The 72,089-nt window shown below is 37.6% G+C and overlaps 2 protein-coding genes and 1 long non-coding RNA gene across 17 annotated transcripts; 2 read left to right on the forward strand and 1 right to left on the reverse strand.

The window, feature by feature from the left end:
• The first annotated feature begins 22,358 nt into the window (after nucleotides 1-22,358).
• LOC114281491 (Pentatricopeptide repeat (PPR) superfamily protein) lies at nucleotides 22,359-37,618 on the forward strand. 15 transcript variants are annotated; one of them, XM_028223953.2, is made up of 8 exons: nucleotides 22,359-25,870; nucleotides 27,187-27,402; nucleotides 29,438-29,495; nucleotides 35,865-35,989; nucleotides 36,215-36,279; nucleotides 36,950-37,046; nucleotides 37,181-37,241; nucleotides 37,338-37,618. In XM_028223953.2, exon 1 carries the CDS (start codon nucleotides 22,497-22,499, stop codon nucleotides 25,782-25,784), a length of 3,288 nt encoding a protein of 1,095 aa, XP_028079754.2. In that variant the 5' UTR covers nucleotides 22,359-22,496; the 3' UTR covers nucleotides 25,785-25,870; nucleotides 27,187-27,402; nucleotides 29,438-29,495; nucleotides 35,865-35,989; nucleotides 36,215-36,279; nucleotides 36,950-37,046; nucleotides 37,181-37,241; nucleotides 37,338-37,618. The 15 variants fall into 15 exon arrangements, with proteins under 15 accessions (XP_028079754.2, XP_028079749.2, XP_028079750.2 ...); XM_028223948.2 differs by having other exon boundaries at nucleotides 37,217-37,241; nucleotides 37,326-37,618; XM_028223949.2 differs by having other exon boundaries at nucleotides 37,217-37,241.
• Nucleotides 37,619-38,805: 1,187 nt separating this feature from the next.
• Nucleotides 38,806-40,158, reverse strand: LOC114281452 (aspartic proteinase nepenthesin-1-like). The gene has a single exon (XM_082923074.1). It carries the CDS (start codon nucleotides 40,156-40,158, stop codon nucleotides 38,806-38,808), a length of 1,353 nt encoding a protein of 450 aa, XP_082779200.1.
• A 15,871-nt stretch (nucleotides 40,159-56,029) lies between these two features.
• On the forward strand, nucleotides 56,030-62,442 carry LOC145824491 (uncharacterized). Its single transcript, XR_014366036.1, has 4 exons — nucleotides 56,030-56,243; nucleotides 58,586-58,666; nucleotides 59,064-59,183; nucleotides 61,944-62,442. It is a non-coding gene; the product is annotated as an uncharacterized LOC145824491 (long non-coding RNA).
• Nucleotides 62,443-72,089: the final 9,647 nt, after the last annotated feature.

The following is a 72,089-nucleotide window of genomic DNA, read 5'->3' on the forward strand; positions in this document are numbered from 1 at the left end:
CAAAAGGATCGATTTTGGTACATTTAAAGTTGATTTTGAGCTTGAAGGTTCAATCTGGAATTTCCAGAATTTGGACTCACGCTCGAGCGGGGAACTCCACACTCGAGCGTACAACCTGTGTTCATACAGTCCGCTCGAGCGGGGGAATGCACGCTCGAGCGAGGACTTGTGTCTCACGCTCGAGCGGTGGTCGAGTGCCCATCGAGCGTGAATTTCACCCATCCAGTACTTTTGCAATCCGCTTGAGCGGAGTAAGTCACGCTCGAGCGGGGCTCTGTTGTCTGCATGTCCGCTTGAGCGGGGAAACCCACGCTCGAGCGGGACCCTGTTTCAACAAAATTTTGTTAAGTGTTTTTAAAGTGCATCTTTGCATCCTCTTTCCATCCTAGGCATTCTTAGGCCTAGTTTAAGGCATCTTAATGAGGATATTGATGTAGAACCACACCAAGTCTAAGTAGGGACTAAGTCTTCGATTCCCAAGTATGTGACTTAGTGTGTGTTCATCCTGTAACTGTGTAGGGTTGGCATCTGAGGACGCGCACTAGCTTACCTGTAGCCCAGAATTCTGTGAGTAACAATGTTGCAAAGATATATTCAATCATGAATATTTTCTGAATGATCAACTGCACTGCTTTCTGAAATGATATTTCTTACTGAATGAATGTTTGTCCTATTTGCGAACTGTATTCGTGGCATCCATAGCAATTTACTGTTACTATACTGTACTGCTACTGTCACAGAGATCTCTGTCGGTTCCCATATTTGGAACCACTACCGTTTACTGATATGATGGCCATCAATTGACTGTTCGGTCTGATAAGACCTACTGTACTGTTTGCTATTGGATATACCACTTATGACTGCTATGATCGAATGACTGATATATTGTTCAAATGACTGCTTTAAATACTGGAAGGACGTTCATTCCTAACCTCTTTACGCATATGTTATTCACTGGGCTTTAGTTTACTGTTTATATATATATATAGGTGTCCAGGCACCAGAACGGAGCTAGGAGCATTGGGTTAAGCTCCCTTTTGTCAAGCCAACCAATGTGCCTCACAGCGAGGTTCCAAGTCCTTCAAGCTAGGGCTTTTTGGGGTGTTTTAGTTCACCCTTATGTATCTGTTTGGTAACACTATTTAAATTTGTACTGTACTGTTCTAATAGGGATTAGGTCCCTGTCCTGGATGATTGTATACGTAGGTACATACTGTTTTGCTTCTGACTGTGAGTATGTTTAAAAAGCCTTTTTGCATACAGACTGTCACAGCTCATTGGACATCTTTTATTATTATTTTGGCTTCCGCCAGTCCCTGTACTCTGTATTACTGTCTTTACTGATAAGCAGGCCTTTGGTAATCACGGATTACTGGCCGGTTACGGTGCTAAACCCATAGGGGCGGGTTTGGGTCATGACAGTGTGATGGGGAGTTTCCTTAGCTACATTGTGTAATATGAGATTTGATTCCGCTCAAACCAAGATTCACAACAATTTTAAAACCCTAAAAACTCATGAAACTGATTTTAGAATCTTGAATTGCAGTATGGAGATGTGGTTGCCACTTTTGAGATAAGGATTTGAATGTGAATCGGTGGTCCAAACGAGTGTGAAATAACCAAATGGGAATGATTAAGCATTGTTATCGAAAAACCCTAGACAACTGACGAACCAAATCAAGATTGTCGATCGGCTTCCTCAATTTCGTGGTGGATGCATTTGGGTTGGATTCGAACCCACAATGACACTTCCGAAATTTGGATCTCACAGATGTGCTCACCACTTTCAAATGCAACGTCCACAGTGAAAACCCCCTTTAGAGTTGGCAAAAACCCTGATCCAATTGAATATGGAACACCCAAACCAGAACGACGAACGCGACGTTGTTTGTAACAAATCACCCGACGACAAACACACTGAATCAAGGATGTTAGTCGGAACCCTCGATTTCTATTGGGCCTGAAACATTTGATGTATTTCCCAAATGAGAATGGTGCAACATTGCTCCAACCTAATCCCAAACGACAAACGCACAGATCAATGGTTTTGGTTGGAATCCTCAAGTTTGGGGGTTGAAACGTTTGGGTCGGATCCAAATGTGGGATGCCTAACTAATGTGGTAACCTCAAAAACCCTTATAGTATGTTTTTTCCAAACGTATCATAAATGGAAATTAGGGAAATAAAATATTCCAACCCAAAAGCAAAAATGTCACTCCATATAAGATAGGACTTCTTTGTGTACAAAATAAAAAATGGGACTGGCTTCTCTACAATTCCTCCTTTTGAGATTTATGGGTCAATCTCCCTTTGTTTAATGTAATTGATATTTTAATTTAATTAATAGTGTTTATTTTATAATCTTATAATTTAATATATATATATATATCATATAAAATCATTATATGATAATCCAACTATAACATATTTATATTTAATTTTTTTAATAAATTTTATATAGTTTCTATTTGGGATAATTACATTTTATCCCCTTGTAGTTTCACGCGTTTTCACATTACCTCCCTAACGTTTATAAATGTACTAATAAACTCCTTGTGGTTGTGACTGATGTGCAAAAGTGACGAGACGTGACGGAATTAATGAAAAGACTAGAATACCCTTTTTTTCCTTCAATTTTCTTATGAATGCCATTTTACTTCCACAAACCCATCTGGAGAGTTTTAGAGAAAGAGAAAATAGAGGTTTTGGAAGAGCAGTGATATATGAGAGGAGAAATGTATGTGTGTGTATATATATATGTATTATAGATATCAAATACATCCAACCCACAAACCCATCTCCTCTCATATATATATATATATATATATATACACACCATATATATGAAATGCATCCAACCCAACAGAAAATAAATTGTTAAGTTGACTTTAATGGTTTATATGGTTTGTCCCTGCAAAACCAAAGAGCCAAAGATATGTATGGTTTGTATGGTTTGTCCCTACATATATATGTACTATATATATATATGTATGGTTTGTCCCTGCTCTTGTGCAATAATGGTTTGTATCGTCTCTCTCTCTAACTTTTCATTTCCTTGAATTGAATCCCACTTGAGCAAGAACATGGGAAGCTGCGTTCGCGTTCAACCTTTTTTTATAAAAACGTAACGTGTACCAAATTCCTATTCCTCTAAACAATTATTATTATATAATAAAGCAAACAATTCCAACACCACTAAACTCCGCAACAAACTCCAGTAACGTACTTTTCTCAAAATCTCCATTATCACTCCTGAGAGGGTGATTTATGATCCGGTGTTGGGCCGGGGTATCGACTGGGCAAGCTGAGGGCCCAGCAGTGCATTGGGCCGAGATGATCAACTGTTCACCCGGAGATGGGCTACCAGAACTTGGGCCGGGCAAGGTTTGGACGGTGTGCCGCCCCGGACCGTGCAGAAGTTGCTCGGTCGGGAAGTGACCGGACAGACCAGGATGCTTGGTCCGAGGATGGTCGAAACCAGACAGACCGTGAGACCGGCGCTCGGAAAGGCGCGGTAAGCCGAGGTAGTTGATTGACCGGCGAGAAGGCCGATCAAAGTAAGCATCCGGGCTAGGCTCGGCCGGGATGCCACTTAGCCCGGTCCACCGTTTGTTTATCCGGTTAGGCGCTTAAGGTATGAAGCATGGTACGACCGAGGTAGGGCAGCTCGGCTGCCGAGCACCAGCTGTGCTGGCAGGCAGTTGAGAGCAGGTGATGAATGGCATGGTTTATGCTGACAGATGGGATAGCAGAGCCACATGTCAGGAGATGACAGGGAGTGGATATGGGGCTCAGAAGGTATATAAGCATGTCTGCGCCCCCCATACGCAACGGATGAACATTTGGTGAGACATACACTAAACACTCAACACTCTCTCTTCTCTCTATCTATCCCCTGGTGTGTGTTCTAACTTGACCGTCGGAGGGGTTTTCCGGCCACACACTGCCGGGTAGCTCACCCACATTGTGCTTTCAGGTGATCGGACAGAAACGGAGCTTGGAAGAAAGGAATACGGGCTCGCCTGAATATTTAGCTCCGCCATGAGCGATGGTGACGACTACCGTGACATCCCTTCTTTAGAGTGACCCACAACTACTGATTACTCTTCTTGGTTTCTCGGAGTAGACTACAATATACTTAGAGAAAACCGCAATCACACACCCACTCACCAATCGGAGGGAGTAGAAGAGACGAATCGATCAGGTTTCGTGGAGAGCCTCGGAGACCGTAAAGATTAGCTCCGGTTGATGGTGGAGTGACCGGTTCGCTACCATAATCGAGTTGAGGCAAGGCAAGAGATGAGAGAAATCTGTTCCATCACATTAGATTCAAATTTTACACGAGAGAGAGAGAGAGAGAGAGAGAGAGAGAGAGAGAGAGAGAGAGGGCAAATTAGTCAATTCAAGTCCTAATTTTGGTGCCAATCATTGCAAACACGCTTCTCTGATACATTTGGCCCACGTGTTGTTAAGTCTAGCGAAAAACATCACTTCTGCACATCAGTCACAAACCATAGGGAGTTTATGAGTATCACAACCACATGGAGTTTATGAGTACATTTATAAATGTTAGGGAGGTAATGTGAAAACGCGTGAAGCCACAAAAGGTAAAATGTAATTATCCCTTTCTATTTCTACATATTTTTATTTTTCGAATGGATATAAAGAAAATTAAATAGTTAGAATTGAAAAATCTAGAAATCCCCTAGATGTTGATTCGTGATTATGTATCAATTTTAAGCAGTATATAACAATCTCAATCAAACAATCAAGACAGATCGACACAACGATTTTGTGTGGAAAAACCACAATTGGACACTTCCAATTGTGATAAAAAAGCCACGGCAACAACCAAAAAACAATCCACTAAGAAGATATAAAGGAATTACACAGATATATTCTCAATTACCTAAGCGAATCCACGCTCGAATTGAACCAACCCCTATATGCCTCTTCTAACCCCGTATTCACCTTGGAATTGTCTTGACGATGAGCCACTCCAGAATCCACCAAAGCTTCAGGCTCGAATTCTTCAGAATCCACCGAAGAACAACTCTCTCTTTTGTGTAGAACAAACAAATAATCCTTTGATGTATACTCTTTAAACCATGAGTTGAATACTCAATCAAAACATTAAAGAAAACTAGCAAAATATCCCAAGATATAAACCTTAATATCCAAGAAGAAGATCTGGAGGAGTAATCCTAGTTTTTGTAACGCCCTCAAAATAATAACATTAAACCCAACAAATAAGACAGGCATTGATATTCAAAAGTTCCACATTCTTTCATTTATCAGAGTTTCATTACAAAAAGTATTACATGTTAACAACAAAAGCAAATGCCCTACAGGCTTACAGCTTTCCAAGTTAACACTTGGTTACAACAAAAGAGTACTAACTCATACACATTAAGCCCTTGGCTTGTATTTACATGTAATACATCAAAAAGTAAAACGACACCATTATGTCCGTCTTAGCCTCCCAAGCTATGTCCTTGGAGCTGGCATGCTTCCTGCACCTGAAAATGATATTCCCATATAGGGTGAGCCACAGCCCAGTAGAAATATACTAAACCAACCATGAACAATGACTAAAAAATTAGCAATTGATAGATGGCCAACACTGATACAATCACATAAATCACATATTTATGTCATACGACTTACAAATCCAAATTACTTTTCATTTTCCCTTTTTCAACAGATAGGCATATAAGCACTACCCACATTCTCAACAGATATGTATAACAACAATATCCACATTCTCAGATAAGCAAATAAGCTATATCCACATTCTACAACAGATATGTATAACAACAATATCCACAGATAAGCATATAAGCTATATCCACACTTCACAAAGATAAGCATATGAGCTCTATCTTCACTTCTCTAGACAAGCATATGAGTTGTATCTACGGAGTTCATCCCCTATCTTCTCCCAACACTATCCGGTTTAGAGGTACATCCCCTATCTTCCCCTAAACCGCGGAGTACATCCACCATCTCCTCCTCTACACATAACGTATACAAACACATTGGTTCTATATACAATCACTCAATACATGTAGTTAATGTATTCTATCAACCGTCAAGTTCCATGACACACTTCATTGATTAGTTTCAGTTTGCCTAATCATCATGCATTGTCTACAACAATCACGACTATCCTCCACCGATAGCCCAAAGCAGTTATTTCTAAACAGAAAATAAATGCACAAATGGATATTCAATCAACATTTCATTTCCTCATTTCTCACAATTAATTATCCCAATTAATTAAACAATGTAATTAGGTCAATTCCCATAATTAACATTTCAACCCTTAGGTCCCATTTTCTTCAATAATTCAACATTCATTCCATTTTTCTATGCCAAACATGCATCTAGGTTTATTATGAGTAAAACCCCAACTTTTGTAAAATAGCACAAAAGCCCCAAACTTTCACAAAATTACCAAACCAACCCCAACATCTCAAAATACTAAAATTTAAAGACAAAATCCATAGAGAGGAGTAGGATATCCCTACCTCGAAGTTTGAGCCACAAAGGAGATGAAGACTCGAAAATCAACGTGTTCCAAATCCCAACTTTTTCACATTAAAACAAAACTCTCAACGCCTTCTATCTTTTTAATAAAGGCCCTAGGCTAGATTCACACTCTAGGGAGATCAATTCTTAGAGAGAATATAAGTTTAGAGAGAGTGGGTCTCGGATCTAGGGTTTGATCAAAAAAAGAAGATGAAAAAGTGATGTTCAAAACGCTACTGTCCGCTGATATAAAACACTCTCGCTCGAGCGAAGCCTTCGTCGTTCGAGCGACCAGACACAGAAAATTCTCGCTTGAGCCAAAAACTCAAAAGTGCGCTCGAGCGAAAGAATGCTCGCTCGAGCCAACAACTCAAACCCTCAGGTCTGCAACCACAAGCACGCTCGAGCGACAGACCTCTCGCTCGAGCAAAGAACAAACCAGACCGCTCGAGCCAAGAAAAGCTCGCTCGAGCCAAGAAACGCAACTCTCAGGTCCAGAACCAGACGCCATCGCTCGCTCGAGCGAAGCCACTCTGGCTCGACCCACCAGACACAAACTCAACTCTCGCTCGAGCGACAAACTCCTCGCTCGAGCGAATGTCCAAAAATCTGGGCAGCAACACTAAGCTCCCAAACACAACCAACCTGTAACAAACTTGCCCAACACATCCTACAACTCAATACGAAGTAAAAAGGATGCAAACAAGATAATAAACAACTACCAACATCCACGGACACATGTCCGGATCACTATACAACAAGGGTAAACCCGGGATCGCTATAGTTTTGGACTAAAACAAATACTTATAGAAATCTGGGACTACGAAGCTCGCTCGAACGAAGACTTTCTCGCTCGAGCGAGGAACCAAAAACGTGTGTTTTCCATAAGTGGCTTCGCTCGAGCCAAACAACCTGCGCTCGAGCGTAAAATCATCCTTCACAGGTTTTTTTTACAGACGCAGCCTTCGCTCGAGCGAGAACTCCTTCGCTCGAGCGAGCAAGGGCGGACATGCAACTTCGAATGCAATTTTGCATTTTGCTTCGGGGGCGCTGCCCCTTGATGCCTAGGCGCTGCCCCCTAGACCCTCGCGAGCTAACCGGGCAGCTCGATCCCCGTCATAGTCAGTGAAGTGGCAATCTTGAAAGCATTAACATCACAAACTTCTCTGCAAGGCACAATTCGGGTTGGTGAGGACTTTTGCATATATTTATGATAAGTGTTAGGACTCTATGTGTTGCATTTGTGCGAGCATGAGATTAAGTTTCATGGATACTGCTGGTAACTGATGAACTTGCTTTGAGGTCTTATTGGAAACACGCTTGATCTACGTGGTTTCTAATGAGAATTCCTTGAGAGTTTTGGAACGAGTTGCTATCTTTGTGGACTTGATCTGATTATGTGATTAAATGTTTAACTATTTGTTTGAATAGGATTGTGTGATTTTGTGTTAAGTGTGTCTTTAGCTTAGTGGTGGTGAATGTGTATAATGGCTTGGGTTAGACCTGACCCTTTCATGTTCTTGGATCCACGATCTGATACTCTTTATCGTTGTCTATACTCCTTCTTTTCTTGTTGTTGTTGAGTTTGGAGTTGTTGGTATTGTTGTGAACAAGTTGGTAGTTCGTCTTTTTAAAGGAAATCAGGTCTGCTTTTCTTTAGGTTCGCTCGAGTGGTATTTCCTGCACTCAAGCGGTCTTCTGCAGTCTATAAAACTTTTGAGAAGGGGTTATTGTGCGCTCAAGCCATGTTTTGGTCGCTTGTCATAGCCTCACTGAAAAAGAAAATGCGAAAATAAGTACAACTGAAAGGAGTTTTGTCAAACGAGATTGCCAAGAATAAAAACCTAATAAGAATTACTTTTAATTTTATGTTAGTAATTCTTCTTCTAATTTAATTATTATTTTTAATATCAAAATAAATATTTATTTTACTATCTTATAATTTAATATATATCATACAAAATTATTGTATGATAATTACACTCTTATAATACGATAGAACTAAAATTATCAAAATACACAAATAATTTTACTAAAATTAATATATATACATATAAGTATTCAAGTAACACTTTTATAGAATGATAGTGCCAATATTATCAAAATAAATAATTAAAATTAAAATAATTTTTTTTATAATACACATCGTACCATCAAATATTTTTTGAAAACAAATAATATGTATATTGCACAAGTCAATTGCCAGTTTGTTATAAAATGAAAATTACGCATCTATCCATATCATTGCATAAAAATTATGTATAATTTTTTTAATATGATTCAATGTGTTGAGTTTCAATTTTTTGAATTTACTTTTTTGAAAATTGAATTTCTTTATTTTTTGTGTTTTGTTGTTTTTATTTTTGTTTTTAGTGAATCTTTTTAAAATTTTAAGCAATTTTTTTTTTACGTTTTTAGATGCACCTTATTTCGATGCATCTAAATAGTAAAATATTTTTAAAAAATTAATAAATACAAAAAAATATAAAAAAAACATACTTAATTTTTGTATTTATGGTATTTAGTGAATTTTTTAAAGATTTTTTTCACAAATATTATACTTTTTAAGTGTATTTATGTTAAGTGTGTCTAAAAAATTAAAAAAAATGCTTAAAATATTAAAATAATTTAGTGAAAACAAAAAAAAAATGTAAAAATGAAAAAATAGAGGGTGTGTTTGGTTTGTGTTTTGAGATAAATTTAAAAAAAAAAATTAGGAAAAGAGTTTAGAATTTTTTTTGATTTGTTTGGTTGTATATTTTGAAAATAATTTTGAAGTTTGGAAGTTTGAGATGATTTGATATTTTATTGTAGTTGAGTAGATGTGTGTGAGAGAAAAAAGTGATTGAGAAGGAGAGAGAAGAGAAAAAAAAAAGATTAATTGATGTGTAGGAGGGAGAAAATAATTTTAAAATTTTTTTTCAAAAAAATTTAAACTGAACAAAATTTTAAATTTTTTTTTCAAAAATTATATCTTTAAATACAAATCAAACAAGTCCACAAATTTTTGAAAAGTGAATTTTTGAAAGGAAAATGCCTGAGGCCTCAAATCTGAGGCCTCGAATCCCATTATTATTATTATTGAGAGGGTAATTTTTGGTAAAAATTGGGCCGAGTTATGAGATGGGCTTTGTGGCCCAAAGTGCCAAAGACTTAGTGAAAAGGCCGCAATGTTACTCCGGCCCAGGGAAGGCCGCAATGTTACTCCGGCCCAGGAGAGGCAAGGCTACTCCGGCCTAAGAGAGACAAAGTTACTTCGGCACAGTGACTGTAAACGATACTTCGGTCCGAAGGCAACTTGGAGTTATATCGGTATTGGGGTTAGACCGGCCGAAAGTTGTTGGTTCGGTCTAAGACCGTACCATGGGTTCTACATGGAAAGCTGAGATAAGAAAGGGAAAACACAAGGACCGAACTAAGGATGAGTTCGGTTTATTCAGTGGCTCTGCATAGCCAAGTTTATTTTGGTCATATAGTAGTTCGGCCAAAGTAAAAACCATCCCACTTGGTTTAAGCAGTGAGGGAGGGTGTAAAAGGATAAGCATTATCCTTAGGAGTATGAATCCTAGGAGGACTCTGCATGGAGAAATACAAGTCCTACTAGGATTGTGCCACAGGAAACTTATAAAAGCTCACAAACATCACCTTGGAGGAGGTAATTGAACACAATTTTTCTGAGAATATAGAGCTTTTGTCTATCTGTCAAGTTACTGACTTAGGCATCGGAGAGGTTTCCGGCACACACCCGCCGGCTAGCTCACGTTTGTGTTTTCAGGTGAGAAAGCGACGTCGTACGGAGGAGCGTGGACTTGGTCAACAGGATTATACGAGGAGAATTATTTCCTCCCCGTACAATTGGCGCCGTCTGTGGGAAGAACAGACAAGAACAAAAAACCTCTTGACTAAGCTTCTCCTTTTCTCAATCAATGGCACACATTGAAGAACTACCACAGTCCGCCGTCGACGGGCTAACTCCAGAAGGGGGCGCAAGACGTGAAGGATTACCTTCTGTCCCTCCCATGGCGGACTTGGAGCCCCAAAGACATACCTCCAGGAGGGATGCTAGGGGGAGACGAACTCACAGCCCCCGACAGTCCCATTCACAAAGTCCTGACAGGCAAAGGAGGAGGATTGATCCTCAAGCCCTGGAAGATCGCGTAAAGGAGCAAGATGAACTAATTCGGAAGATGGCGGCGGACATGGAGGCTTTGAAACGCCAGATGAAGACTAAAGATGTGGCGACAGGAGAGGGGCGCAAGCACAAGACGCCCCCTCGCCACTCAGAGAATCGTAGTAGGAACACTACACCCTCACAAGGAGAGAGCAAAAGCCTCAGGACAGGCGACACTCAATCCTGGTCTTCCAGAACTCGTCACTCCAGGCCTGAGAGGACGAGATCTGAAAGGTCATACACTGAAGGAAGCACATATTGGCCCTCACATTCACACCAAACCAGATCTAGACAAACAGAATTACCCAGATCATCCGACTTACGAACCGTGCTCGAAGAAAAAGCACGATGCAAGGAGGATGCCAGGGCAAGGGATCCACATAGAGTTTCAGCCTTACAGCGGTTGGCTCCTCGGACGCATGGAAGCGTCGAGGTTGGAATGCCAATACCGCGACTGGCCTACGAACCAACGGACAAAGCATTGGCAAGACTACAGACTTCGCCGTTTGTTCCAGCAATCGAAAACGCTCCCCTACCATCAGGCTTCCTTCAGCCGAAATTCACTACATATGAAGGGAAGACGGACCCGTATTCACACTTTCGCCACTTTCGCCAAGTCATGGCTGTGTACAGGAGAAACGAAGCTTTAATGTGCATACTCTTCCCATCAAGCCTTGGCAACCTAGGCTTGACTTGGTTCGAAAAGCTCCCAGAAGGCAGCATAGCCTCCTGGGCCCAATTGACAGAAGCGTTCGTAACAAGGTTTCGAACAAACACTAAAACGCCGGTGGAAATAGACCAGTTGCTCTCCATCGACATGGGTGAAAAAGAGACCCTCAGATCTTACAACAGTCGTTGCTGGGAGACATTCAACCAGATTGGAGACTGCCCCACCAATCTAGCCATTGCGTAGTATAAAAGAGGCCTTCCAGTCGGAAACAGGCTAAGGGACTCGATCACCATGACGCCACCCCTTACCATGGAAGCCCTGATGGAGAGAGTGCATCAGCACATCAGGGTAGAAGAGGATGGCGCACGTGCCAAAGCAAAATCTAGTGCAACCGCAGTACCAAAAAAGAAGACCTCAGCAAAGGTCAATGCAGTAGATCGGCAGAATAAAAACGGGCGTGGCAGACGAGATAACGGAGAAGACCCAGACAAAAGATGGTTGAGAATCCGCACAGCTATAACAACGGTGTTCAAAAAACCAATATATCGGATTCTGAGCGAAATAAAAGATGAGCCTTTTGTCAAGTGGCCAGCCAAGCTAGGGGAAGCTCAGAAAGATTACGACGACAGATCACGGTGCACCTTCCACAAAGAAAAGGGGCACCGAACTGAGAATTGCACACCATTAAGACAACACTTGGAAGAGTTGGTGGCAACAGGCCACTTGGACAAATATATTGAAGGAGGGACGCAACCAGCCCTCCAAGATCATAATAACCATCCCAACGGAATGCCAATCGATGCACCACCTCAAGGTATTATCAATGTCATACATGGAGTTTTTGAACCTGAGCGCGTATGCGAGCTCAGAGGGTCAATCAAAAAGGCTGAGCACTTTAGAGAAGTGCTAGGTGCCCAACCTACCACCAAGAAAGGGAAGACGGAGGCAACAAACGTCATGTCTTTTTCGGATAAAGACCTGGATCGAATATACTGTCCTCACAATGATGCTCTGGTTGTCACTCTCCGAGTCAAAGATTTTGACGTCAAGCGGATTCTGATCGACCAGGGTAGTTCATGTGAGATCATGTACTACGAAACATTCAAACAGTTGAAGCTGCAAGACAAAGACTTGGCGCCTGCAGTTTCTCCCCTAATTGGATTCAACTCCATGCCAGAATGGCCCGTCGGCAAAATAATTCTTCCGGTCAGAGCAGGAAGCGTAACAAAACAAGTGGAGTTCTGGGTATTGAAGGTCCCCTCCACTTACAACATCATCTCGAGCAGAACATGGCTGCATGCCATGCGTTCGGTAGCGTCATCATACCATCAGGTAATGCGGTTCCCCAACGACACCGGTATAATTGAAGAAGTCTATGGAGATCAGATCATGTCAAAACAATGTTTCGCCACGGTGAATGGCAGCCGCGCTGCCAAAGGATATGTTCATTCGGTGGAAGAACCAGAAAGTAATGAACTATTCGCGGACGTCGGTAAAGAGGCTGATCAGAAAGCGGTATAGGACTTGGTGGAGGTAAAAATAGATGAGAAGAACCCGGATAAGTTCTTCTTGCTTGGCTCATCGTTGTCCAGCACTGAGAGATTAGAGGTCTTGGAATTCTTGACCTCTAACATCGAAGTGTTTGCCTGGACGCCCTACGACATGCCAGGTATTGATCCAAACTTCATCAGTCACCAACTCAATGTCCACCCATCCGCCAGACCAATCATTCAACGCACACGCAGATCGGCACTCCACCACGCCGAAATAGTGGCAGAAGAAGTAGGCAACCTGCTGGAGGCAGGAGCAATAAGAGAAGTGCACTACCCAAGATGGATCTCCAACACAGTCGTAGTGCCAAAAAAGAATGGTAAATGGCGTGTCTGCGTCGACTACAAAACAGTCAACAAGGCGTGCCCAAAAGATAGCCTTCCTCTACCAAGGATAGATCAACTGGTGGACCTAACGGCAGGGCATAACCGACTTAGCTTTCTGGATGCATATAGAGGCTACCACCAGATCGCCATGCATGAACCAGACCAGGATGTCACATCCTTCACAACACCAAGGGGATTATATTGCTACAAGGTCATGCCCTTTGGCCTAAAGAACGCAGGGGCGACATTTCAATGGATGGTCACCAAGATGTTTGAACCATTGTTAGGCAGAACAATGGAGGCTTACATCGACGACATGGTAGTCAAAAGCAAGGATGAGAATGACCATCTTAAAGATCTAGATGAGATGTTCCAGATCCTGAAGAAACACAAGTTGCGCCTCAATGCGTCCAAATGCGCATTCGGAGTTGGATCTGGCAAATTCTTGGGCTTCCTGGTGACCAACCGAGGTATAGAAGCAAACCCCTCTCAGATTAAAGCAATCCAGGAGTTGGAGAGACCGAACTCAGTCAAAGAAGTGCAGTATCTCACTGGTATGGCGGCTGCGCTCAACCGGTTCATAAGCAGGTCATCAGACAGACTACGACCATTCTTCCAAGCTTTAAAGGCCAAGTTTGAGTGGGATGAAGAATGCGATCAAGCTCTGGAAAGCTTGAAGGAGTACATGTCTTCCCCACCACTACTTGTTACTCCAGTACCTGGTGAAGAACTCTTTTTGTACTTGGCAGTCTCTCAGCCCGCAGTCAGCGCAGTGTTGGTTCGTGCAGAAAGAATACAACACTTGCCCATCTTTTATGTCAGCAAGACATTGTTGGGAGCCGAAACAAGGTACTTGCCCTTGGAGAAACTAGCATTAGCATTAATGATGGCATCCAGAAAATTGGCGCACTACTTTCACGCCCACACCATAGTCGTCCTCACAGCCTTTCCACTAAAAGCTCTGTTTGAAAGGGCGAACTTTAGTGGGCGAATTTTGAAGTGGGCAGTAGAGTTGGGACAATTCGACATCAAATTCCAACCCAAAATCGCAATAAAAGCCCAATCTTTGGCAGACTTCGTCGCAGAGTTTACTCCTGGAAGTCATCATATCTGCCCAGTCGACCTAACTGACACAATCGAACTAGGGACGAAAGTTGACGCCGGAATAGCGCAACCCCTAGTAGAAGGTAGTCAATCAAGCACCAAGACAAACCATACTAAGGACAACAAGGAAGAGACAAACAAAGGCTCACCAGCAGTTCAAACAGAGGACGAAGGGCAGACAGCCAACATGGACCTTGAAGAAAACACCATTCTTGACCCCACGACATCATCTGATCCTTCCACTTGCTGGAAGTTATGCGTTGGAGAGATGTGGAAGCTCTTTGTGGATGGAGCATCCAACCGGCATGGTGCAGGGCTTGGCATAGTCCTCATCTCTCCAGATGGCCTGGTTGTAGAGCAAGCAATCAACCTTGGCTTCCCAGTATCCAACAATGAAGCGGAGTATGAGGCGCTTCTCGCAGGACTCAAGTCAGCATACTACATGAAGGCCACCGAACTAATGGTATACAGTGACTCTCTGCTGGTGGTAAACCAAATTTCTGGCGAATACGAAGCAAAGGATGACAGAATGGCCAAGTACCAAGAGTTAGTCAGAACAGAGATCAAGAAGTTTGATGTAGTAAGGATAGAACAAATTGGCAAGGAGGAAAACAGCCGAGCGGACGAACTAGCAGGCCTTGCCTCAATGGCAGATACATCAATCCCTCATCCATTACTCATCGACTTCTTACCAAGACCAAGCATAGAAGACCCCGAAGCAGAAGAAGTATGTTGCACAGAATTAGGCCCTTCTTGGATGGATCCCATTATCCTGTTCCTAAAAGACGGCATCCTACCAGAAGAGAAAAAAGAAGCCAACAGAATAAGGGCAAAGTCGCAGCGATTTTGGCTATCTCCATCTTTGGCATTATACAAGAAGTCATTCTCTGGGCCTTACCTCAAGTGCGTTCATCCCAGCAAAGTAGAAGCATTCCTGTTCGAAATACACGAAGGGGTGTGTGGAAGTCATCAAGGGGGAAGGTCGCTCGCTTACAGGGCTATTTCGCAAGGATATTGGTGGCCATATATGCAAGCAGACTCAGAGAAATATGTGAAGAAGTGTGAGAAATGCCAAAAATTCGCGCACCAAATACATCAACCAGCAAGAGAACTCCTACCATTAACTAGCCCATGGCCTTTCGCAATGTGGGGCTTGGACATAGTAGGACCACTTCCAACAGCGCCCGGGGGCAGAAAATTCTTTCTCGCAGCAACAGACTACTTCACAAAGTGGGTGGAAGCAGAAGCATTGGCATCAATCAAAGAAAAAGACGTGAAGAAGTTTGTTTGACAGAATATCATCACTCGGTTTGGCATACCAAAAACACTGATCTCAGACAATGGTACTCAGTTCGACGGCAGAATCTTTAGAAGCTTTTGTGAAGAGTACAAGATAGAGTTCTACAATTCTACACTGGCATATCCTCAAGCAAATGGGCAAGCAGAAGCATCAAATAAAGTCGTCTTGGATGGACTAAAGAAAAGGCTAGAGAGAGCAAAAGGCAAGTGGGCAGATGAACTTCCTCACGTTTTACGGGCTTACCGCACCACACCTCGGCGATCAACAGGAGAAACACTATTCTCCTTAGCCTATGGAATGGAGGCAGTAATCCCACTAGAAGTTGGCCTCCCCACAATTCGAAGCGAAAATTTTGATCCAAACTTAAATGGAGAAGCCATAGCCTTAGAACTCGACCTTGCAGAAGAAAGAAGAGAAAGAGCACTAGTCCACATCGCCTCATACCAACGAGAGTTAATCAGAAAATACAGCAAAAAGGTGCATCCAAGACAATTCAAGATTGGAGATTGGGTACTGCGCAAAGTAATGGGAAACACCTCAAACCCAGGAGATGGCAAGTTAGGCCTAAACTGGGAAGGTCCTTATAGGGTGGTTGGGTTAGCAGGCAAAGGGGCATACCACCTAGAAGACAAGGATGGCAAAGCAATCCCTAGGCCATGGAACACGGCCAATCTCAAGTTATTTTACTTTTAGCTTTTCTTTTTTCAAACATGTGTAATTTTTTCTTCCTTCAATAAAACGAGAAATTCTTTTCAGCACAAGTTGTTCTTTGTAAAAGTTAGCTTTAAGGTTAGGCACATTGCAAGCATTTTATTCTAAGATTAGCTGGAAAAACTAACTTAGAGGTTGGCTGGATTAAACCAACACCTTCCTAAGCCCAGGATAAGGATCCAGGCTGCAGGACGTTTGGTCGGAATAACCAAACATTATTCTAAGTTAGCTGGAAAAACTAACTTAGAGGTTGGCTGGAATAAACCAACACTTGTTACTCTTCAGCCGAAGTAAGTGCAAGGCTGAAGAGTGGTTGGCTGGAATAAACCAACACTTGTTACTCTTCAGCCGAAGTAAGGGCAAGGCTGAAGAGTGGTTGGCTGGAATAAACCAACACTTGTTACTCTTCAGCCGAAGTAAGCGCAAGGCTGAAGAGTGGTTGGCTGGAATAAACCAACTCTTGTTACTCTTCAGCCGAAGTAAGCGCAAGGCTGAAGAGTGGTTGGCTGGAATAAACCAACACTTGTTACTCTTCAGCCGAAGTAAGTGCAAGGCTGAAGAGTGGTTGGCTGGAATAAACCAACTCTTGTTACTCTTCAGCCGAAGTAAGTGCAAGGCTGAAGAGTGGTTGGCTGGAATAAACCAACACTTGTTACTCTTCAGCCGAAGTAAGTGCAAGGCTGAAGAGTGGTTGGCTGGAATAAACCAACTCTTGTTACTCTTCAGCCGAAGTAAGTGCAAGGCTGAAGAGTGGTTGGCTGGAATAAACCAACACTTGTTACTCTTCAGCCGAAGTAAGTGCAAGGCTGAAGAGTGGTTGGCTGGAATAAATCAACTCTTGTTACTCTTCAGCCAAAGTAAGGGTATGGCTGAAATTGGATTAGCTGGATTAAACACTTTGTACTCCTCAGCCGAAGTGATTATATCGGCTAAGGAGTGGTTGGCTAGTAAGCATAGTTTAACCAGCCAAAACCGAAGTAGAAGTTGGAGTATTAGAAGGCATTACCAAGTACAGGCATACATATCAGAACCGGAATAAGAGTCCAACAAAATTTTCATTCATTGAAAAGCAAGTAGAAGAGGAACATAGCCCGGTTACAAAGAAAAGGTAACACAAAAGGAGAAAAAATCAGGAAAAAGCTCTTCAATTTCGGCGTCAAAAGCCGCATCACCATCGACTTGAAGACCGGTTTCAAGAGGAAGTTCGCTCTCGGTTGCCAGGATGCTTTCGGTTGGAACCACGGTTTCATTTGGCTGTTCGATAGGTAGGTCCTCTACCATGGGCTCCAACCGAAGTGATGGGTCTGCACTAACAACCGGAATGTCTTCGGGAGCAGATGAGTCGTCAGAATCTGAGTCTTCCAGAAACTCTTGTTGCAAGGCATCCGCATACTCCGCAAGGGACTTCGGTATAAAGTAAGCTGGAGGGTCGAAGACCTCGGTCTGTTGATCATGACCGAGCTTCTCAACAGCCGCCCTCCAGCCGCACTTGAAGAACAGCTCCTTGGCAGCGTCGCACTGTTTAACATAGGCATCTTTTGCCTTCTTGTAACCCTGCTTGTACCCCTCCTTTCCGGCTTCCTCCGCGCTCTTTTTTAGTTGAGTTATTTCGGTGTCTTTTCTCTTCTCAAGCTTCACCAACTCCCGCAGATACTTGTCTTTCATAGCGATGGCGGCTTTCTGCTTCTCCGCTTCAGCCGAATTAACCAGATCGGCAAGTCAGCCGTTCTCTGCTTGCATCTCGGCCATTTTCTTTTCAGATTCTTCTAGCTCGGCCACCTTTGCCTCGGCTTCCGCCATTGCCTGCCTTGTGGTTTTTCTAAGCTCTTGGACTTTCTTGTAAGTAATGTTGTTCTTCTGTAAGGCCTGACAAAACGAAGAGTCTCTTGAGCCGAAGTGAAAGTTGGAAAATTTAGACAGAAAAAACGGACAGAGCTACTTACCAAAATCATAGACTTCGATGTAGACCGGATGGACTTCATCTCGGTGTTCAATTGCTTGAGGTGGTGCTCCATGTCCTTGGGGAGGCACACACTTTTGGCCAGATTAAAAGCCAATAGATGATCTTTTTCAGCAACAACCGAATCAGAAGCTTTGATGTCTCGGTCGTTGAAGGTTAGCTGCGGAGCCCATTTCGAAGATTCTGCTCGGTCAGTTTGCTCCGGTTGGAGGGTAGGTTGAGGACTTTGGGGGATGGATTCAACCTCATCGACAAGTTGCTGTTCGGTCGATGTAGATCGGGCGCGTTTGGAAGGGCGAGATGAAGAAGGCTGCTGAGAAGGGAGGGCCACAACGGCAGGCTGCGTTTCTAAGGATGGTTGCACTTCGGCCCTGGTTGTTGCGGTCAGAAGGGCCCTCACTCTGCTTTTCTTCGCCATCTCTTCTTCAGCTGTTAGTGGGACAAGTCGTATTTCGGGCAAGTTTGGGTCTGGTTCGGGTGCTTCCTCTAGAAGGAAATCGGTCACTCGGGCTTTCCGACGACCGCTATATCTGTAGGTCGGCTCAAAGCTTAGAAGCTTAGACCAACTTCTTTCCTTAATCCGTAGTGCGGCTCGAAGTATGTTCAGATTTGGGTAGCTGTAATAGGAGGCAAGATGAGCTAAGTCTGCAAAAAGGATACAACTGTTAGGTCGGTTATAACATCTGAAACCGAAGTACAAGAAAAAAATATAAAACCGAGGTAAACTTTACCAGGTTCCCCTTTCTTCCAGTTAATACTTCGGCCTGAGATTTGGGCTTGGTGATCCTCAAAATTGCCCGATACCCAGAAGAAGTCATCATCATTAACATCCTTATCCGGTGTATTTTTTATTATCTTTTCTCTACGTCGGCGTATCCTAAGGTAATAAACCCAGCCATCATCTTTGAAACCTATGGAGTATTGGTGGAAGATTTCGGCTAAACCGAGGTTCAGGCCTGTTTGGCGGTTTAGCTCGGCGATACCCATTATTATCCGGTATGTATTGGTGGATAGCTGGGTTGGGCATAGTCTGGTTTGCCTAAGAAATTCACAAATTAAAGGCTGGACCGGGAACCTTAGTCCGGTTTCTATAATGGATAAAACAGTAAAGGGGACGAATCCTTGGTTATTCCACGGAATGGTTTCCTTCCTGGCTAGGGTAAGGTGTACATCGTCTGGAATGCCATAATCCCTTCGGAATTCGGCCATACCACCAGGGGTCTCTACCAAGTACCTATACTTACCCATTTGTATAATTTACCAATAAGTTATATCGGTGCAAAAATTGTGCCCAGTAGCTCGGTTGAGCGCACGCAGGAGTGCCTGGGTAACCTAAGTCTGCAAAGTAGAAAACAAAGGGGTTAAGCACAGATCATTGGACTGTGCTACAAATTAAAAACAAGGTAAATGAGCCCTGTTTCGGCTTTATGGGCTGGTTCTGTTTCGGTTCTGCACAACACTCGATAGTTCGGTTTGAACTTATTGTGCGCAAGATCGGTTTTCCTTTAGGGATTTGTTATCTCGGTTCGAACAGTGGGTTTTTTTTTTCGGTTAAGCCACTAGGGGCAGCTTTCTGAGTTTGGTTTAGAGACTAAGAAAGCTGGCTTAGCCCCAAAGGCTTAGCTCGGTTGAAGACTAAGGTTCTTAGTTTAATGTATTCAGACTTCGTTCGGTGATCTTATTTCGGCTAAAGTGAATCAGGAGGTTATTTTTTGAAGCTACTGTCATCTCTACAAGTCCTAGTTCGGCTATTGACTAAAGTAATCTACCACTAGCACAAAAACAGTATCCTAGTTCGGTTGGGGCGAGATTTTGGATCTAAGACTAGTTTTTTACAGAAGTTCATATACACATGAGCTCTGTTATTATTTTTTCGTGAAAGTACAGAAGCAAAAGCAACAAATGGAAAAAAGTGTTTGCAAAAAGTATACAAAACAAAACTATATAGATGATAAAGCAGACAAAGAGCAAGAAGGATAGGCTTGCTTACCCGAATAAGAAAGAAGCTAGGAAATGGGGGCAATGGCAGCAATGGAGGCACGAACACAGCAAGCTCAAAACTCAGGGGCTCAGGAACAAGGGAGAGAAGAAGGTGAATGGTCCAAGAATGAAAAGAGTGTTTTGTGAAATGAGAGAGAGGAAAAAGAAAAGGGAAGAAGCGGGAACTGTTCAAAAATTGTGAAACACGAAGACGGCGTTGACAGCTGCCTTCTACAAATGGGAGCATGCCACGTGTATACGGAAAGGGAAGCGTTACAGTCATGATTGAAGAGACGTTATGACCGGACAAAGTGAAGTCCGAAGTAAATTTAGCTCGGCTGGAGAGGCTAAAGGGTTTTTAGCTCGGCTGGAAAGGCTTAATAACTTCAGCTCGGTTGGACTGGTAATCCCAATCATGCTGTGCAGATGGAATTAAGGGGCAATTGAGAGGGTAATTTTTGGTAAAAATTGGGCCGAGCTATGAGATGGGCTTTGTGGCCCAAAGTGCCAAAGACTTGGTGAAAAGGCCGCAATGTTACTCCGGCCCAGGGAAGGCCGCAATGTTACTCCGGCCCAGGAGAGGCAAGGCTACTCCGGCCTAAGAGAGACAAAGTTACTTCGGCACAGTGACTGTAAACGATACTTCGGTCCGAAGGCAACTTGGAGTTATACCGGTATTGGGGTTAGACCGGTCGAAAGTCGTTGGTTCGGTCTAAGACCGTACCATGGGTTCTACATGGAAAGCTGAGATAAGAAAGGGAAAACACAAGGACCGAACAAAGGATGAGTTCGGTTTATTCAGTGGCTCTGCATAGCCAAGCTTATTTCGGTCATATAGTAGTTTGGCCAAAGTAAAAACCATCCCACTTGGTTTAAGCAGTGGGGGAGGGTGTAAAAGGATAAGCATTATCCTTAGGAGTATGAATCCTAGGAGGACTCTGCATGGAGAAATACAAGTCCTATTAGGATTGTGCCACAGGAAACTTATAAAAGCTCACAAACATCACCTTGGAGGAGGTAATTGAACACAATTTTTCTGAGAATATAGAGCTTTTGTCTATCTGTCAAGTTACTGACTTAGGCATCGGAGAGGTTTCCGGCACACACCCGCCGACTAGCTCACGTTTGTGTTTTCAGGTGAGAAAGCAACGTCGTACGGAGGAGCGTGGACTTGGTCAACAGGATTATACGAGGAGAATTATTTCCTCCCCGTACAATTATTATTTTTTTTTATTTTTTTTTCTTTTCTTTTAATTTAAGACAGTTAGTTTGTTTTTTTTTTTTTGTTTTTTTTTTTCTCTTCTCTTTTGGCAAGGGTAATTTATGTATAGGGATGTGCTAAAAAATTAAACATTCTGCAAGTGAGTTGGGTTAGACTGATTGGATGATAAAATTGACTGATTAATTTTTAAAATTTTATTTTATTTTGATTGGATGATAAAATTGACTGATTAATTTTTAAAATTTTATTTTATTTTATTTATTGGGCTGTGTTATTTTATTTATTTATTTTTTAAAAGGTAGTCATATGTAAGGGTGTGCCAAAAAATTAGACATTTCACACCAACTCATCGTACAAAATTATATGGAATTAATAAATTTTAACCAGCAGTGATCAATCAATTAGGTTGGATAGGTTGAGTGATAAAATTGACTGATCACTTTATTAATTTCATATAATTTTATACGATGAATTGATACGAAATATCTAATTTTTTTGGTACATTCCTACACAACCACCCAAAAAAACAAAATAAATAATAAAAATAACACACAAAGTCAAAAAAAAAAAAAAAAAAAACTTTCGAGGCAAATTCGAGGCCTGTATCACGATTGTTTTTGAAAAGGAAAATGTCTCGTAACTCAAATTTTGTGGCTCAAAAGTGGCTCAAATGGCCAAAACGACGTCGTTTTAGCCATTTTTATGTTGTTCTGTACTCAAAACGACGTCGTTTTGACCATTTGAACCACTTTTGAGCCACAAAATTTGAGTTACGTAGCATTGTCGTTTTGAAAATGGAAATTTTGAAATCTTATTTTCGGCTAGAGTATTGATATCTGAGCAACCAAACAGATCCTATCATCTCCCCAAAACCATCCCTCACCATTGTCCATTGTTCAACACATCCTCAATCCTTCTCCGCCCCGACATCAACGTTCCCTAAATTCAAAAAACCCAAGACAAATAGTAAATGATCTTCTCTAAGCTCTCCAACACTAAACTCTTCTCTTCTCTCTCTTCTTCTTCTTCTTCTTCTTCTCATCACAATCCACCTAGAGCTCCAACCTTGCAAACTCTTCTGAAAAGTGGTTTCACTCCAACCCTGAAAGATTTCAACCAATTCCTTCTCTTTCTCTCTCAAACCCACAAATTCAAATCACTCATCCACTTCTTCTCTCAGATGAAATCAAATAATATCAAAGGTAATGCTCATTCACACTCAATTTTCACCTGGGCTCTTCTCAAAGAACATAAATATGAAGAGGCTGAGCAGCTCATGAAGAACCAGATGGTGGATTCTTCGCTATTGAAGAAAAATCGCATCTGGGACTGTCTGATACAAGGGTTTTGTGTCAACAGAAAAGACCCAGAAAAGGCACTTTTGGTTTTGAGGGATTGCTTGAGAATTGATGGTATATTGCCTTCTTCTTTTACTTTTTTTTCTTTAATTCAAAGTTTTAGCTCTCAAGGGAAGATGGATAGGGCAATTGAAGTGTTAGAAATGATGACTGATGACAGGATCAAATACCCATTTGATAATTTTGTTTGTAGTTCAGTGATTTCTGGGTTTTGTAGGATTGGGAAACCTGAATTGGCAGTTGGGTTTTATGACAATGCTGAAAATTCGGGTGCTTTACGGCCTAATGTTGTGACATATACCACACTTGTGAGTGCTTATTGTAGACTGGGTAGATTAGAGGAGGTCTGTAATTTAGTTTCTATGATGGAGAAGGATGGATTAGCTTTCGATGTTGTATTTTACAGTTGTTGGATTCATGAGTATTTTAGGGATGGAGTTCTTTGGGCGGCATTACAGAAATATAGAGAGATAGTGGACAGAAAAGTTGATATGGATACCATTGGCTATACTATACTCATAGATGGGTTTTCGAAGGAAGGAAATGTGGAAAAGGCCGTAGGCTTTTTAAACAAGATGAAAAAGGACAGGTTAACTCCCAATTTGGTTACCTATACCGCAATCATGTTGGGATTTTGCAAGAAAGGGAAACTGGAGGAGGCGCTCGTGGTGCTTGAGATGGTTGAAAACTCGGGCATTAAAGTTGATGAATTTATGTATGCAACTTTAATTGACGGGTTTTGCAGGAAAAGTGATTTTGATCAGGTGTTTCATCTGTTAGATGACATGGAGAAGAGGGGTGTTAATCCGAGTATTGTTACATACAACACTGTGATTAATGGGTTGTGCAAAGCCGGAAGAGCATCCGAGGCAGATGAGTTCTCAAAGGGGATACTTGGAGATGTTGTCACGTACAGCACATTGTTACATGGGTACATTGAAGAAGAGAATGTCATGGGGATGTTAGAAACAAAGAGGAGATTGGAAGCAGCTGGAGTTTGTATGGATGTTGTTATGTGTAACATCCTTATCAAAGCACTATTTATGGTGGGATCCTTTGAGGATGCTCTGGCAATTTATAAAGGGATGCCAGAAATGAACTTGGTTGCAAATTCTGTGACATATTGTACTATGATTGATGGGTACTGTAGAGTTGGTAGGATCGATGAAGCTCTTGAGATATTTGATGAGTTTAGGGCAACATCAGTTTCTTCAGTTGCATGCTACAATTGTATTATTCATGGGCTCTGCAGGAAGGGTATGGCAGGTGTGGCAATTGAGGTATTTATAGAATTCCATGAGAGAGGTCTTGCTTCAGATGTAGGTATTCATATGATGTTGATCAAGGCAATTTTTTCAGAAAAAAGTGAAGGAGGAGTTCTGAATTTAATATACAGAATCGAAAATTTGAGGAGTGAAATATTTGATACGGTATGTAATGATGCTATTTGTTTCCTATGCAAGGGAGGCTATTTTTACTCTGCATGTGATGTGTACGTGTTAATGACGAAAAAGGGATCAGTTGTCGAAAACAAGTCTTACCATTCAATCATGAAGGCACTTATGGATGATGGCAAAAAGTGGTTGACCCACCCTTTTTTGACCATCTTGGTGAAAAGGTATGGCATTGTTGAACCAAGATTAAGCAAGACACTAGTCCATTACCTGTGCATGAAGGACATAAACAATGCCATTAAGTTTCTTGATGTAATGAAGGAGAAAAAATTAAGTGTCACCTTTCCTGTTACTGTTCTTAGAACACTTACTAGGGATGGTAGAGCTTTGGATGCATATAAACTTGTCATTGGAGGAGAAGAAAATCTACCTGTTATGGATGTGGTTGATTACTCGATGGTGGTTGATGGCCTTTGCAAGGGAGGACATATGGATAAGGCCTTAGATCTCTGTGCTTTTGCCAAAAGAAAGGGGATTACCCTTAGCATTGTCACTTACAATTCAGTTATAAATGGGTTGTGTCGCCAGGGATGTTTTATTGAAGCATTTAGGCTATTTGATTCATTGGAAAAAATTAATATGTTTCCATCAGAGATCACTTATGCCACACTGATTGCCACTTTATCCAAGGAAGGGTATTTATTAGATGCCAGGAAGTTATTTGAAAGTATGGTCCTCAAAGGCTTTAAGCCAAAAACACGTGTTTACAACTCATTGATTGACGGGTATTGCAAGCGAGGTCAAATGCAGGAGGCCTTGAAGCTTCTACTTGAATTGGAGGAAAGGGGCCTTAAGCCTGATGAATTTACTGTTAGTTCTGTGATTAATGGCTGCTGCCAAAATGGTGATATGGAAGGAGCTCTTGAATTCTTTTTTGAATTCGAAAGGAAAGGTTTGTTACCTGATTTCTTGGGTTTCATGTATTTGATAAGAGGCCTATGTGCTAAGGGAAGGATGGAAGAGTGCCGGAATATCTTAAGAAAGATGCTTCAGACGCAATCTATTTTGGATCTGCTAAAGATAGCTGAAACTGAGGTTAAAACAGAGTCCATAGAAAGTTTTCTTGTCTCTTTATGCGAGCAAGGAAGTGTCCAAGAAGCCATTATGGTCCTGAATGAAATTGGATCTATATTTTTCCCTATTTCGAGGAGGTTTGGTGCTTACGATGGGTCTGAAAAACTAAAGGAGCTTTGTGACAGTAGAGATCTTGCTACAGTTGATCCTAAGTCTTTAAACGCCACTTGTGAAACTGATAAGGGATTTGGATTAAGTGATGCGGAGGCATTAGAGAACATGGTGAAAGCACATGGTAATCTAGATAAAAGATATCTATTGCCTGACTTTAATTCTTATTATGCCCTAATTGCTTCACTCTGTTCAAGAGGCGAGTTAAAGAAGGCTAATAAACTGGCAAAAATGCTCTCTGATCCAGAGAGAGGTTGCTAGTAAACCTGCAATAGTGGCTTTTAGTAGCTGCAGCTCCCTTTAGTTTCATTGTGGTGAACAAGAAACCATGCAGGTACGCCCTGCAGGTATGTACTACCTGTCCTTTCATTTTTTTTTATTGCTTTTTTTTGTTTGTTTGTTGGTTTTTGATCTTTACTGGATAGACTTTTCTAAAGTTATTTGTATGTGGATATTTTTTTATTCACTCTTTTCCTTTCATAAAATATTCTTTGGTAAAGTGATCTCATAATCAAAACGTTGTAGAACTTCAGGGAGTTCAGCATGTTGTTAACAATGTTGGATAACTGGATATAAATTTGTAGGGCCCATTTCCTAACAGCTTAAGCTTTTGAGACAATTGGTGACTTAACATGGTATCAATGCTAAAGTTGGAGAGGTCTTGGGTTCAAGTTTATCTGTTTGCATTTGTTCCTGTTTGCATTATGCTTATCTTTCTATATGTCTCTTTTTGTCTCCACATGCAAGACAGAGTTGCATGGGATGGGATGGAGGGTGTTGAATAGTTTGATATACATTGTTGAACCTGTATTCTAACAGTTTAAGCTTTGTTGGACAATTGATGACCTAACAGACAGCAAATCCTAAAATTTATGTGTGACTCTCTCAGTTATTTTGAAGACTTTACTAGCTTGTGTATGGCTGCAAGTTGTTGAGTAAAGATAATACAATTAGGAGAGGCATTGCAATTCAGTCGTCTTTTTGCTTTCAGGGTAGGAAACTCCGTCAAGTTCATTGGATAGCACAATATCTCTCCACATGTTTATGCACCATGAAATGCACACTAGCACATTAAATAATGGTTCTGTAGAGCTCTTGGCTACTTTCTTGTTTGTCACTGAAGAAAATTCTTAATAGAGATAGTATCATGGTTGGCATTTTGGCAGCACGATGGTTGTTTGAGGTGGCCCCATGGAGGTAGGGGCCAGTGACATGGTGGATGGCGCATGACTGTGAGATCGTATGGAGACCAAAAGGAGCACATAGGTTGTTGTGGAGGGGGAACAGATCTGAGAGAGGGAGAGAGCATGGTGATCGGTGATGAACCACTGAGAGATCGAGAGAGAAGAGAGGAGATTGGAGGGGTGTAGGCTTTCACTCTGTAGATCTAGAAATCATCACTGAAATGATTGGTATGCTAGATAGGGTTTTGAAGGGGTGATTGGGTGTGTCCTGTTGGGGAGTCCAAAAATGTATTTTAAATTTGTCATGGCTGGTCGGTGCACTTATATCCTAAATTTTGTTGTGAAGAAAATGAAGAAAAATATCTTGGTTCAAAATCCATTTAATGTTATTTTTGTGGATTAGCATTCATGTTCCTAAGAATGGGAATACTATTTTACCCATAAACTATTTTTTTGTTTTGTTTTTGGTGAATGTGTAGAGGGCCCATCCTTAGAGTCTGCTAAGGACTTCAATGAACTTAAAGCAATCTCCAGCCTTGGTCATTTGAACAGTCAAAAACTTGATCCATCACGGCTTGGAGTTCACTCCGGGCCCCCCAATGATCCCTGGCTCCGCCCATTGGAATAGGAGTGAAGTTCTCTTGGTGGTGTTTGAAGCTCAAAGCCACACATCATTCTCTACTTTTTGATTGAAGGTATGATATGTACTCCACAAATTATTAGTTTTAATTGTAAACAAGAGAACCTGTGTATAAGTTTGATTTTTTTTTTTTTTTAATAACAAATATTTTTCCCGATACTTGATTGCAAATTGTTGTTATAAGCGAACTCAATCAACAGTACGTGCTCTTCCAAGGTTTGAATATCCTCTGACTGACCACCCGTTTGAGGATGAAACACAGTGCTAAACTTCATTTTAGTCCCTAAGGCCATTTGCAAACTCTTCCAAAACATAGAAGCAAAACCAGATCTCTCTTGGGATACGATGGAAACCGGACTGGTGTACCATGCAATCGGATAATCTCCCATACATATGAGGTTTCAAGTTTGTTCGAGGATATAGTCAATCTGTATACAATCGCCTAAATGGCATCATTTCCAGTAGCAATCTTGGACAATTTAGTGGCGAAAAACCAGTATCGGGACTTAGGGACTCTTTTGTACTCATTTGTTCCTATTGAGGACATTAATGGCCATAAATTTGAACTCTCTGGTTTGTGGCTATATGTTGGACTTTCTAGTGAATGTCGTGTTTGATGTAGTTCTCATGATATTTGTAATTATATCACACTACAAGAAAATGGGCCTATTACGGCATTTAGAAAAACACCACTTTTGATATACAATGACAACGTGTAAGAAACGTTGTCTAAAGGACTGACTCAAACGGTGCCATTTTAAACTTAAATTGGTGACACCGTTATTTGTACAAAACTCACTGTGAAGTGGTGAGATCCACCGTTTTCTTTTTTCTTCTCTAACGCAATCAAACTTCTTTTCCTCTCTCTCTCTCTCACAAAATCAAACTCTCCATCTCTTTCTCTCGCGATCGAAAGCTGTCCGGCTTCGCTCTTTCCAGCTTTGCTCAAGGCGCTCCTTCAGTCTGAGTTTGAAGGATACTCATCTCTCAATCAGTCTGATTTCAACATTAATTTTGTGAGTCTCATTCTGTGATTTTCTGATTTTGTGTGTGTATACAAACTCAGATCTGTATATACGATCTCAGATCTGTTTGATATATATATACTAATTTATGTTAAAGGAGAACACAGATCGATCGATGGATTGTTATTTTACCTATCGCGATCAAATTCCCTCTCTCTCTCTCTAGATGGATTTGATCGATCTATTGCTTTTGTTCACATCTGTAAGTTTTAGGAGTTGTTTGGGGTGTTCTAAATAAGTGTACTTTTTGTCTTTTTGGACTAAAAAGCTGAGGGAAAAAATATGAATGTTTGGGTTAACTTTTTGACTTTTTGTGAAAAAATGTATATTAAAAAATTGTATAAATAAGTGTATAGGGGAAGTTATATATGGAATAGCTCGTACGGTAGTACACGCATGGGCCAGCGCGACAGAGGGTATAGTGTAGGAGATTGATTCTCTCAGTTTCGGGAATAAATTGGACGGTGCTGTGCGGCTCATGAGGGCCCACAATGGGTCCCGCTTTACTAATCGGAACTGTTCAATGTGTAGAACTCGTTGAGTACCATACGCTTGTAAAAAATCACATTGATTGGATATCAATAGCTATCTGATCGTGTTAGTTTTTCTTGTCAACTGTTAACTATAACACCATCCATTTTTTATACAAAATTGATTTGATCATGTAGTTACCGATTTTCGATCAACGTGATTTTTTACAGGCATATAGTTCTGGACGAGTTCTACATATTGAGCAGTTTGAATTATCAAAACAGGACCCTTGGTGGGCCTCAAGAGTCCAACATTTCCGTCAAACTTAGTGATTTTATATATGTAATTCTTGTTTTTTTCCCCTAATGGTAGTACAGGGTCAATTCTGCCCTGAAAATTGTGTAAATTTTGTTTGATTAAAATATTATGTATATTAATTTTTTAATATTTTTAATTTGTGAATAGTGATAACTTTTTTGCTTTTTTTGTAACTTTTTTGACTTTTTGGCTTTTTTGATACACCCCAGACCAGGCCTTAGTCTCTAGGTGCGTATTAACCTCCTGAAACCAACTCTGTTTTTGCTTATTTTTCAGTTCTCTCGTCGAGCTTCAGATCTGTTTCGCCTACATTTCAGCACGAACTCGCATAAAGGTCATGAGCTTCAATTCCTTTCTCTTTCTATCTCTTTGTGTACTTTTGAAACCGGCTCTCTTTGTTCTGTGCTTATCTAGGGTTGGGGTGTTTTTTTTAGTATTAATGTTTTTGATTTGTAGTGTAGGTTAATGTTAATGTTAATGTTAATGTTTTTGAATTTTTTTTTTGTTGTGTTGTGAATTTGGATCAGCTATATCCTTTGATTTCTGACCGAAATTTTGAATGGTTAAATTAGAAAGTTTGGTTGTGAATTTGCACTCAAGAAAGTTTCGCTATTGCTTTTGTTGTTCTTGGGTTTCAAATTATTATCTCTTCCACAATTTGTTGTTGATTTTCTTTTGTATATATATATGTATGTGTGTGTGTGTGTGTGTGGACAAATACTTATATAGAGAAATAAATGGAAAACTGTTTAATTATGAAGGACACCACTCTTTAGCAAGTTTGGCCTCTCTCTCTCTCTGTCTATGTGTGTGTGTGTGTTTTGAGATTATGCTTGAATGACTGCAGTGACTGTGGGTTAGACAAATGCGTATTTTTTGAATCAAATTGTTGGTTCTAGATTTGAAAGCATTGTTGACTATAACTTCTCTGTTTTGACTTTTTATTTGCCAATTTTCTTCGTATTTTTTGAAGCATCTTAAGAAACTGGGACAAGAAATAAATGTGTCTTCTATACTCGGTGATATTTTGCTGTAATATGTAGTGCCTGCAATGTTCTTAACTTGGGATTTATTTATACTATTTGAATCAAGGCTGAATTTAACACTTCCCTTCTTCTTTTTGAACTTTGATTGGAATGATATGAAAGAAATGATAATTTTTAAAACACTATTGAAGACGGCCACTTATCATTTTTCTTTTCTCTCTCTTTGAGTTTAGCTTGCACTGTCTCCTCTCTGAGTTTAGCTTGCACTGTTTTGATGGCTTATCTTGATAGAGTAGTTTCATGCATACAGTGCAGGAGGCTCTAGAAGCTGCCTTTTTCTGTCATCACTTTTTATACCACCTGGATTAGTCTAGTGGCTAGCACCATTATAAAATGTTTCATCTTAAAGTATTTCTTATGATTTTACCTGTGCTATGTTAATGTGACAGTCCATAATAGTGTGGGATATCATCACCCCATGTGAGGGGTGATTGTGCTGCAAGAGTTGGCAATGTGCAAAGCCTACACACATGAGCTGGCCATGTTAGGAAGCCAACGCAAGAAGAACCTTTAGCCATGTGAAGAAGGAGTTGGCACAAGCTGGCCATGTGCTGGCCAGCCCCTCCATCCACCATTCTGAAGTGTATAAATGAAGATGGGTGAGAGGAGAACAGGCAGAGAGAGTAGAGCAAGCCACAGAGAGTGAGATATCTGAGGCGGAGAGACCGTCTTCCTCGGTGTGAGCAAGGGAGACGGGTGAGTGGGTGAGTGAGGAGAGTGTGAGCTCCTCCTCTATTGTAATCTTTCTGTAACATCTCCATTGTTATAGTGATAACCGGCTTCTCTCCCGTGGACATAGGCATTGAGGCCGAACCACGTTAAATATTGTGTCTCCTTGAGTGTGGGTGTGTTTTTCTGCATGGAATAATTTCTATAAGGTCTTGGGCGGGATCTCAGATCCCAACAAGTGGTATCAGAGCCGGTGTTGTACGTTTTTCGAAAAAACAGAGTGTTGTTCCGAAACTGCCCAGAAATCGTATTGCTGGAAATGAGATTTTGAGCATACTAGGAGCAAGGGCTCGACGAGAGGAGTCCAGAAATATAAAGCAAACACCCAACGGAGGCCGGACGCGCCCTCACGCGCCTCTGGAAGTTGGCGCGTGAGTCCCAGTCGCGTCACGCGCAAACACGCGCCGTGCAGGCACCCGGCGCGTGGTCCCAATCTCACCCACGCGCCCCACGCGCGGACGAAGGAAGAAGACGAGTGGGCAGGCAGCGCGTGTCCACCCACGTTCCTGGAACACGCGCAGGCCGCGTCAGCGTGCCACGTCGTCAATACGTGGCGACACGTCAGCAAAGGTATGCCACGTGTTTGCCCCGTCAACCAGAGGCAGGGAAGGATCCAGTGCTTTGCGGCGATGAGGCGTACAAAATGTTTTGGTTAGATCGAAGCCATTTGGAGTCCGTTTTTGGTGATCCAATAGTGGTTTCCGACTATTTGGAGTATTCCGGACACATCCGTACGGTCAGATTTTGCAAATAAGTTTTTAAAAATTTGCAGTTTTTATTTTGGCAATCCGAAGTACTTTTCCGGCTAATTTGAGCAGTTCGGACTTCACAGCAAAGCCTGTTTTTCAAACAGAGATTACTTTCTGGATAATGGAGGAATCCACATCAGTTTCAGGGCCGATGATTCGGTTGAACGCTTCTAATTATGCGATATGGAAGCCGCGGATGGAGGACATCCTGTATTGTAGAGATTTGTTTGACCCTATAGCGCTAAAGGGGGTCAAACCAGATGGAGACAAGGATGGGGACTGGATAAAAACCAACCGGAAGACTGTCGGTCAAATCAGACAATGGATTGACCACAGTGTGTTCCACCATGTTGCCCAAGAGACAGACGCCTATGCCCTATGGATGAAATTGGAGGGCATGTATCAGTCCAAGACTGCACGGAACAAAGCCTTGATAATGAGAAGGCTTATAAACCTGAAGCTGAAGAATGGTGTGTCTGTTGCTGAACACACCAGTGAATTCCACAGCCTTGTGAACCAGCTTGCATCAATCAAAATGGAGTTGGAGAATGAGATGCAAGCATTATTATTACTCAGTTCCTTACCAGACAGCTGGGAGACGTTGGTGGTTTCTCTCAGTAATTCTGCACCCGAAGGGAAGCTGACCATGGGGATGGTCACAGACGCCTTATTCAACGAGGAGGCAAGGAAGAAAGAGATGGAAGGAGAGCAGTCCCATGCCCTTGTCACAGAAACTTGTCACAGAAAGTAGAGGCAGAGATAGAGAAAGGGGCAGAGGTAGAGGAAGAAGTAAAAGCAGAGGGCGTTCACAGTCCAGACAGGACAACATGAGGAGGTGTTTTTACTGTGATCAAGAGGATCACGTAATAAGAGATTGCCCAGAGAAAAAGGCGGACAGACAAGCCAAAGAGAAGGCTAAGGGACACGGAGGTCCCTCAACTACAGCAGTTGCAGTGAATTCCTCTGACGATGAAGAGGTGATGCTTACAATCTCGTCAGAGTTGGAGACACCCGGCTGGATTTTGGATTCAGGGTGTACGTTTCACATATGTGCGGATAAGAAGCTTTTCTCCACTTATCGAAGAGTCAGCGGTAGCATTATCCGGATGGCCAACAACACAGTGAACAGAGTTGTCAGCATAGGGACAGTGCGGTTCCTTACTAAGGCTGGAAGAAAAGTAATTTTATCTGAGGTCCGACATGTGCCAGGAGTACGGAGGAATCTAATCTCCCTGAGTATGCTAGATCTAAAAGGAAATTGTTTCTCATCTAGTGGCGGGGTTCTTCATGTACACAGAGGTGATAGAGAAATGTTGCAAGGCAAATTGTGCAACAAACTGTACAGACTGGAAGGAGAAGTTTTGACAAAGATGAGTGTTGTCAAATGCCAGTCGAAGGGTACAAAGAGAGAACATACGCAACCAATGCGTATGATTGAGCAAGGCTTTCTTCAGGAATGGCGAAAACGGTGCACGGGAACGCAAGGAGGCAGTTCAAAGGTGCACAGATCTGAGCCAGTGAAGCCAATCTTGAAGAAAGTTTAGAGCAAAGAAACCAAGTCTGTAGAGACTATGCCAGTGAAGAAGAGAGTTTCTTTTGCTTCCGTGTTAGAGACAATTTGCAACCTCTCAAAAGATGCATGGAAGGGAGGGATGCAATCTCGAGTCGCAAAGTGAGCTTTGCAATGCACTCCAATAAGGGGGTGCAAGCACTATGCACGGAGTTGCATAGTGGTAACTTGTACAGACCGGTGGAAGTTGTCTTGGCAGAAGGGCTAACTGTCAAACATCAGTACGGACGTACAAGTGAGACAGAACCGAACATCAGGGATTGCAGCACAGACAACGGGCGTATAAGATCGCTGGGAAGTTGTTCTGAAGTGCAGAAAGCAAAGGCTGGTTGTTCAGAAATAAGCTCCGAGCAAGGAAAATTGAGGATGTTGATGTGTCAAACTCTGAAGTTTTCTAGTTGCTCCCGTGTTCATCATGCAAGGAGTTGCACGGTAATGCAAGGGTATCCCGAGCAGGGGGTACAGGGCATCCAATCAGGGGGTGCTTGATACCTTGGCAGCAGGTTTTGTTGTGGATCACCTCACATGGGCTGAGGGGGTGATTTGTGGAATATCATCACCCCATGTGAGGGGTGATTCTCCATGTGCTGCAAGAGTTGGCAATGTGCAAAGCCTACACACATGAGCTGGCCATGTTAGGAAGCCAACGCAAGAAGAACCTTTAGCCATGTGAAGAAGGAGTTGGCACAAGCTAGCCATGTGCTGGCCAGCCCCTCCATCCACCATTCTGAAGTGTATAAATGAAGATGGGTGAGAGGAGAACAGGCAGAGAGAGTAGAGCAAGCCACAGAGAGTGAGATATCTGAGGTGGAGAGACCGTCTTCCTCGGTGTGAGCAAGGGAGACGGGTGAGTGGGTGAGTGAGGAGAGTGTGAGCTCCTCCTCTATTGTAATCTTTCTGTAACATCTCCATTGTTATAGTGATAACCGGCTTCTCTCCCGTGGACGTAGGCATTGAGGCCGAACCACGTTAAATATTGTGTCTCCTTGAGTGTGGGTGTGTTTTTCTGCATGGAATAATTTCTATAAGGTCTTGGGCGGGATCTCAGATCCCAACAAATAGACATACCAAAACACCTTCCAACAAAATGGTAAAATGATCCAAGTTAGCTCTAAGCCTTGGATTCTTGAGGTTATCCGATAATTATCTCAAGTAATTTCATATCTTTTTCGTTTACCTCCTGCACAATTTCCTCAATTACCTAAAATGTTCTTATCGCTTCTCATTATTAATGGTATGTTATACTTTCCCGTATCACAAATCTAGATTGTTAATATGTTAGATCATTGTTGTGTCATTTTGTATTAGCTTATCTGCATTTTTTTCCGTGTGTTTGTTTGCATGTTTTGTGCCAATTTTTGCACATATCTTCTGGTTGATTCTTTTCGTTATATGATTGAGTGTAAACTAAACCAGATCAACTTATTGGAATAATGGTGAAAGTAGTTTGTGGCCCTTTCAAGAGTTTCATATGACAAATTTGAGCGTGGACTTAGTCCAATAAAGCACCTACCTAATTACTTCCTCTTTGGCACCTATCACTCTTGACAAAAAATACAAAATCTAATGCTCTCAAAAAGACACAAAAAGGCAACAATGTGATTTAAATAATTTATGGTTTTTAGTTAACAAGTTTTTTCTTTGAGTTTTGCCATTTTAATATACTTTGAAATTCTGTATTCTTAAAAGGAATAGTTGTGTGCATTAGAGCTATCCTCCATATAATTTTCTCTCTTTTCGATGTTGCTAAATGGTCACACTATAGTTAAGAAATGTTATTGTGAATTATTTTTTGAAGCACTTTATTTATCATTTATTCCATTGTTCTGTTCCCAATCACTTTATAATTCCATTATGGTCCAAATTCTGTATTCTTAAGAAGGCTTGCCTCTCGGATCATTATGCTCTGTCCTATAAAAAATCCAACGGACTTGATGAGGTATACTTCAATTATCTCAGTCTTCAGTTTTAGGTTCTATTTGGTTGGATATGGATATTTCCTAGGGGGACTTATGAGTAGGGCCTAATGGACTTATTGTCCAATGGGTCCTATGATAATTAGTGACATTTTTCATCATACACTATTAAAAAACGTCACTAATTGTTAATTTTCAACAACAGTTTGAAAATTGTCACAAAAAATGTCACTAATTATAAATTTTAGCGATAGTTTAAAAAAATCGTCACAAAAAAAGTCGTTAATTTTCAACTTTCAACGACAGTTTGAAAAATTCGTCACAGAAAAATGTCACTAATTGTGAATTTTAGCTACAATTTATAAAAACCGTAACAAAAAAAAAGTCGCTAATTGTCAATTTTAGCAACATGTAAAAAATCGTCATAAAAAATTATTTTTAGTGACGATTGCACTAAGACTTATTTTCTATCGGACTTAATGACAATTAAGTCAAACTATTAGGACCTATTGATAGTTTATCCTATTTCCTGTGAGTGTATTTTGTTTTGGGCTGAAGAAGTGAACTTAGTTCTATTTGGTTCGAATTTGAGCCATTTGTTCTTCTTTTTCTTTTCTTTTCTTTTTTTCTTTTTTTGGTGTGTGTGTGTGTGAGTATAGAGAAAATCTGAAATTTGGCATTTGTCTCATGCAGATCAAACTGTTCTGTAAGGATTTTGATGGACGATTTAGTGGTTTCAAGATGATAACCAGGTTTTGCAAGCTGGTAGGCACTCGAATGGTTTAAAAAAGTTTGCAATGGTCCCCAAAGGATCAAAGGTTTGTTCTTGTTCTGTCATTGTTCATAATAAAATTGTTTTTTTCCATTTATCCTCTCTAATTTATATGTATTATGTGGAAGATTTTTACAATAGAATGTCTATATTATTGTACTTAAAGAGAAAGCTTCAGTAGCTTTATCCAATTTTGCTTGCAAGGTTCTTATGGTCATTTGCTTTGTTGTCATCCATGAACTTGTTAATAACATCATTATTTGTTCTACAGGAGAAGCAAATTTCCAAGAGGGAAATTGAATGGCCTGAGCATTCACTAGCATACTAATAAAACAGGTATATCCCATGGCTTAAACACACTAACCAGTAATTAGCAGACAGAGAGTAGTTGCTTATTCTTGTCTATAAATTTATACACATTATGTTAGTATCATTTCTTATTTTTATGAGTGATATTTTGTTAGTTAAGGAGCCTGTGTATCGATTGAAATCAAAGAAAGGGGCTATTGAGATCAAGCAGCACCCCCTACTTTGATGGCTTGAATAACAAGTGCTAGAAAATAAAGGATCCCCATCAGAGGATGGTGCTGGCACTGTCTACTTGAGTTTATCTCAACTTCTTGGTTAATATTTGTAGTGATTTGTGATCACGTACATCTTTTACCTTGATGAAGGAACTAACCTCTTGAAAGAAGCTCTAGTTTCCTAGCAGCTTATTGTGTTAGATTATCTTTCAAAAATTGGTGGTTCATGGTAGGAGTAATTGGAAAATGAGGAACTATAATTAAGACACCTCAACATGAGAGACCATCTGTCAGGTCAAAAGTTGTTGAGTTAGCGGTATTCTTGGCTCTTAATCCTCTGCTAGTTACTAGTGGGAAATTACTACTAATTAATTTGATATTTTTATTTTCTGCAGTAATAAATTTACAGATACTTTCCAAATATATATATATATATATATTTAAAATATGTTAATATTTAATACTGCTTTACTTTATTTTAGTTGCAGGTTTGGAATTCTATGTTTGCTGTGGTTTGGTGTCCTCGAAGAAGAGGGGATATTCTCAAGTTGCATCTTGCCATAAGTTCTCTATTTTCAAGTAATTTTCAATCAGATTATTACATTTATCTTGGTCAAGCTACACTGAAACTCTTTCCAAATTCTGACCCAATAGTTTTGTTTTAAATTTTTTTAAAATCATGCGAGGTTTTTATAATTCTGTTTTTGTTGAAGCAATCAAAGAAAGATGACTTCTTTGTACTATTGCAGGGGCATGCATGACAAGATGCTCGAGGTACTTCAATTAAATATCCTTGAGGCCTTTTTACGTATGCTGCCTGTTTTGTAATTTATTTATTTATTTTTGAATTCTATTTAGTTTTACTTGCAGTGGTTGTCATACTAGTGCAACAGGATGGTGAGGGTTAAAGATGATAATCAGGTTTTGGCAAGAGTTTCCAATGGTCGAGGATTTAAAATGAGAAAATATTAGGCAATTTTAATTTTTTATTTTATTTTATTTATTTATTTTTTTTCTCCGACGGGTTGTGTTTCAAGGCAATTTTATTTTATTTATTCTGTTCTGTGTATTAAATTTCTCTAATGAATTATTGTATTCGGTTGGATTTAGACTTGCTGTTATGAGAAAATGATAAGATTTTTTGTTATAAATTTTTGTTATGGGAAAATAAAAATAGAGATGGATAATGGGGTTGATTTGATCAAAAGTCTAAGATATCATATAATTTGATTATGATATAAATAAATAAATAAATAAAACAAAAAAAGAAAAGAAAAAGTGGCGTTTTATTTGAAAAAATAAAATAAAAAGGCCATAGAGTATTGTCATGCTTACGGCACAGTTAATTCCTTTGACGGTTTCTTTTAATTGAGGTTAAGAATTAGTAACGTATAGAAAAACGTCGTCTAAAGTCTTTAGTGATGTTTTAAAATGTCACAAAGATAAGACAACGGACATATCTACAACAAATATTGTAAATGTCACTTTAACATTGTGGTGTTTTTTGGGTCTATCGCGGGCTTTTTTAAACGCCTCTAATTCTAAAATTTCTTGTATTGCTTAGGTCATGTTTGATTCAAAAGACTAATAGTGAAGTATTAATAATCCTATTAAATTAGTGTAGGATTCACTATCCAATTGGATTAATATCCATTGGATTAATAATCCCATCCCTACCCCATTACTAATAATCCTACAAATTTGTTGGATTAATTATCCGTTGGATTAATAATCCTAAACCAAAATGTTAAAACAAACATGAGATAATTGGGCCCACGGATTAATAATCCTAATCCCATGCTCTAATCCACCCAATCAAACATGCCCTTAGGTCATGTTTGTTTGGGCGGACTGGATTAGCATTCCCAAGACTCATAGCCCTAGGACTACGAATCCGTTGGATTATGTATCCTATCTTAACTAATAGTCAAGTTTAAAATAATTAATCCGTACTTCAATTGTTTAACCAAACATCGGATTAATAATTTTATTGGACTATTAATCCAATCCCAAGCTCATGTCCACCCAAACAAACATGACCTTAGTGTATAATCACAGTGGTACAATTGTAAGGCTAGTTTAAAAACAACTATATGGATTAAACAAAGTTCTCAAATCTTAAAATGTGAAATGGGCGATTAGGCAATTCGGTATCTCTTAACACTTGATTGGTTGTTATAATTAATCCAAAAGCCAATTAAATAAGGAATTTTTAGAGATTGGCATTTACCCAATATTCAAATACTCACTCTTCTATAAAGCCATGCTAGCTCAAAGAAATACAATGCCTTAAATTATTTCCACAAAGCATGAAAACAACTGGGAATTAATTTTAGGCCTAATAAAGATTTTTGCAGTTAATCCTTTGGAAATAGACCTTTTGGCCAAAAATATCATACCCAATATTATGATATTGTTGAGCCATTAATCCAATGACAGAGAGGCCTTCCACTTTGGTCTCAGCCACAGCCAAGCAAAACTCATCAGGCTTAGTTTGATGAAACATGCCCCATCTGTCTACAACCAAGTCTGTCCCATTGACAAAGTGAAATTTCACAGTTGGAAATTTATGAAGGTCCTCTCTCATAGTCCCATTGTAGCACAATTGCGACGAAGAGCCTAAAATCACCTTACCCAAGTGCTGTTTCTTCACTTCATCGGTAAGTGGATAATACGCAGCGGTTGCTAGCCAAGTTAGCATTGTACCAGAATCTAAAATCACCCCTCCAAACCCCGATGTTGACCTTTTAAATGAAAACGGATCAATAATAAGTCTAGTGTCTCCCACACTAATACCCTCTAGTGTTACATAGTAAAGGTCATTGAATGTGTCAAGAGGGGTTGAAGAGCCTAGAAACTCTGCCTGACCACCTAGAACTAATCGGTTGTGGGTGTAATTGGGATTGCTTATGTTGCCAAAACAATGAGAGAATGTCGACCCCATTTGAGAAACTATTGATACATTTCCCGGGGCAAGACCAAGAATCCCACTTTGTTGTCCATCGGTTGAACCAACATTTTCATGTCCACAACCAAATACCAATGGGATCGTGGTGGAGGTATTGTCATTGAGGATTAAGTAATCCTGAGCCAGAGTCCCGGTTGAGTTTACTCCATTGTTGAATGACACAGTGTATGGGCACGCATCGTCAGAAGAACATTGGCCACCGGTGGTAAAACAAAGTTGACTGTTGCATGATAAGTTGGTGAATTGGGATGACTTGGAAGGATTAAAAATTGGAGCGGATTGATTGAAGCAATTGATGCAAGGGAGGCATTGAATCCAGAGGAGGTTGTCGACAGTGTCGATACTGACGAGATGTGGAGAAGGTGGATCGCCCAAGTAAAGATTTGCAAGAAACTGTAGGCTAATGTTGTTGGGAACAACGTTAACACCGGCATCATGATCATCATCATTGGCTGAATTTGTTTGGAGCTTTTTTTGTAAGTAGGTGAAATGGGCTGTGGAGCTTTTGATGGTTTGTTCTGCATGGTCAGTGATTGTGGCATTTGGGTTGTAATGTGGGGAGAGAATGGAATTGATATGAATGAGATTGATGACTAGCCTTTGTGGCTTTGTGATGCCAATAGGGGTGGTGGAGCTGGTGGTGGTTGTGGTGGCTAATGAAATGAAGGAGGTGATAGAAAAAAGAATGAAAAGAGCATGAATTGTTGCAAATACAGTGGCCATGTCTAAAGGTATAGTAACGCAAGTATATATGGGACCTCTCAAGATTGTCTTCTAGGTTATATATAGGGTATTTTTTACTTTTTACTTTTTTCTTTTTTTTGTTTTTTTTTTCTTTTTTGTTAATAATTAGGAAGGAGGAGGATCATTTCCAATTCAAAATCTGAACTGGAGGGTGTTGTTTGAGTCCGTGGAGCCTACCACGGGCCCCATTTCGATAATTCGAACTACTTATTTTGTTGAGTACTTCATGTATATCGTTTACAAAAAAATTAGACCGATTCAATAATTGTAATTTGTTCAATTTAGGAGCCAAACAGTACTCTCCAGTCCAAAATTGGAGGGAATCCTCCTCCTCCAATTAGGAACATGTCCTCTTGGGCAGAGTCTTTTGAGCCCACTCCAGGAGCGTAAACTGGAGAATCAAATAACTCTCTTTAATCACATGATTTGGGCAAATAAGAGGGATTGAGATGAGTCAAACTTGAGTTGGGTATGTGGGTCTTGTTAATGTGTAAGTTTAGTGCACATTTAAGATTGCTTAGTAATATTGTATATTTTTTTTATACAAAAAATATTATGGTGTACATCCCTTTAATATACAAGGAGGTGATAGAAACAAGCATGAAAAGAGCATGAATTGTTGCAAATACAGTAGCCATGTCTACAGGTATAGTAACACAAGTATATATGGGACCTCTCAAGATTGTCTTCTGGGTTATATATAGGGTATTTTTTACTTTTACTTTTTCTTTGTTTCTTTTTTTTTTGGTTAATAATTTGGGAGGAGGAGGATGCTCTCCAGTTCAAAATTTAGATTGGAGGGTGCTGTTTGGGTTTGTGGAACCCATCACGGGTTTCGTTTCGATGATCTAAACTATTCATTTTGTTGGATACTTCTTGTATTTCGTTCATACAAAAAATGAGGCCGATTCGTTAATTGTAATTTGTTCAATTTAGGATCCAAAAGTACCCTCCAATTTGGATTGGAGGGATCCTCGTCCAATTATTAACATGTCCTATTAGACCGGGTCTTTTGGGCCCACTCCAAGGGCGTAAACTCGAGAATCAAATAACTCCCCTTACATGATTCGGGCAAATGAGAAGAGTTGAGAAGAGTCAAACTTGAGTTGGGTATGTGGGTCTTGTTAACGTGTACCTTTAGTGCATATTAAGATTGCATATTTGAGATTGCTTAATATATTTTTTACGAAAAATGTTATGGTGTGCATCCTTTTAATATACACAAAATGTGTAATTTTATTAGAAAAATTTCGTAACATCAATCGCAAAATGTGTAATCTTATCATAAATTGATGTAACAAAAAATGTTGTAATTAAGTTATAAATTTTTGCAACATCAACTGCAAAATTTTAAACATTTTATTATGTCAATTTGTGATAAAATTACACATTTTTGTGATAAAATCATACATTTTTGTGATAGGGTGTATATACTATGCACTCCTAAAGGATTACACACCATATAATTTTTTATTTTTTTATTATACTTTCATTTTTATGTAGAATATATAATTAATTAAAACCCCTTAACATTTAAGAAGTTGATCTATGGGTTCGTTTGGCATAAAAGTTTGGACTGAGTTGGGGCTATTTTAGCTATAAAAATAAAATAGGTTAAAAAGTCAATAAGACAAAATATTATATTCAAACTATAATTATTTTATTTTTTATCTCATAAAAGTTAAAAAAATTAAAAAATTTATCCCAACGAAACTTTTTAACTCCAAATTAAAATAATCAAAAAATAATAAAAAAAAAAGCCAAAAAAGTCTACTCAAACCCCAAACAAAACAAAGGCATAGAGTGTGCCAACCACTGTTCTTATGTCATACATTTGACAGAAATTAATGATGATAATTAATGCTGATTTAGGAGGGGAAAAAAAAAGAAAGAAAGAAAGAAAAGAAAAGAAAAAAGAAGGTTGGATTTGGATTGGCATTAAATGGTTTTCACAATACTACGGTGTGTTTGATTGGGGGATAAAGGGGGACTATCCACTATTTGGACTCCATGTCCGGCCTCTCTCCTTATTCGTCGTTTGATTTTTTTTAGTTCGGCGGACTCCATGTCCCTCATATGGGGGACTATCCTGTCCTGGGGGGTGGGATTGTTTTGGGGGGACTAATCACTGTTTGGATTAGATGCGAAAATGATAATTTTGACCCTCTACTATTTAATTATGTATTATATTTAATAAAATTTAATAAAATTTAAATGTCTCAATTTAAAAATAAAATAATTTTATTTAACTTTTTATTAATGTTTTATTTATTTAATTTTTTAAAATAATTTTTTATAGATATTTTATTGATGTTTTATTTTAAAATTTTGTTTATGTTTTATTTAATTTCATTATTTAAATTTAATAGATGTTTTATTTAAACAATTAAATGTTTAATTTCAACAATAAATAATTTCATTTATTTAAATTATGTTTTATTTAAACATTTAAACATTTGTACATCAACATGTTTATTAAATTATTTCAACATCTGTACATCAACATGTATATTTATTTAACATCTATTAAATTATGTTTTAATACGTCAACATTTGATTACATCTACATTTGTTAATTGTTAATTACATCAACATTTGTTAATTGTTTAAACATAATCTGTACATCAACATTTATTTAATTGTTAATTGTTAATTGTTTAAACATAATCTGTACATCAAAATAATTTCAATGTTAATTGTTTAAATAAAAATTTAAACATTTAACCATTAGTACGTTTAATTTCAACAATAAATTTTTATTTGTTTAAATAAAAATAATCTGTACCAGTCAATTTTTTATCAATATTAGTATGTTTAAATATCTTTAAACAAAATTTAACCATTAGTATGTTTAATGTTTACTAAAAATAATTAAAATATTAAAGATATGTTTAATATTGCTATTACTTAGTAAACAATTGAAAAAGGATAAAATAGTCTTTTGTTCATTTATCCTATCCAGTCCGTCCAACCAAACATTGGATTCACTGAAAATAGTCCTATCCAGACATCTAATCCCATGAAAAAACAAACACATGATACATATCCAATCCGACCAAATAGTCCGGGGGATTTACAGTCCCAGGACTCAAGTCCGATGGATTCTAATCCCCTTTTTTCCAGTCCGTCCACTCAAATGGGACTCTTAAGTTGGTAAATGGGTCTGGTTGTTTGTGTTTTATCCTTGATTGTTTTTGTGAAATAATTCTATGCATATAGCACAATTGTATTTAATTGACAAAAAGTTAGATGCACCAAATTATTTTACAGAACCAAACATGAGCAACTTCAATTCTGTGCATATAAGTAGGGACGAAATTAAGGGAAGATTATAAGGAGTTATGGGTCTTTTTGTTTTTGTAAAAATATATTTGTTATAATACTTTAAATACATATATATATATATATATATCATTTTATATATAAAATGACTCATAGTATAAAAAATATATATCTCATTTTTCTAATATCTTGCGTTTTCTTTTTATTTTGTATCAAAAAAATTTCATCATCCTGTTAGAGATTGCTTCTATAGTAATGTTGGCTTATTTTTCCTACGAAGGAAAATATCATAAATGTAAGCGTGCCAGCAAGGATTGAAAAATCCTTACAGATTAAATTCAAGCCAATTACCAAGCGATTGTGTTGACGGTCCTTTTGCCTCAACGAAGAGGACTTCAAATTTGCCAAGTGTAGCGAAAAGAAAAAGTAAAAGAAGAAAAAGGGACAGAGAAAGATGATTGAGTGAACAATCAAAGTAATAAATACTTACCTCTACTCCTATGCTTCGAAAAGAAAGTACATAAAATGCTTCGAAATGGAAATACTGAAAATAAATGCTTCGAAATATAAATCTATGTTAAACTACTCCTAAGATAAGGAAAATGACAAGAAATATTGAAATCAATTGTCTTTGATTTAAGTTCTGCATCTTTTACAATGTAGCCATTAATGGCTATTTATAGAAGAAAAAATATAGCAATAACTACTTAGTAACTACCCATTTCTTCCATCTTCATTCTTGTCTTGCCATGTGTCATTCCACTCATCCACTTTATCCTCCCACTCATCCACTTTGTCCTTCATATTCTCCATTATCTCTATAACTTCTTTTAACTTCCAAATGAATAAGAGGATGTCACGTGTCCTGCAATTATATAAATAATAAATAATAATAAAAATTGCAGATTTATGGTGTTAACATTACCCCCCGCGGCCCTTAAAAATGATGTTTATTTGAATTTTTGAAGGGCCGAACCAAGCACATGACTAACCTAAGCAGCAAAGTGCTTCGAATGATGTAACAACACCAATAAAGTGCTTCGAATGAGTATGAAATTATGACAAGATGACTCGAATTATTACTAGTAACAAGCTTCGAAAGTGATATAAAGAACCAAAATCATTCTTCGAAGGTCGATGGAACCGACCAAAGACGAATTACATCCTCAAAAATACTCGACAAAGCTTCGAAGGTTCATAACCTCCATTATTATTTCTTCGAAACTGTTGTTGATACAAGATAGAGTGCTTCGAAGCTTACAAAATTATGGCAAAACGGCTTTCGAAGCAACTTATGGCAAAACGGCTTTCGAAGCTGTTTTTGGCCAACATTGTGGTTATTCAAAACTTATATGTTCTGGTTCACACAGAATTAATGAAAATATTAATTTTGTGCTTCGAACCAATTATTAATTCTTCGAAGACACCAAAACTGTTGTTCCTCGAGCCAACTTATGATGCCAAAAACAGGCATTATTCGACAACTAATTAATTGTCATTTTACATATATTTGAAGAGATGTACACATTTCGAAAGTTTTCAAAGTTTTATACAGTTTCGAAGGTGAAGTAATCAACCTTCGAAACAACTCTTGATGTTTCGAATGTATCTTCAAAGCTTTATACAGCTTCGAATGTGAAGTAATCAACCTTCGAAACAACTCTTGATGCTTCGAATGTATCTTCGATGCTTTGATTGTGTACATACAAACAACTGGCCATCAATTTGAAAAGATAAGCCATTCTCAACCATTTATTTAAATGCAAAGGCTTTTTCTAGCCAAGTTCATGCATTTTAAATGGTCATCCCTTGTTCTTAGTGCTTCGAACTCATAAGAACAATTTGTTAATTTTATTAACCACATCATCATAATTATATTTTGATGTGAACCACAAATCCAAAAAGGATTTTGAACACCAAAAGTCATGGTATAGTGTGACCATGAAAATTTATACTTTTTGACATTTTGAAAAATGTCAAAAATTTTGAATTCATGAACAGTGACTTGTTCATTGTTCTTGACCATGTTTGTTTTAAAAACATGACTTTTGCCGAATAGGTTTTCATAATTATTTGGCAAAATGGGTTGTTTTTCCATGTTAGCCATTAATGGCTTATGAAAATCACCCATAGATATATTATTTTCATGACTTGACTCTCTAAAATTTGGTTTTTGGACCCCCCGAGTCATACATGGAACATCATTCTTAGCCAAATTTGGTTCAAGAACATGCTCTTTCGTTGTGTTAATTTCATAATTTGGCTCTTTAAAAACGGATTCTTGAACCCCCCGAGCCATTGATGAAATCAACTCTTTGCTTTTGCTATTTTTAACCATGGAAAAATTCTGAAAAAATTCACCAATTCCGGCCATTAAGGCCTCAGTTAAAGACTTGGTAGTGAGAGTTGATAACTCATCATTCCATTGGCGAATTTCCATATCAAGTTGATGAATTTCTCCAATTAAATGGTGTCTTTGTTCTTCCACCAAATAATATTGTAAGGGATGAAAATTTATTTCATCAAGAAAATGAATCTCTTCTTGAAGATCCAAAATTTCTTGTTTACGCCAATAAATTTCATCTAGACTATTTGAAATGGACAAATCCAATTCATTTTCCATTTATTACACTTGACGTCCCATTGGGCGTGCCAAAAATATATGTTGGCTTATTTTTCCTACGAAGGAAAATATCATAAATGCAAGCGTGCCAGCAAGGATTGAAAAATCCTTACAGATTAAATTCAAGCCAATTACCAAGCGAATTGTGTTGACGGTCCTTTTGCCTCAACGAAGAGGACTTCAAATTTGCCAAGTGTAGCGAAAAGAAAAAGTAAAAGAAGAAAAAGGGACAGAGAAAGATGATTGAGTGAACAATCAAAGTAATAAATACTTACCTCTACTCCTATGCTTCGAAAAGAAAGTACATAAAATGCTTCGAAATGGAAATACTGAAAATAAATGCTTCGAAATATAAATCTATGTTAAACTACTCCTAAGATAAGGAAAATGACAAGAAATATTGAAGTCAATTGTCTTTGATTTAAGTTCTGCATCTTTTACAATGTAGCCATTAATGGCTATTTATAGAAGAAAAAATACAGCAATAACTACTTAGTAACTACCCATTTCTTCCATCTTCATTCTTGTCTTGCCATGTGTCATTCCACTCATCCACTTTGTCCTCCCACTCATCCACTTTGTCCTTCATATTCTCCATTATCTCTATAACTTCTTTTAACTTCCAAATGAATAAGAGGATGCCACGTGTCCTGCAATTATATAAATAATAAATAATAATAAAAATTGCAGATTTATGGTGTTAACAAGTAAATAATTATTTTTTTCTATGTGCATATATAATTTATATATATCATATTGTATATACATGTGTGTTTGTCTATATGGTAAAAAAAAATTAGGATAAATTACAAACACATCGCCTAAGATTTATTTAAATTACAAATTACCTCTTGTAATTCTAGAAATTACATTATGCTTCCTAAGGTTTCTAATTTCATAACAAATAAATCCTTTTATTAATAAATTACCAAGTTAATTAACAGTTTTTAATAATGTTAAAATTTTATTTCAATTAATAATTCAGATAATTTTATTATTGTATAGGTGAACGGTTAGAAATTTCACTTTTTCATTTAATTCTGTTAAATAAAAAATTTTGACAGGGAGGCATTTGCAATTTTTCAAACCTCAGGGGACAATTCATATTTTAAGCAAATCTCAGGGGGTGTATTTATAATTTATCCAAAAAATTATTATTCTTTTGACCTCTATGATAATAAAATCTTGGTTCCGTTCCTATAAATAAGACCATCTCTAATCCTTCATAAGATCTTTTATTAAATTTAAATTTGATGAAAAATTGATGAAACGGTGCTTCAACCATTTTATCAGTTTGGCATCAAATGAAGAAAGCAATACTTTTTTTCATCAAATGAAGGAAATATTTATCCTTTATCAAATTTGTAGGTGTCTGTTGGGTCGTCCCGGACAACCGATTTTGAGATGAATTTAATGAAAATTTACTCTAAACGGATGACCAGTCGAATGATCGGCTGGACAACCTGCCAGATTTGATCAAAGGGTTGGAGTGCATTGCATCAGATTAACTTTTTACTCAAATTTGATGAAATATCTAATGAACGATTAGAGATACTCTAAGAGCATCTCCAATGCTTCATCTTTTGTTTCATCAAATTTAAATTTGATGAAAACACGCTCAACGTTAACATCAAATCCGTGTCAAATTGAGAATATCTTAAATTTTTCATCAAATTGAGGATGTTGTAATCTTTCACCAAATTACTATAGATAGCCGTTAGCATTACAAGTGATTGTTGGACAATACATGAGCATCGAATGTCCAGCTGGTTGTCTTCCCGATCGACCACCTCCTGGCAAAATTGCCTATAATTGAAATGAAAATTTACATTGGCCAGTCGATCGGCCGGACATCCTCCTGATAGTCTTCCCGGTTGATCGGTGGTTTGATAAAATCTCAAATTGCTCTATTAAAATACACGATATCTGATAAAACTTTTACTCAAATTTAATATATAAAAAAAGAAGAGAGTAAATTTTAGAGATACTCTCCTACAATTATATTGGATTGAGAAGAGTTGTGGGGCCCACTGATGTGTCCCATTCATTCTTTATATCTTGTCTTTGTTTGATAATGTGATAATATAGTTGCATTTGATTAGCTTACTAAGGCGTCGTTTGGAAATTTTCATTTTTAATCAAAAAGTCAAAAAGTTATTAAATTAGTCAAAAAGTCAACAACTCATACTAAAAAGTCAAAAAAAAAAAAATTCTCTCTACTTTTTGCTTATCTTTTCGTAAAAAGTCAAAAAGTCATCCCAAACATACTAGTTTTTTTTAGCTCATATTTTAGCTAAATAGCTAAAAAATTACTAAATTAGCCTGTTCCCAAACGAGGCCTAAGATTTGAAGTACACAATTCAAAGTTGAAAAACTGCACTTGCTACTCTTTTAAATATTGAGCACCATTGCCCAAGTTATAAATGAAACATATAATTGAATAGAAAAAAATGAAACATATAAAATCCACACAAAAAAGAAAAAGAAAAAAGAAAGGTATGATTTTTGGGTTGAAATTAGTAGGTTGAAAATGGTCAATCTATGCAGAATTGAAGATTGAAATGTCACGAATAAAAAGAAATGGCTTATATTTTGTATTATTTGAGTTTGGGACTTTTAACTGCCTTTCTTTTTTCTTTTTTATTTTTATTATTTTTATTTTAGATAGTAGATTTTTAACTAAGAGTTTAAAAAACTATAAACTTACAAATTTCAATTAAGTGTAAGTCTTTGAAGGTGCTTGATAACGTAATTTAATACTTTAAATATATTAAGTAATAATTAATTTAGGCCCTTTGATAAGCAAATTGATAGTAATTAAAAATTTAAGTGGTTTTCAAAATATAGACTAAAACTTAAAAAAAATTTAAGTCAAATTAATTCATTCTAATTGAATTTATAAATATTAAATATACGCATTGATATACGCTATTATAAACTCACTACTACAATTACCACCACTTTTATTGCTACCACTATCACCACCACTACAATCACCACCATTATGCCACTGTCGCCACCACCACCACCATCATCATCGCTACCGTCACCACCACTACCACCATCATGCTACTGCCACTACTACCACCACCACGGCTATAGCTACGACCATGCCACTACCACCACCATCATGCTGCCACCGTCACCGCCACCACTACTATCACCTTCATTATCATGGTCATTGTTACCATAAACACTACCATTATTTTATTACCACTACCATCGCTACTACTATCCCTACCACTACCCCCACGTCGCCACCACCATATCACCACCACCAATGCTACTGCTACTGCTACCATGTCACCGCCACCGCCACTGCCACCACCATCACTATCATAGCATCACCACCACAACTATCAACACCACCACAAAATAAAATTTGAAAATAATAAATTTTAAATTTGATCTTATTAATATCAAATAATTTGTTTTTAGTTCAACAATTAAATTTTTATCAAACAATTTATCAACTTAAAAAATTTAACATTCAGGTTTCAATACTTAATTTTCAATTTTTAGTTTTTAATTTTCAGCTTTATCAAGCACATTTGGCAACAAAATTACATTGGAACTATTATCTTCAAGTGATGGCATATGTGATGCGTGTGTATATGATATTTTATTTAAAAAAAAGATAAGATTGTAAACTACATGATTGAATTCAAAATCTAAAATCAGAAGTTGAGAAATTTTTTTTTTAAAAAAAAAACTGGAATTTAGGGCATAACTACCTACCTACCTACCTACGTAATAGCTATAGGGGTACTTTGGAAAAAATTTAAAAATAAAACATAAATACTAAGTTGAGCCTTCTCTTTGTAATAATATAGATGTGTGCACATATGATCATTTTATTTTAGAAAAATAAGATTATAAACTTTATAATTGAATTCAAGATCAGAAATCAAAGATTAAGAGATTTGAAAAAAAGAAAAAGAAAAAAAAGAAGAAAAAACCTAAATTTAAAGCATAACTACTTTAAAAAAAAAGAAAAGAAAAAAGATATAAATACCAAGTTAGGTCTTCTCTTCATAATAATATAGATTTTACAAAATTTATATCTTACTTTCACCTAGGTTAGTTTGTGGGGTTAATGGGATGGGTGAGAGCTATTATTTTGATAATTAGATCTGTTTAATAATTTGATACTTAACATCATCTCTTCATAGGGCATTAAATTCTACAACAATGCTAGAGGGCCACAATCTTTGTGGTCACAATGGCTCAAAACTGTCAAAACAACGTCGTTTTGGCATGTTTTGCACCCAAAACGACGTCGTTTTGACAGTTTTGAGCCATTGTGGCCACAAAAATTGTGGCCCTCAAACATTTTCCTAAATTCTATATGGAAAATGTCTCGTAGCTCAAATTTTGTGGCTCAAAAGTGGCTCAAATGGCCAAAACGACGTCGTTTTGCCCATTTTTATGTTGTTCTGTACTCAAAACGACGTCGTTTTGACCATTTGAGCCACTTTTGAGCCATAAAATTTGAGTTACGTAGCATTGTCGATTCTATATTCAGCATCTCTCTTATTAGTTAAAAACAACTGTTCTTGAATAGTACTTTATGGGACACTAAAAAAGAAAGACTGATGAAATAATGATATTGGTGGGCGTGGGATTGGGGTTGGCTTTTTTAAAGACTTCTTAATCTTTTGAGAAGTTAAAAAAGTTAATGTGAGTAGAAAATTACTAAAAAATTGTATATTGTCATAAAAAAAAAATTGACATGATGTTTAATTTTCTACCTGAAATTAAATGATTTGGTGGCTTTTAGTTCTTTTAGCATAAGATGATTTTTTTACGTTGATGCCAAAGGCCCACTCCTATAATGTCATCCCATTTGTCTAAATATAATTTTAGAAATAATCTAAGTATAAATTTGAAAATAGGTTGTACTAATTTTTGTTGAAGATAAATATAATAAAATTATGTGATTATGATTATTGGGTTAATCTATTTTTTTAAAATAAATTATCCATATAAGAGGATCTAAAAAAAATGAACATAATGAATTATTGAAATAGGCACTATAATGAGCACAAGACCAAAACTAGATCAACACCGCTAAATGCACAAAATTATAATATAGAATGTGCACACAAAATGCATTTTGTGGCTAAAATCAATCTTCAGTGAGATGTAAGTTTATATTTAAAATAAATCTTAATTATTAATACATTTTTGTGTATACATTCTGTGTACTAACTTTGTGTGTAGTGTTATTGAAACTAGATGGTTAGTTGGAGAAGAAGATGGAGTCATTTAGGAATTAGGATTATCTCTTCTTGAATAGTTATTTAAGAACATTAAATTCTATTTAAAACATCTAAGAGAATCTTAGTTTGTTGAGAGGTATTAGTGAGGGGGGATATGGGATGGCTGCTGTGTAGTTAAATGGGCTCATTTTGAAGTTCATTTTTGATAATCTGAACCGCTCATATTTTAGAATATATCGAGTAGAATATACCTGCAAAAAATTAACTTAATCGGATATCGTGACCTTTTTCATCCACTCACATTTGTATCTACAAAAATAAATGACAATTGTGATTTAAAATATTAAAATGAATAAAAATGTGAGTGAATGAAAGGGTTAATGATATTTGATTAATTTAATTTTTTGTAAGTATATTCTACTCGATATATTCTAAAATGTAAACGGTTTAAATCATTAAAATGGGTCTCGAAATGGCCCATGTAGCTGCACAGCAAGCAGCCATCCCAAATCCTAAGGGGCAGCCATTAGCCCGATGGCACCCCTCCATATTTTTAGGGTTTAAAAAATTATTTTGCTCATAAAATTGGGTTGAGCTTAGGATAAAGAGTTTTAACCTAATCCAACCCATTCTGACCATTTATAAAATATTAATACAATTTTATATTATTTTAGTTATAAAATCAAGTAAAAAAAATTATAAAAGATAAAAAATAAACTTAAAAAAAAAAGGGTCTATATATATACTTATTTCTAGGATTTAAATTAAAACATTTGTTAAAAATCATATTTTTTTTACCATTGAATGTTGTTAACATTCCAAATTCAAATAGTAAATAAAAGAATCTAAATAATTTAATAGCCTTTCCGGACAAAAATAAAAAATAAAAAACTAATAACTTCTATTTTAAAATTGAACTCAGTGGTCTTGAGATTTAAAATTTTTTTAAGACCGGACATGGGATGGTTAAATCAAGCGTAATGTCGGGCCCGGCCAAGCTGAGCCAGATTTGATAGGATACATATCCTCTCTTTATATATTGTAAGTCCAACCTGACCTTGACTTGACCCAAGGCAATTTTCTTTAAGCAATTAAAAGTTAGATATTATAATAAGACTAATGCTACAATTTCCATCTTACTTCACCACATTAGTATACTACTTGAGGTGGCACCTCCACCTCATCTTCCGTGTCAATAATTAGCCAAAAAAATAATTCTCTCTCTTTCACACCACTTAAGCTGCGCTATCTGCTGATTTGGAATAGTGAGGTGATGGTGCCACCTTAGAAGGAATATTAATGTGATATATCATCTATGATAACACCTCTCCCTCATCTTCCATGACAACAATTGTCAAAAAAAAAAAAAAAAAACTCTCTCTCTCACATACCACTTGGGCCATTTGCTGATTTGGATTAGTGAGGTGAAGGTGCTACCTTAGACAGTACACTAATGTGGTAGAATAAAATGGTAAACATTGCATTACTCTTATAACTAAGATTTTCAATTTGATTTGTAGCTAAAGAATCTTTTCTTAATTTCTAAATCTAGGGTTTGGTTTTTCCAAAATCCTACATTGTGTTCAGTTGCATTAATATTTGTAACAACTTGATGCTAAAGAAAGTTAGGAGTGTAATTGAGGTAAGTTTTATCAAATTAAAGGGTTGTAAGTTCAACCCGAAAGAGTTGCCTAAGCTCGATCTTTAACTTGAATTTATCTATTCAAGCTTGGCCCAAGCTCAGTAAATTGAACTCAAATTAGGCCCAAATTACCAACAAATTTAAAATAAACTCTTATTTATTTTTTCTTTCAAGTGGGTTAATTTTTTAACAAAGCTGGGCCCTATAGATGCATATATATATATATATATATATATACACACATATATATTAAGAAAATCATAAGAAAAATTGAAAAAAATAGCTTGCAACAATACAATAGCAAATATTTTTTCCCAAAATAATCTAACAACATAACAAACATTACTATAACAAAATACATACTTAGAACAAAGAGTAGACTTAGAGAGCCTGCTTTATATCATGTTAAATTTAGATGAAGAGATTTGAACACAATTTTATTGCTTACTTTATATTATATTGAATTGTTGATCACTAATTCATCTAAAACAAAGCAACATGAGACAATCAGTCCAATTGTGGTTGGCCAAATCTGATACCTATATATAAGCCATAAGTATCTTTGAGAAGGAAAGTAAGGAATGTCTGGAATTATGTATCACATACCTTGCCCTATTAGGTTGAGTAAGTACTTACACAATGAGATTCCTTTCTTCTAAAATTTATAATCCTGTCATATTATCACTTGTCATCAAGCTACTATCTTTTAAGTAATATTCTTTGTAGTTAAGATATGGTATATCTTCTAATCAATTAAACATTCTGTTTTTTTATTTTTTTTTTCCAATGTTGCTGACTTATTATTTGACAACCAATCGAGGTGTTTACCGACCTTGTCATGCCACATGGTTTTGTTTGGACTCACACAATAAAATCTTTCTAGTTTGGTCTTGTTTCGACTCACACAACAACATGTCGCGAGTTTGAATCACCATGATGGGTCACTGAAGGTTTTCCCAATCATTAAATTAAGGGTTTCAAGATTAGTCGAGATGCGCGCAAGTTGATCCTGGCACCCAGCTATTCCCCCATCCCCCCTCCCAAAAAAAAAAATAAATAAATAAAAGAAAATAAAAGAAAAAGAAGTATAATATTCAAACTTTCATGGTGACGAATTAAGGAGGGTACAAGTGCCATGTTTATAACACTAACTAGATTATGAAATCATTCCATTATATGATAATCCCACTATACAAAAAATGAGGAACTTACCCTCAATGTTAGCATTGCCATAAGACAAATCATCCCCAATCTAAGTGCTAGTGGAGGCCTGACATCAAGTGCAGAAAGTACAACCAATTAGGCCACATAGAGAAGGTTTGTATAAGCAAACAACAGCAAGAGGATGAAGCTAAAATGGTGGACCAGCAGGAGGAGGAGCACCTGTTTGTTGCCTCATGCTATGGAAGCGAAAGCTCTAATGAACATTGGTTAGTTGATAGTGGCTGCACTATGACAAAGGGCTCTTTAGAGAGCTAGATAGAACTAAAATTTCCAAACTCAAGGTTGGAAATGGTGAGTTCATTGAAGTAAGAGGCAACGGGACAATAGCAATTGAAAGTGTTTCAAGTACAAAACTAATTGTTGATGTTTTATATGTGTCTAAAATTGATCAAAATTTGCTAAGTGTTGGGTTAGCTATTGAAGAAACACTATAAACTGTTGTTTGAAGATAAAAAGTGTATGATTTGAGATACATATGGCCATGAGGTGTGTACAATCAAAATGAGAGGCAAGTGCTTCTCTTTGGATCCAATGAAGGAGGAACATGCAGCATATCAAGTCTTTATGAACACAATATAAATTTAGCACAAGAGATTGGGCCATTTTCACCATGTAGCACTCATATATATGCAGAAAATCAGCTGGTACAAGGGTTACCTCCACTAGAAAAGCATCTACTTGGCTGCAAGGCTTGTCAATATGGAAAACAAAGTAGATTGGCATTTCCTAAAAAGGCTTAGAGGGCTTCACAGAAGCTGCAACTAATACATATTGATCTTGGAGGGCCTTAGAGAACTCCCTCATTAAAGAGAATACACCTCATAACAGTTCGATTTGTTTGTGAAGAAGCTGGAGTCAAGCACCAAGTGGCAACTCCATATACTCTGCAACAAAATGGAGTGAGTGAAAGGAAGAATAGAACACTCATGGAGATGACTAGATGTCTGCTATATGAAAAAAGGCTGCCAAAAAATTTTTGGGCAAAGGCTACAAATACTGCTATTTTTCTACTTAACATACTTCCAACAAGGGCTTTGAAAAGAAAAAAAACCCTTTGGGGCTTGGTATGGATATAAACCTTCACTACATAACTTCAAAGTATTTGGTTGTCTGTGTTTTTTATATGTGCCTTAGGTGAAGAGAGACAAGCTTGATAAGAAAGCAGAACCATGAGTCTTTATTAGTTGCATCAACATCTCTAAGGCTTACAGAGTTTTCCAACCTCAAATAGGGAAAATTCTGATAAGTAGAGATGTTACCTTCATGGAGAATGAGCAATGGAATTGGGATGATGGAGAACAAGATCAATTTTTAGAAGATTTGCAACCTTTTGAAGACAATGTTGATGACCCACTAGTCAGGGGAGCAAGACTATTTTCTGACATTTATCAAAGATCACTACCACAATTTGCAGCTTCAGCGACCAAATTTGGCAACTAAAATCTTTTTAGTCGCCAAAAGTCAGGCCTTTGCCGACCAATCTGCCTTTTAGTCGCCAATAGTCAGAATTTTAGCTACTAACTATTTTTAGTAGCCATATATTAGTTATTGGCGACTAAATAAAAAATTAGTCGCTAAAATTTATGTAAATAGGCGACTAAAATGATTTTAGTAGGCGATTGTGTATTCGTTTGGCTACTAATTCTAATTTTAGTCGGTGTGTATAACCTTTTGGCGACGAAAATAATTTTAGTCGCCAAAAGATAGGATTACTTACTAAACTACCAATGAAAAAAATAATTTAGTGATTCTATGGTTAGTTTTTTCCGACAAAAAAAATAATTAGTAGCCAAATTAGAGAAATAGACATTTATATGCCGACTAAAAAGAATTTAGTCGCTAAAAGTAGGGAAAAAAATTAGAGGGAAGCTTTTGATTTGCCCTCCTGTTTTGATACATATGTTTTGTATCTATTCTGTCTCACAAACACAGACCACTCACCACAAACTAGAGGCCCACTCACCACCGATTGTGACTACCACACCGTCGCTGGCCACCGTCCGTCCCCACTATCGCACGTCGCCACCACCGCCAACGCCGAAATCACCACCAACACTGCCGCAAATCACAGGTTTGTCTCTGTCTCTCTCTGTTCGGTCCTCTCCTGGGTGTTACGATCTGGTTCTCTCTCTCTCTCTCCCACTTCCCCTATTTCCCCATTTCTCACACTTAGTCTAGGGTTTATATAATTTCTTAGTTTATTTGTGTATTGATTTCGGTTATGGGCTCATTGGTTGAAGTGTTTGATTTATATGAAATTAGGAAATTCTTCATGTCCAAAATGGGTTTGATTTTTGTTGTATAGGTTTGATTTTTGTTTTATGGGTTTGAATTTTGTGTTATGGATTTGACAGAGAAGAATAATACCACAGCTGAATCTACTTTAAATGTTTATGTGTCTGACTTTAAAAATAATGTTTAATGAGCCATTTAGTTCAATGTATACTAGATATTTGCTGAGAAGTTGGGTTTTCTGTTAAAAGTTAAATTGGGTTGTTCTATGGGATATAGACTTGTAATCCTTCATGGTTTGTGTCAAGAACTGTCGACTGAAATGTAGTAGCACATCTGAAGGCCTGCTTCAAGTCATAAAAGCTGATTAATTCACTAGCCTTCCATTCCCTGTCCCCCCCAAAACCATTGCTGTGTTGTCAATTTTCAGCCCTAATGAAGCTGCAGCAGGGAAACAGTTGAGCTCATCCTGTAACTGATGCAGTTAAAATTAGTGGGTGTGTTAGTGGCATCAAAGATGCATAATTTGCACACTAGTTAGGTGAGACGGCTTTGGAAAGGTGTGTGACTAGAATTATTTTAGAAAAAAGTGAACAGTAAGTCTTCTCTTAATTAAACAAAAGGAGAATTTTACTTTAGCCCATGTGGTATGGCTCCGGAGCACTTCCCCACCTAACATTTGAAAATAGCCAAAGACCACTCATGTGGTTTTGGAGTAAAGTGCTACCCTGAATCTGTTACATTAGCTATGAAAGGGTGTGTATGCCCTCTTTGTCATTTTCTTCTTTTGATTTTCCTTTGCAAAAATTTAACATAATTTTATAATTTAAACCAGTGAAGCAAATATTTTATCTGAATTTCCCTAATTTTTAATTTAATCACATATTAAGCTATATGTGCACTGTGCATGTATCATATATATACATATACATATAGAGGAGAGGAGGTGGCGGGGAGGGGGAGGGGGAGGTGACTGGAGGTGGGGGAGGTAACTGGTGATGGAAGTCAGAGCAAAAGAATCTTGTTAGAATTGTGTTACTGTTGAGATAAAGTTGCAGTTCGAACTGAGATGAGACCACTCAAATATTGAAATCAAAAATAAATAAAAGAAAAGACAAAAGAAATTATGTAAAGAACATATATTTATCCTAAATTTTAAAATTCCTCCTAGGATTTAAAGTATGGAAATTTTTTTGATAGATCTTTCAATTTCGATTTTATGAGAATTAAGGTGTAAAGATATATATTATTGGTGATGAATTGTTATTTTTGTAATAAGAATTTCCCATGCTTATGTTTAATAATTTAAGTCATAGTGTAATTTAACCATTTAACATATATATTATAATTTATAACTTAGCAAGAAAAATATTTCTTACGATCTATTTATATGACAAATACATAAACACTTCCCTAGGTCCTCACAACATTAGATACTCTTTATGTACCCCGGCTCCCCTGCCTCCACCCCTGTTTTGTGCAACTAAGGTTGGGGAGGGGGACTATTTGGTATAAATATTGGAGCTTTCAAGCAGGCAACCAGCCATCCCTGCATGTGAATCGGGTGCTCTTGAAATCTTCTGACACCCTTTGGTGGGTGAATTTGATACCAATTGGTTAATCAATTTCTATCTTTTTATGTTTTATGTTTTTAGGGTGTTTGGATATTTATTTACTACTAAATACTTCTTAGATTCTTAAGGTTCGTAGAAACTTCCGTTGGATGTATCATGGCTTGAGATCACAGCGAAGCCATTATTTAACATTTTCTAGAGTGGCACAATCTTATATTGTTGATCAGATATGGCCCATATGGGCACAAGAACAATGTTCACATTAATTATCTGTGATGGTTATGAAGTTGATGATTGCTGACAAAAGTGGCGCAAATAGGAAGCTCTTTATGCATATAGAATCCAGTTTTTAATGATGTCACCATGTTTCTTCTCATATAGTTTGTAAGCAAAGCTGCAAAAATGATCACCTTCTCTTTATCTTAAATTACGTTAGTTTTAGTATGACTTGCGGTATATGAAAATATTTCTTGCATCCAAGTGAGTTCTAATTTCCTGAATTGCTGCTGTATTCTTTGCTGAATGTGTAATATATATACATAGATACATGCTTACACATGATTTGTAACTGAGATAATGATTGTTTTTACCTTCTCTTCTCTTGCAGCTGCTTTGCTGAACTAGAGTTTGATATCTTTTGTTCATTTGGTAGCTTTTCTCCTTATTCGATTCACTGCTCCAAAAAGAGGTAGGCGACTCGTCTATATTTATCTTTTCTGATACTAGCATTGATCATCATTGACTTTTCTATAATATATGATATTAAATTTTTGCTTGTGTGATGTTTTCATTATGGGTTTATGGTAAAAACACTCCCTTCATTGGGGGGATGAGGGAGGTGTTATTAGTTGAGCAAACACTAACTTCGTGAGCAAATAACATGTGCATTGTTTGATTTTTGGAGCATGTTTGTTGTACATTTCCATTTATTTTAGATAATCGAATGCAGAAAATTTAGAGGAATACCTGCATCTTTCATTTTCTTCCCTTTCATATTTGCTGAATTTATCTCATTTTTATGCCAGACTTCCTCTAAAATCTTTGATGCGTTTACTTAATATATCATGTTTGCTTCTACTTTGCAGGTACGAGCATGGTTCCTGAGATAAAAACAGGGCGGCGTAAGAAAACAGCAACTGACCCCATAGCATCACCTTCGGGAACATTTGCACTTGTCATTGTCACACCACAGACTTTATGGCAAGGTTGGTTAGAATTACACTTATACACACTTAGATTTACTACAGCCTTCCCATTTAATATAGCCTTTCCAAAAACATTTTGTGCATTGGGTCCATAATTTTGGTGCTGGGTAGTTAAAACAAATCTAGCAAGGTTGGTTAGAATTACCTTTTTTAGGTATCCAACAATGTTCACAATCTGTACTTAACTTAAATTCTTTTGAGGAAGAAAAAGGGGTAAACTTAGTCATTTTCTTCGTAAGGATTAAATGTGGTTGATTGGTGAAGATAATAATTTAACTTATTGGTTAGAACATGTAGACCATTTGATTGACAAGGTTCACAATCTGAATCATCATCAGCTCCTTGAGCAAAATGATACATATCAGTAGGGTCTTTAATAGTAGACACTATAAATTGTTTATGTTTCTGAAACATGTCCATCAATAGTTGCAAAATCAGCATTAACCCATGCTGTGAGAGCAGTGCGCTTATCATCAGCAGTGTGTTTTAACGGGCATTTTCTAGAAAAATGTCCAGGTTTATTACATGTGTAAAAATTTAAACTACTATTATATGTTCGTTCAGGATTTACTTTACAAACATGTATGTTTGGATTTAGGAATGGAGCCTTATTTGTGGAATGTCTTGCAGCATATTTAAGTTTATAAGGTCCACTTGGTTTAGAACTAGCTATGTTACTTTGGCTAGGTCTTTGATTAAATGTTCTTGATCTAGATTGACCACCTTGTTTCCATTTCTGAGTGTTTCTAGGATTCTTAAAGGCTGACCTACATTGTCTATACTAAGGGGGATCATTTAACCAACTTAAGGGAGTCTTAATCTTACTACAAATGTTCTTGATCTGATTTCTTTGGGGATTGTTGGATTTGTATTTTTACACAATGGTCTCTAACAACTCCTATTGCATGTGTCATTCTTTGCAATATAGTTGCAGCATCATGTGGATATTGTATTCTACTAGGGAGATTATTCCATTTATCTAAAATTTCTTTACCTATTGGTCCTGGTAGTTTTTGGAAATATTTGTCACCAATTGCTTGGTCAAAACTTTACCTGCTAAGCATGCATTATTAGCATAAGCTTTGGAGAATTCAAGGACATGCATATAGTCAGTTAAATAGATGTGCTCTAAATAGCTTATTCCAAACAGCCCTTGAACCGTCGTGTGGCCGACACGAACAGCTTCCCCATGCTAAATATGACTTATGACAATTGACAAAATTTTATTCGGACCCGTAGGTTGTGAGTTAGAGTCGAATACGCCCAAAACTTAATCAAAAAAGGGCGTTTTGGGGATGAAAATTCAAAACAGCCCCCGAACCACTGTGTGGCCGACACGAACAGCTCCCTATGCCAAATACGACTTGTGACAATTGATGGAATGTTATTCGGACCCGTAGGTTGGGAGTTAGAGCCGAATATGCCCAAAACTTAGTCGAAAAAAGGGCGTTTCGGGGGCGAAAATTCAAAATAGCCCCCAAACCGCCATGTGGCCGACACGAACAGCTTCCCCATGCCAAATACGACTTGTGACAATTGACAGAATGTTATTCAAACCCGTAGGTTGGGAGTTAGAGCCGAATACGCCCAAAATTTAGTCGAAAAAGGGCGTTTCGGGGGTGAAAATTCAAAACAGCCCCCGAACCGCCTTGTGGCCGACACGAACAGCTTCCTCATGCCAAATACGACTTGTGACAACTGACAGAATGTTATTCGGACTCGTAGGTTGGGAGTTAGAGCCGAATATGCCCAAAACTTAGTCGAAAAAGGGCGTTTCGAGAGCGAAAATTCAAAATAGCCCCCGAACCACCGTGTGGCTGACACGAACAGATTCCCCATGCCAAATGCGACTTGTGACAACTGACGGAATGTTATTCGGACTCATAAGTTGGCATTTAGAGCCGAATACGCCCAAAACTTAGTCGAAAAAGGGCGTTTCAGAGGCGAAACTTCAAAACAGCCCCCGGACCGCCGTCTGACTCTCACGGTCAGCTTTTTCCTTATAAATTGGACTTGTGACAACTAATGGAATGTATTGGAGATGTATAGTAGTGGAAAATTATGGGAAAAATATTCAGAAACCAATATGAACTCAGTTAACGCCTTGTTATATTATATTACTTTCTTGAACATACACACGTGTGTTATATTATATTTAAGCTTTCATACAAGTATCAAACATGCTCATCGTGTTTCTGAGGCCATGTGCTTCATGAGATATCAAGTATTTTTTCTTTGATGAACCATTTATAGGTGTCTCAACATATATTTCTACATATTTCCTTTTATGATTGAAATTTATTTTTGTTTTTATTTTTCTCACATGTTCTAATATCTTGAATGAAATGGCACTGACATACATTAATAAGTAGGGATGGTTTTATATCCAATCTAATGATTCAAGTGCCTTTTGCAAACAAATAATGAGGAAGTTGGTAAAAAGAATACTTTTTATTCACATTGGGCTTTGATATTGGTTTAGCCACAGAATTTGGATACATGTTGCATACAAATAGAAGATTGTTACATTAGCTTCATGTTACTAATGAAAGATTTAGTAATGACTATTTTGCATTTAACAATGTTTCTTATAACAAAAGACTTTAGAAAGACTGTAGAATAAATGTAGAAAGACTGATAATTAATTCATTATGAAAGGTTGCTTCTCACTTATTTTAATTTGTCACTTGTTGCCAAATTCATTCATGAAGTTGGGTATTTTTTGGTCCAATTCTAATATTTTTTTTTTGGTTTTTGTAGATGAGTTTGTTGGGTGGACTTTTAGAGATATTTTGGTATATGGAGAAGAAATTGTACTTTTGTATAGAAGTAATATAATACTTTTGTCGTCTCCGACTTTTGTGCAGTTAACTATTACTGATACAGAAAACTTTTGGCAGCCAACAGATAATTACTGGCATGGTAGATAGATCACCTTTTGTGGTCGTACATATATATGATTTTTTGTCGTGGTACATAGATGTTCTTTTGTCTTGGTACATACATCACCTTTTGTCGTGGTACAGATTACGATGGTAATTTGTACCGTGCCAAATGGTGATTTCACATGGTAGTAAATGTAATTTTTGTATACGGAAGGCTTTACTTTTTGTATGATTCTATATTTTGTATGGAATTATTATTTTAGTTTCGACAATAGTTGGTTTGTATGTACTTGGACTATTAAAGTAATTTATTTTTTGTATACGGATGCAGATTGTAGAATGATTGATAGTTTATGTATCATTTTATTTATATACGTATTACATGTTGCATGGCATACAGACAGGTTATGGGCACATTATAATATTTGCAATAAAACATAATATCATGTTTTTGCCGACTAAACATTTTGTAGCAAAAAAAAAACAAAAACAAACAAACATTAGGCTACTAAAAGTTTTGTAGCCAAAAGAAAATCAAACAATTGGCGACTAAATATCAAACCTTTGGCTACTAAATGTTTTGTAGCCAAAAGAAAATCAAACATTTCGTTACTACAAGTTTTGTAGGCAAAAGAAAATCAAACATTCGACGACTAAAATATTTCGTAGCTAAAAACAAAAGCTGAAGAATAAAAATACTTTTGCCGACTAAAAATTTAGTAGAAAAAAATGTGGGAGTTTAGGCGACTAAATTTTTAGTAGCCAAAAATGTGAAAGTTTAGGCGACTAAATTTTTAGTAGCCAAAACAAATACTATTTGCCGACTAAAATTTTAGTAGCCAAAAGTTGGACTTTAGGCGACTAAAATTTTAGTAGTCAAAACACTAGTATTTGCTTTAGGCGACTAAAAAATTTAATAGCTAAAAAATTTTCCACGACTAAATTGAGGCTTTTGGTGACAAAAAAAATTAGTCGGCGAAAATGTATTATTTAATTAATTTTCCAACTTTTTGGTGACTAAATTTTAGTCGGCAAATGCATACATTTGGCGACTAAAATAAGTTTAGTCGCCAATTAGATTTCCCAACTACTCTTCGGCTACTAATTTTGCGACCAAAAACTTTAGTCGCTGAAGCCTATCGGCGACTAAAAAATGACTTTTGGCGACTAAATATTTAGTCGCCAAAAGTGAAAATTCTTGTAGTGGATGCAATGTTGCTGTAACGGAGCCTATAAGATTTGAAGAAGTTGAAAAAGAGCAGAACTGGATGGAAGCTATGAAAGAGGAGATGAGAATGATAGAGAAAAATCACATTTGGAAGTTTATGGAAAAACCTCAAAATAAGAAGATTATAGGACTTAAATGGGTGTTTAAAACCAAGTTAAATGTAGATGGATCAGTTAACAAGTATAAAGCAAGGCTTGTGGTGAAGGGTTATGCTCAAATCTACGGTGTTGATTTCTCTGAGACCTTTGCACTTGTGACAAGGTTAGATACAATTAGGTTGCTGTTAGCAATTGCAGCACAAAAATGTTGGAAGGTGTATCAGCTAGATGTTAAATCAGCTTTTTTGAATGGTTTTCTGTAGAAGGAAATATATGTAGAGCAACCAGAGGGATTTATTATGCAGGGGCATGAGGATAAGGTGTATTTGCTGAAAAAGGCATTGTATGGTCTTAAATAGGCACCAAAGGCCTGGTATAGCAAGATAGATAACCACTTATTAAGCCTACGCTTTGTAAAAAGCCTAAGTGAATTTACTTTGTACGTGAAGGAGGCTACTGACTTAATTACTGTGTCTGTTTATGTTGATGATTTGCTTATAACCGGGAGCAATGAGAAGCTTTTAAAGGAATTTAAAGCAGAGATGCTTAAGGTGTTTGAGATGAAAGATTTGGGCTTGATGTCCTATTTTCTGGAAATGGAAGTAAAGCAAAGGCAACATGAAATTTTTATCTACCAACAAAAGTATGCAAAGGAGATTCTCAAAAAATTTCACATGGAAGATTGCAAAGCTATATCAAATCCTATGAATCAGAAAGAGAAATTCAACAAGGATTATGGAGTTGATAAGGTTGATGAAGGTTTGTACATGAGTTTGATTGATTGCTTAATGTGTCTTACAACAACCCGACCTGATATAATGCATGTTGTGAGTTTGCTTTCGAGGTTTATGCAATTGAGGTGCATTTTCAAGCTGCAAAGAGGATTCAAGTGAGGTGCATTTTCAAGCTACAAAAAGGATTTTGAGGTATATCAGAGGCATTGTCAATTATGGCATAAAGTTCACTCATTATTTAGATTTTAAGTTCCATGGCTTTTCTGATAGTGATTGGGGAGGTTCTATTGATGATATGAGAAGTACAATTGGTTTTTGCTTTAGTTTTGGATCAAGCATGTTCTCTTGGTGTTCAAGGAAGCAAGAGATTATTGCACAAAGTATTGCTGAAGTTGAATATGTGGCTGCTACAGTAGTCGTAAACCAAGCTTTGTGGTTTAGGAAAGTGTTAACAGATTTGCATATGGAACATGAAAAGTCTACACAAATCTTTGTTGATAACAAGTTACTATATATGTATTTAACAATCTAGTTTTCCATGAGAAAACAAAGCATTTTAAGATTAAACTTTACTTTCTCATGGAAGTACATAAAGAAGGAGAAGTACAGCTATTCCATTGCAAAATAGAAATCAAGTTGCTAATATTTTGACAAATGCACTTTCTAAAGCCAGGTTTGAATTCCTAAGAGAAAAATTGGGAATGAGCAGCAGCTCATCCAAGAATGAGTGTTGAGAAGATGACTCAGTTGCTGATATGTCATGCTGAGTAGGCTGCTAAGATATTCAAAGATTGCTGAAATAAAGTTGCTGGAGTATTTTTGAATAAGTCAAAATGTTTGAAAGTTTCAAAGTAGTTGTTGCTAGAAAATAGGGAACTAGAAGTAAAGGTCCTATATTCATTGGCTTGTGATGCTATTTTTTAGCAATTTGTTATGCATTTCTGTTATATTTCTCATGTATATAAAGCACTTTCTAATCAATAAAATATATAGGTCATTTGGCAGCTCATTTATGTTCTTATATGTGTTTAATTTGTTACTGTTCTTGTGCAAAAGAACAACATCAATGCAATTAACCAAAGATAAATGATGTGGACCAAGTCCAAGAACCCCACTATACCCACTTGGTGGGAATGCAAATTTATTTTCATGACCACAACCAATCATCATATCAGGAACATTTGTTGTCCCTTCATCTAATGTTACAAACCTGAATGATTCCTTATATGGTAGAGTTATCGATATAATGTTCATCATACATGCAAGTTCTAAGATGATCACAATAATTTCACGAAGGATTAGAAGTGCAATAATTAGACTTTCATGATAGGTTATGATATGTGAATGAATTGAAAGGATCAAATAAGGGACTTAATTGCTTTGAATATTTGATGCAGGGTGAGCACTAAATTCAAAACAGGTTGCTTCCACTGTTTAACACCACAAGTTATAGAACAGGTGGTTGTCTAATTAAAACATTCACAAGAAACAAAGTGCCATCATTGGTCAGTATGATACCGCCTCGAACATCACCAGTACTAGTGGTGGAAAAACTTCTATTCCTCGAGCTATTTATATCCCTCCCAATATGTTTGGAGATGGTGGCATTAGGGTTGTGATATGGAGAGAAAATTGAATCGTGGTGGATAAGTTTCATGACTAACCGAGGAGGTTTAGTGATAGTAGTAGTGGTGGTCGTGGCGGAGCCTCCTGTATTGGACAATGACAAAAGAGCAATAACTACCAAGAGAAAGAAGAAAGAGTTTATGATAAATTATGGTAACAAATTTATTGATACATGTTGATCTTTAATGCTGTATTTGGTTGGGGGATTTGAGGAGGAATTTGGAAAGGAAAAGGAAAAGGAAAAGTTAGGTGAAATGTGAATAAAATATACTTACATTTCAACTAGTTTCATACACCTTTTCCCTTTCCTTTTGCAAATCATTTCTCAAATTCCCCAACCAAATATAGGATTAAGGTTTTAATGATGATGGAATTATTCTTTTGGTCTAACTATTATATAAGTTCTCATTTTGTTTTTGGTATCATATTTATAGCCTCAAAAAATGGCTACAATTAGCTAGGTGATATATTTTGTAGGAGACTATATAGTCATAAAAAAGCATTAACTACTTTTTCTATTTTCTTTCCTTCTTTTAACAATTTTTAAATATCTAGTACAAAGATTGTTGCCTACCTATCACCTTTTTTTTTTCCCATAACATCATTATAGCATACTACAACATATAAGGGTTTTAGGAATTAAATCTTTTGTCTCCAAAAGTAAAAATTTTGTTGCAAAAAATATTTGGAGAAACATTTCTATTGTATTAGGTTGTCATTATAAATTTTGAGACAAAAATTGTAAAGGAGAATATGGGTGCTATAATTATAACACTAAATAAATGTAGTAACAAAGAAGAAGAAAAATGACTTGTTAAATCAAGAACATCAAACAACCGTCTTTGACTTACCAAATCTTAGATGCAAACTTTATTTCAAAATAATTATAAAACAATTCAAACTAAGATAAATGAAAGATTAATAAATTAATCCTCAACAAGTTGACAGTCTATCCTTTGGAAATAGAGTTTCATTGCATCAAGGTCATAGGTAAAATTATAATACTATTGAGCCCTAATTCCAATAATAGTCAAGTTGTCCTCCTCTGAAGCTGGAGTCACAACCATGCAAAGAAACTATATTGAAGTTGCACGAACATAGTGTCGACGTCTAGCACCAAATCAGCGCCTCCAGCAAAGTGGAATGTGATCACTGGAAACCCTTTAAGGTCTCAGCTCACCTCGCCCATGTAACACAGCCTATCTGATTTTGAGTATTGTGGGGAGTCACTTGTTGCAACAGTCCACCTATCAAACTTTTCACTTCTTCCATAAGTGGTTCGAACCCATCTCTGTCAAGTTATATCAATGTTGGTCTAGGAAAATGATCACTCCACTAACACCTGATAGACCTCTTATGAATGTCTTTGGGTCAATTTCAAGCCATTTCTCACCTACACTTGTGCCTTCCATGGTTACATAGTATCTATCCATAATCACTTGTATTGGTGTTGAATAGCCATCAATTTTTGCATCTGTTAGAATAATAGAGAGAGATAGAAAATAATATGTATTGTATTCAATGAATTGTATATAATGAGTTGTATTGAATGATTTGTCCTATACAATAGAAGGCCTGTATATATAGGCTGAGAAAGAATATTCCACTAGAAATCTAACTATGAGAAAAAGTATCCTATAAGAGACCTAACTGTGGCAATACCTAATATATCTAGGAAATCAATACCTAATATATGTAGGAATATATACCATATTTATATTAACATCCCCTCTCAAACTCAAGGAGGATAAACATCTTGAGTTTGGAGAGAGAAACTAAAATATGAAATAAAACTAAATAAAATAAAAGGAAAATAGATTGCAAAATCCGAACGGGAGCGCAAGGGTGCTTGAAATAAATCAGAGGTCGGAACTAAAGCCGAGAGACAGTTTATGGTCGTGTCAGACCATTGTAGGAATTGGTTGAAATTAATGCCAGGACAATTTAAGGTCGTGTCGGACCGACATAGAAACTGGTTGGAACTAATGCCAATAGAAAGTTTATGGTTGTGTCGGATTATTGTAGGAATTGGTTGGAACTAATACCAGGATGGTTTAAAGGGGTCATGCTGAACCGATGTAGGAGCTAACCGGAATCAACGTCGGGACAGTTTACGGGGTCATGCCGGACCGTTGTAGAGACTGGATGTTGAACCAGCAAGTGTGACACATACATAACTTATGACGTGGTGTTGAACGATGATGGCAACAAATGATTGAGTGCACCAGGAGGCGACTAATGAGTTGTATTGAATGATTTGTCCTATACAATAGAAGGTCTATATGTATAGGCTGAGAAAGAATATCCCATTAGAAATCTAACTATGAGAAAGAGTATCCTATAAGAGACCTAACTGTGGAAATATCTAATATATCTAGGAAATCAATACCTAATATATGTAAGAATATATATCATATATATATATATATTAACAACACCTTTTCCTATGGTCAACTACTTATACTCATAGTGAGTATTTTCAATGTTGCCAATGCAATATGAGAATTTAGAACCTATGTGTTTAACCAAAGAGAGATTATTTGGATCAAGTCGAAGAATCTCACTAAACCCACTTGGTGGTTATTTAAAACTATTTTCATGACAAGAACCAATCACAGTATTTGGAATACTAGTTATGCCTTTATCAAATGCCACAAACCTAACCTCTTCCATGCCAAGGATTCCCCTTGTGCTAATTGTCTCAACAAAATTTCCATTGTAAGCGCAAATTCCAACAGAACCACAATAAGTTTGTTGGGGTTGACAATAACAAGAGATGCAAGTTTGGTTACGATATGAGGATGACTTGGAAAGGGAGTTAATTGCTTAGGACATTTAATGCAAGGTGCACATTGAATCCATACTAGGTTGCTTCCACTGTCCATCATCATTCATAACCAATTGTGGACCATGTGGTTGCCAAATTGAGACATTCACCAGAAATATAGAGCCTTTGTCCCGGACATCATCATTGTGGCGTCATTAGGGTTTTGGTGGTTGTTGGCTACATATTTTGTTCAAGCCAATTACAATTTGACGCGTGGCAGAATAAGGGTAATACTGGAAGACTATTCAAGTCTTCGATCCTGATCGTACACATGGCAGATAGTATTGGTTATTACGAGATCTGAGTAGCAGTGGATCAACAACGCAATGTAAGGTGATGTGACTTCAACGGTTACTCACATTTGAATTCAAATTTAGGAGGGAAGCCTAACTGCAAGTGATGGCACAGTGGAGCTAATTATAAGGCAACATGATCAGCGATCATAGAGGAGCAGTTCGACGGTTGGAAATACAGTTCGATGGTCATCCTTGAGAAGTATAAATAGTAGAGAAGGCCCAGAAAAAGACCCCCAGACTCAGATCCAAAAAACCAGTCTTATTATACTTATTATTTTCCTTTCCAGTTTTACATTTCTAGTCTTACATTTCCTGTTCTTTACATTCCTGTATTTTAAATTATTGCACTGCACTTCGTTCACAGGAGTAGTTTCAAGTAGATTGTTGCTGTAAACCTCTACGAGGCTGAGTTTGGATCATTGTAAGTTTTTCATTTTAATGAAATGCTTCAACTGTTCTTCATTTAATTGTCATTTTGCTTAATTCTCCTAAATCAAGCCACCAGTAAAAGTCCTCTTCAGTGAGGCTGAAAGAACTAAAACACAATCGTCTGATAATTGGTTGGCAATTAATTTTTTGTATGGACTGATTGATCCTTGCTAGCATACTCGCAATTAAAGCCAAAAAGCCAACATATATTTTTGGCACGTCCAGTGGGACTAATTGAAATGGCTAGACGTAGGAGATAAGGAGAAAATGAACGCTTGGAAGAAGGCGTGGAAGGAGAGTTAGAAGTGCCCAATCTAGAGGATACTGTGATAACACATCCTGTGGAAGCACCTAGTTCATCAGAACCTATGGTCGAACAGGCCAGCACTTCGGAACAACTACCACATGTTCAGAATATTGGACGAGGCTAAGGAATTGGACCATCCACTGTTCCATCTACTCAGCCAATGAATCCATGGGGTGGCCTAGTAGTGCTATGGGACAGCAGTTAATGAGCACAATGGAAAGATGGGCAACATCCTTTTTGGATCGAATGAATACCCACCAACCAACAAACACAAGACACATTGAGGAAATTTCAAATGTCCCTCAGCAAAGATTGGCTAAAGATAAACAGCCTATGCAAATTAATGGACATTTTAGTGGTCAAACTAGTAATCAAAACTATGAAAGACCATCACTCCAGTCTTGGTATGAACGTATTTCGAGGCCTATGGCAGGTCAAAATGCATCACTACTTAGCAGTGAAGCTATGCAAGTTGGTAGATCGGGCCTAGTACAAGAAAATGGCATAAGAATGGTCCCAAACCCCATGTTCGAAGCCATACCTGGCACAAGGGGATTTACTAATCCTTTATTCGAATTTATGCCTGGGGGGTTGGAAGGTTTTCCTACAAATGGAAGAGACACAACACCTGTTCCAGCACCTTTCGTAGGACAGGCTCAAAGGGGTTACCCACATCCCCAACAGCAACCGGCACCACAGGGACAACCAGTCCCAAATATACCACCCTATGGACCAAGAGGACCCCAGGCACAAGGTTGTCCACCAAACCCTATGTTTGTTCCTCCAGTAGTGGTTCAGCAGGTACAAAATATGGTCTCTAGGGACCAAATTGCTGATATTGTTAGAGAGATGTGTGGACCGATGGCTCGGGGGGTCCAAACTCCTGTATATAGGAAACCGTACCCAGAATGGGTAGACAGGGTACATGAATACCCAAGAGGTTTCAGGGTACTAGATTTTGTCCTTTTTTATGGGAATGGAAACCAGTCAACAGTGGAGCATATTGCTAATTTGTTGCTCAATGCGGTGAATTTACTAATAATGACTATATGAAATTAAGATTATTCCCAAATTCTCTAAATGAGGGAGCATTTGTATGGTATATTAACCTTACACCTGGCTCTATCCAAACGTGGCAAGAGGCATTTCATGCCCAATTCTTCCAATCGGAGCCAAAGGTTTCCATGGCAGACTTGGACAGATTGAGTCAAAGGCCTGACGAAAATGCTACTCAGTTTATTGCCAGATATAAAAGAGCATGAAACAAATGTAGAGTTATCCTGCCAGAGCCAGAATTCGTGAGATTGGCTCAAAATGGCTTAGAGTTTAGGCTTCGAAAGAAGTTTGACTCAACTGAGTTCAGAGACTTAGTAGAACTAACGTATAAGGTGTCTAGGTATGAAGCATTATTAGAGGAAGAACAAGATCGAAATAATGCATCGTACAAGACATATTATAGAGATCCTAATTATGAGATTGTTGCAGCCGAGATTGTGGGGAAAGAACCTGTGATCTGTGAGGCATTAATTCATAAGGATACAATAATTGACTAGCAGTTTAAAAAGAAAGACCTTCATAGGAAATACTCTTTCAATTTAACTAAGGCAGATGATATTTTGATCATTTGCTTGCGGCCAACTTCCTTAAGTTACCAAAAGGAATCAAAATTCCATCTCTAGATAAACTTAAAGGAAAAGTGTATTGTAAATGGCATAATTCTTGGTCTCACTCGACTAAAAACTGTATTGTTTTTTTAGACAGGATCCAGGAACAAATTCGGAAAGGAAGTCTAAAATTCTCAGCTAAAGCAGAAAAGGCCATAGGGATTGACAGTAATCCATTTCCAGAAGTTAGAGAAAGTGCAGCTAATGTTGTTGTACCAGACTTCCATAATTTATCTCTGTAGGAATTGGAAGAGGTCAATGTGCAAATGCATGTTGCTAGCCAGACTACTGTTAAGAAAGACACTAGAAGTCTACCAATTGTTGGACAAGGCTCTACAAGTCAGGGAAAAGACTTTGATGAAGAAGCACTGGATGATGATTCCTTAGAGGTAGCAATTATCCAAAGAATGTGTCCAAGGTGTAGGTTGAGCTATAAGTGGCTGAAAAGGCTCCCGATTGATGGGAAGCAATACTACAGGGATGTGCAGAGACGTCCTAAACCAATAAGCGCTTATAACTAAAGGCCATATCCGACTGCTCCTAGGCAGCAACCATTCATGGCTGAATCAGCAGCTACTAGAGTGCAATTCAAGGGTAAAAGGCCTATGCGACCTGCCAACTATTACAGAGTGGAAGCCAATCATCCTGAAAGAAGGACTGAAATAAGCTCAGGTTATGGGATCAAAGCCAGAAATTGGCCCCCTAGACCAGCCTCACGCAGGACAGAAAGTGGCTACCTTCATCAAAGGGCTGAGTTAGGTCCAAAACATGAAGTCAGGGCCAAGCAGTGGCCTTCACAGCCAACTTCGAAG

This window comes from Camellia sinensis, chromosome 4, assembly GCF_055761805.1.
Source record: "Camellia sinensis isolate YWXY chromosome 4, ASM5576180v1, whole genome shotgun sequence".
NCBI classification, from domain to species: domain Eukaryota; kingdom Viridiplantae; phylum Streptophyta; class Magnoliopsida; order Ericales; family Theaceae; genus Camellia; species Camellia sinensis.

Bases quoted from the DNA above. Each gene is read 5' to 3' on its own strand.
- LOC114281491 (XM_082924261.1), top strand. From the start codon at position 22,497: ATGATCTTCTCTAAGCTCTCCAACACTAAACTCTTCTCTTCTCTCTCT.
- LOC114281452 (XM_082923074.1), bottom strand. From the start codon at position 40,158: ATGGCCACTGTATTTGCAACAATTCATGCTCTTTTCATTCTTTTTTCT.